Consider the following 72,089-nt stretch of genomic DNA (forward strand, 5'->3'; position numbering starts at 1 on the left):
AGAAGGCCTGAAAAGAGCCTTGCGAGCCCTTCTCCAGTACTGTAATTACAATCAACTGGGCATAAATGATGAGAAAACAAAGATCAAAAAGGCCAAAACATTCTTTTTTTTTTAATTTATAAACTTTATTAACAAATTAAAAAAAACACATAAAACACAATTGACAAAAACAAAGAAAAATACATTATACAATAAACAACTTCTGGCGGTGACGACATCGTGAGCTGGGTGAGGAAACGGCAGCTGCCGTCTCTGGAACCCCAACTTTCTTTGATAGAAGCTCTTTAGGAGCTTTTCTGATCCCGTAGAGATCGGGAAATAAGAGAGGAAGTCTTAAAGCCCCTGGACGCAGCGCTAGCGTCGGAGGGGAAATGGGACAAACCCCTCAAATCTATTGGAGAAGAAGTCCGCCCCTCGGGTGAACAGGAGCGATGGCGGCTGCCTAGAGTGAAGCTAATGAGAGAAAGCGGTTTCGAGTGGCAGAGCGAAGTGGAGAATCCTTAGAGGAGAGACGCGATGAAGAGAAACGTGGAGGAGAAGGGGCGTGATCTGATGAACCAACCTGCAGCGGCGATTGAGGAGAGGAGCACATAAACCAGGTCAGAACAGCAGTGAGAGGAAGTATAACCTCGTGGAGTGACTAAGTTGTTCTTTGAGAACGTGGGACTCTAAGACTCTAAAAAGCAGCCGAGCAGTGGTGGTATAAGCACGAAAGAAGAAGACAAATTAAAAGTAAAAGAACTCTAAAATTCAAGGTGAGTTGATGAACGCTAAGTTGCCTATTGGTGCCATTGAAGATTGCAGTGATAAGATGGAAAGGGAGAGAAGTTGCTTTGAACAGAACGCGGGAGTAGCCATATTTAAGTCACTGAAGAGATTGGACTAAAGATTGGACTAAAAATGTTAAGTACGATCAAAAAGGGGGGAGTAACTTTTCTAGACTCTCTATCTGCCAATAAGTTGGACACATTGTATATATTGTATAGATAGCAAATTATCAGACATTGTAAAGTGATAACAGGAATACACATCACAACTTAAAACTTGCAGAATTTACAATTTATAATTGAAAACTTATTTACTTATTTATTAATCTATATATCAATTTATTCAAGTCATAAACTTTAAATATAGATTGTGTTATGATTTTATAGAATCTGAAAAAATAGGAAGGGGATTGAATGAAATTTAACTAAGATTTTTTGATTGGCATTGTAAAATAAGAGGTGAGAATTGATTGAATATTAATTAATTAATTAATTATTAATTAATTATTGATTTAGTAAAGTTGGCTGTTTAGTAAATGATCATTGGGGGATTAAAGTGTGATTAAAGTGTGATAGTTAATAAGAATAGAAGCAAACCTAGCTGCAGAAGTTAAAGAAACAGAGGATAGAAAATCAGCGCATAAAAATTATATGTTAGCCTGGGAAAATTTCTCTCGAGCATTAAAGATGTCAACAATATCCACTATAACGAAAACAGGGAAAAAACCAGCTGTAAATACTACAACGGTGGCAGCATCACCAATACAACAAAAAACATTAGATAGTATGGTAGTAAAAGAAAAGGAGAAAGAAAAAATGGAAATGACATTAAATACTATGCAAAGCATGTTTTCGATGATACAGGAAACGCTACTAAAAACACAAGAAAAGATGGCAGAGAACCAGGAAGAAATGAGATCACTACACAGAGAAATCAAAAATGAAATTGGAGAAGTTAGGGGAGATATTAAAAATATGAATGCTAGAATTGGAGACATTCAACAATCAATAACCGGAACAAAGAATTAGGAAAGCAGAAGCTAAAATAGACTCAGTAGAGATGAAAGTAGAGAAAATGAAACAGAAAACAGCTCAAATAAATAAAGAACTGTCCGACTCCTTAGCAACTCTCGACATGGAAAAAGCTTCATATTTTCTGCGGTTCCAAAATATATCAGAAGAGAAAGATGAAGATCTTGGTGAAAAAATGGCAGAGATAATAGCAGAAATAACAGAAAAAGACAAGCAGGATATACAGGGACAATTAGACGAAATCTACCATGTCCATACAAACTACATAAGAAGGCATCGGTTGGCAAGAGAAGTACATGTCAAATTCTCAAAAAGATCAATTAGGGACAAGGTATATATGAAATCCAGAGGAGGGACGTTGACATACAAAGGCAAGGAAATTATAATCCTAAAACAAATATCCCGAAGAATCAGGAATCAGAGTCAACAATACCAGTTCCTAACAAATCAGCTGAATAGACACAAAATAGCCTTCAGATGGCTAATACCGGAAGGGATTCTGGCTACGTGGGAAAATAAAAAATACAAAATAGATACACTAGAGAAAGCAAGAGAGTTTTATGATTCACACTTTAATCAGGAAGACGACCAAGACAATAAAGAGGAAATAGAAAGTAGAAGCCAAGAAGTTCAATTAGAAGCAATACAAGAGAAGGAAGTAAGGACAAGACAAGAAAAAGAAAGAGAGGAGAGAGAAGGTGCGAGGACGAAAACACGGATGGAGACAAGGAATACAAAAAAACAGCTACATTAGATAATGGAAGAGGCCCTGAAACTTTATTTGGTAAATATTAACGGCCTGAATGTATCCAAAAAAAAAAAAAAAATCCCAAACTTTTACAAAACTACAAAAAATAGGAGCAGATGTGACATGTCTCCAGGAAGTACATATAAAAAAAAGACACCAAAAAATCTTAGAAAATTCCAAATTAGGGAAATTATATACATCGTTGGCCTCAAAAAAGAATAGGGGAGTGGCGGTATATGTTAAAGACTGGATCCTTTTGAAATAAAAATATGCAGACGAAGATGGCAGAACAGTCATGATTGAATTATTATTGGAAAATAGGAAAATACTGCTAGTAGTAATATATGCACCGAATCAAAACCAACATGAATTTTTAAGGGCATACACAATAAAATAGTTGAGCTGGAATACGAAGATATTCGTTTAATTGGCGATTATAATGCGATAGTAGATGTGAAAAAAGATTATAAAACGGGTAAAAAGAACAAGAAAAAAAAAGAGATTCTTCCTAAAGAATTCTTCAATATGACCAAAGAACTAAATTCGAGAGATGTTTGGAGGGAAACCCATGAAGACCAGAACCAATTTACTTTCTACTCGCACCCCCACCAATCCCGGTCCAGGATTGACATGGCGTGGATGACCACAAATATCAGAAATGGGGTGGAAAAAATAGAAATAGAAGCGAATCACTGGGCAGATCATAACCCAATACTGGTAAATTGGAAAGGAGTTAAAAGATTCAGAAGATGGACAATGAATCAAAGAAATTGCAAACAAGTAGAATTTTTTTTTTTTAATTTGATTTATATGCCGCCCTTCTCCGGAGACTCAGGGCGGCTTACAATGCATTAAGCAATTTAAAGAAATGCTAGAAAAAGAATTAGATCTGTTCTTTAAAATAAACAAGAAAGAGGATACCTCTATTCAGAATACATGGGACACTGCAAAAGTGTATATAAGGGGCTTGATTATAGTTTACAAAGGGAGAAAGAACAAAGAAAGAAAACAACAGTTAAATAAATTCCAGGAAGATTTAAAAAATATAGAACATGAACTCCAACAACATCCCCAAAATAAAAAGATAAAGGAAGAGTGGAAAGCAATAAAACACAATTTAAATTTGATGAACCAAAAAGAACTAGCACAGAAAATAAAAATGGCCAAGCAGAACTATTTCGAATTTGTGAACAAAACAGGAAGATGGCTGGCCTATAGACTGAAAAAGAACAGAGATAAAAGAATGATATACCAACTTAGAGATTCACAAGGGGAAATTCATTATAGCAGGAAAGGGGAAAAAGAAATCATCCAGACGTTCTATACTGATTTATACAAACAAGAAGAAGTAGAAGTAGAAAAGATAAAACAGTACATACAAGGATCGGATATGCCACCAATCACAGATGAACAATGAGAAGTATTAAATAAACCGATAACTATGTTGGAATTGGATACAGCACTGAAAAAACTAAAAAATAACAAAACCCCGGGACCTGATGGACTTCCGGGGAATTATATAAGTCTGTGCAGGAAACAATAGGAGAGATTATGTTGGAGGTATACAATGAGGCCTTAGAGAAGGCAAAAATTCCATGGACCTGGACGGAGGCAATAATTACTATCATTCCTAAGGAAGACACTGACCCTCAATTAATCCAGAATTATAGACTGATATCTTTACTAAACACAGACTACAAAGTGTTCACCATAATTATAGCAGAAAGACTTTAAAAAGTATTGAACAATTACATACATTTGGACCAAAATGGATTTCTACCAGGCCGCCATATTAGGAATAACATGAGAGTGATAATAAACGCGCTTGAATACTATGAAGCCCACCCGGAGAAACAATCTGCGCTGGTTTTCCTTGATGCCCAAAAAGCATTCGATAATTTAAATTGGAAATTCCTAAAAGAACAGTTAAAGAATATGCAATTGGGGCCAAATTTGGAAAATATTATAGGGAAAATATATACAAAACAAACAGCGAAGGTAATTGTGAATGACTGACCAATTTGACATAACAAAAGGGGTCAGACAAGGCTGTCCGCTTTCCCCTCTATTGTATATCTTATCTTTGGAGATCTTGTTAAAAAAAATTAGGGAGGACCAAGAAATTAAAGGATTAAAAGTGAGACGAGAAGAATACAAGACCCAGACTTTTGCCGAAGATCTCGTACTCATAGCAGAAGAACCACTAGAAGTAATACCAAAACTCCTTAAGAAAATAGAAGACTATGGAGAGGTGGCCGGGTTAAAGATAAATAGAAATAAATCAAAATTACTAGTTAAAAATCTGACAAAAATTCAGGAGACAGATTTGGAAAAAAGTATACAAATTCAAGTGACTAATAAAATTAAATATTTAGGTATTTGGCTGTAACCAAGAATATCCTCTATAAAAGAAAATAATTATGATAAACTAATAACACAGATAAAAAAAGATTTGGATAATTGGAAAAGTTTACAAATCTCATTTATGGGAAGAATTTCCACTATCAAAATGAATGTATTACCAAAATTGTATTTGTTCCAGGTGGCGCCAATTAAATTAGAAAAAAACTTTTTTGCGAGCTTAAACAAGTTAATTTCTAAATTTATTTGGCAGGGAAAGCGCCCACGAATAAAACTAAAATTACTCCAAGACTCTAAGGAAAGAAGAGGAACAGCACTTCTGGATTGGGAACTTTACCACCAAGCGGCAGGACTAGCATGGGTTAAAGATTGGATGGAGTTGAGTAACAGTAGAATATTAACCATTGAAGGCCATGATCTACAAATGGGCTGGCATTCCTTTTTATGGGGCCAAAACTTGATTCATGGTATCTAAATGGCCACAAAATAGAGCAGGGAAGCACCTTCAAATCCCTGGGGGTGGCCATTCAGGCCAAGGGTTCAAGAAAGATGCAGCTGCCCAGGGCCAAAGATCAGCCAGCACCATTCTTCATTGTTTCCGCACAAAGGGAGGCTACTATGTCCCTGCTGCTCTTAAGCTTTTTGTGCCCAAGTCGCTAGCACAGCTCCTTTATGGGACGTTGCTCGGACCGTCAGCTTCATGTTTTACATCATTAGAAGTAGTTCAATCCAAATTCACCAGATCAATTCTCCAGGTGCCACGTTGTGTCTCAAATGCACTTCTGCGCCTGGAGACAGGATTGACAGAAGCCGAAGGAAGAATCCGTATAGCTGTTGTGGCCCACCAGAGGCCAGTGGAGCTGGCAGCAGATTCGGACAGTGAGGAGGTTGGGGAGGGACATGGGCCAGTCCTGGAGTCTGGGGGAGGCTCTGATGACGGCTCTGTGGTAGTGCGCACACATTTGTGAACCGGTAAGGAAGGTAAGTGAATTTCACCCCTGGATTCTCCCCTCTTCTCTGATCTTTCCCTAGGCAGCCTCTCTTCTCCTCATCCCAAAAGTCATTCTCACCCATCATTGCACTTCCTAAATGGATGATGGGAAGACTGGTGATATCACTGGATTTCAGTAACAGACTCAGAAACAATTGTGTGATTAGAAAACTGAGGGGTGGATGGTATGATAACTAAGTGGATAAAAACTGTCTTCAAAGTGATACTCAAATAATTTTTAATCTTTTTAAATTTTTCTTATGACACCTGAAGGTTATCTTTGTTTACTTGGTTGATTAGTCCATGGGCCAAATCAAAGTGCAGAGTTCCAAACACAAATTATGACTAAAATCTGATAAAAACAATTTAAAATGAGATTGGAATAGAATACAATAATATATGGATAAATAAAATATGATAAAATGATATTTCAATATCACCCCTTCAGTCTACCCCAATCAGTCCCACAAATTCCGATCTCAACCGAGCCATTTTGCTCAAGTACTGAGCTGTATTAAATGTTGTTTTCAAATTCTGGCTGCAGATAAGGTGAGTCGTTTTGATATGGGATTCCCAATGGGTCCTTCCTTTGGTCTATGGACCAAGGTACCTGCCTCTCACCCTCTTCTGCAGGCAGCAATCAAATAGGATGTGAGCCAGGTCTTCTGCCTCTGCCACTCTGCAAATGCAGAGACGTCCATTATAAGGTCTAGAGTGGAATCTCCCATATCTGACCATTGTGTCCAGCTGTTTGAATCTCACTTGCGTAAATCTCTCCCTAAGATGTTTTGGCAGTTGTAACTTTAAATAGTTGTCTAGTTGAAAAGTAGGTTTGTATTTGCTCAGCCATTTCAACTTACCCACCTTACTAAGAATAGCCATGTCATTTTGTGCTTCTACGTCCTTAATTCTTTGGGCAGCTGTTTTTTTGAATCGTTCTCCTGTTACACAAGAGACAGGAAGGCCACAGCTACTTCCACAATTAATCAGTTTAGTGATCCAAGAGGTTTGTGATTGTGAGTTTATCTGCTCTAGTAAGCATAACTTGGGGAGTCTATCAGTCTCCATTTCATTGACTTTGTGCCAGTGGTTAATTGTATACATTCCCAATTCAGCTCTAACTGCTGCAGCAGATGTCCTTCGATCTACACCCACAATACAGCTCAGGTGCTGGGACTGTGTTTGTTCTAGAACTGTGGTTGAGTAGAAATACCAAACTTCTGCTCCATACAAGAGCATAGGGGGAACCTCTATTTACATTAATTAATGGGCCAGGGACTGAAGGTTAGGGATAACTTTTTGCTATTGGACATCAATTTTTCTATCTTATCATTAATATGGTCAAGTTGATAAATCCTCTTCACGCAAGATTTGATCTAAGATGTAGATCCTAGAGTAAGATAATTTGATGTCATTTAATTTAAATATTATATAAAGTTTTTCTACTTAAAAACCTTATTTGAAACTTAATTTAAAAAGTTTGATAAAATAACAATGGTTTTAAATCAACTTAAAGGCGATAATCACAAGCAAGCAACGATTGTTGAATAAGATGGATTGGATGGATGGACTGGAAGTGAATTTGCTGCTGGCATCCGTGAAGGAGGAGTCTGGTTTGAAGGCAGGCTGCTTGGAGATGGCTGGAGAGGCCATGGACCCCGAAGACTCAAAGTGGGCAGAACGGATGACTGAAGAAATGGATTCTTTCAAGAAGATTGAGGGAGATTGAGGGAATGGACTTGTCATATTTAACTGGAAAACAAATCTTAAGAGTTGTCGTGTTTCAATTTATAGGAGGTCCTGTGACTTTGGGGAACGAAAAACAGTTGCTGGGAAAGATCCTAATTGAAGTTTTAAGGAAATGAATTATTATTAAGAATCAAACAAAGATATTGAATCGTGAACAGATTCAGGATGGATCAGAGATAATGATTGTGGTGGTTTGTGGTTCATTAGAAGCCCCTGCAAATTGTCTAAGAGTTAAATATAATAACAAATATCAGACAGTTTTGAAGTTTTGAAATTTTATTTTTTTTGTTTTTTGATTGCCTGTTAATTACATTTTTCATATACAGCAGACAGATGACAAGTCAAGTGGTTGCAAATATATCGGTAGAAATTTATAATTGTGGGCCTATTTTTCAAGGGGGAGAAATGTACATCTGTCAGTATTCAACTGGGGAACAATATATGCGTATGTGGTTTTATCTGTTTTTAATGCACATTTTTTTAAAAAAAATGTTTCATCTAATTTTGTTTTGACTTTGTAATAGTTTTATTTTTGGAAGTTTGTATTTTAACTTTTTGAATAAAATAAAATTTAATGAGAGGAATATCAAGTTTCCAGAAACAATATTTATCATCAGCACACACAGAAGGGTGCATATGTAAAAAGCAGTAGAAAAATATCTGATTTTTAGCAACTAGGACTTGACTAACAACAGAGTCTCATATAAGAACATGAATGATGGACTCGAAGAAAGATGAGGGACACCAAACTTCAAATGTATGTTTGTGAAAATGATCTCAAAATCGTAGTTACCATGTTTTTCGGAATATAAGATGCACCAGAGTATAAGAAGCTGAGGTGAGGAAAAGAAAACAAAGAAATCTCCCTCTGCCTCTGAGCAATTTTGCCTCGTTGCAGCAAAAAGCCTGCTTTACTTTCATTTTCATTTTCAGCATAGCTTGATTAGCACAAGGAAAAAAAAATCTGCTCCAGCAATTTACCTCTTTGCAGCAAGCAGCAGAGCCCTGCGCAAAACAGCTGAGAGCAAATGAGCTAAGTATTGGGAGGCTGATCCAATCAACTTGTGCTAATTAGGCTGTGCTGAAGCTGAAAGGAGCTATTTTTTCTTGCTATTTGCTTGCAAGGAGGCAGAGGCCAAAGGGTGGGGGCCAGTGGGTCAGCAGGGCTACATTTGGTGTATAAGATGCACCTAAATTTTCACCCCCTCTTAGGGGGGAAAAAGGTGCATCTTATACTCCGAAAAATACAGTAACTGGAAACAGAATCTGAGTCAGCAGGGAGATGTTCACGGAAAGAAGGCAAATGCAGCCATAAGAATCTCAGGAAGTGAACGTTCTGGTTTGGGGAGACCCCAACTCAAGGACCAGGTCCCCTTGCAGGCACCAAGCCTGGAGGAGAATTTGCTGTTTTAGAGCTGAGCCAGTGAAGCAGAGAAGTTCAGTCTCCTCTTCATGGATTGTCAGAATGCAAAGACTGAGCAGCCATCAGTCAGAGAAGCTTTAACTGGGATTCCTATAGAGAGGAGGGGTTCAGCTAGATGGTCTCAGGGTCTCCTTCAAATTTATAAAGTCTGTCATGCCACAACATGTAACTATTGTGCAGTTGTTGCTCTAGCCCCACCGAGTGGCCGGGGGCAGATAAGCCTAACTGTATGGTCTGAAGCCAGACTCCCTTTTCTCTCAGCCTTTGGAGGAGACGGAAGCAGCCGGTTTGACCGAGACACATGGTCATCTGGAGGCCTCTGTCCCTCACACGGAGCATCTCTGGAGAGGTTCCAGCTGCTTCTTTGTTGGCTGTTAGTTAATGCTGCCTGTCTCCTATTTATATTTGATTCTCACTCTTTGCATTTCCTCAGATTCTCCGTGCCCTTTTCTCCCAATGAAACACCCAGACCCACCCCAGGCTCCCTTTCACTGGAGGAGAAGAGGGGGGTTTAGCTGCCTGTTGAGCTGCACACAGACCCACCTGCAGTGGGGACGGAACAAAGGGGAAATTCCACCATCCTCATCACAAACCCACAAATACAGGAATTCATTTAAGAAAGAATACAGCATTTTCAAATAAGTGTGTAATATAAAAATGCCATGTTATCTACTCTTTGGAACTATTATTCCCTGAGTAATTGAATTGGACAGATCTGTTGAGATGGTTCCCCTCCTTCTCTTCTAGATTCCTCCTTCAAAGGATCTAAGATTAATGGATCCATATCGGAACCCGATAGGAGCCTTGGTAGTACAGTGGTTTAATGCACCCTGTTATTAACACAGCTGCCTGCAATTTCTGCAGGTTCGAATCTCTCCAAGGCTCAAGGTTGACTCAGCCTTCCATCCTTTCTAAGGTAGGTTAAATGAGGACCCAGTTTGTGGGGGCAATAAGCTGACTTTGTATAAATATACAAAAAGTATGAAGGGTATTGCTTAACGCATTGTAAGCCGCCCTGAGTCTCTGGAGAAGGGCGGCATATAAATCAAATAAAAAAAAAACAAAACCCATACCTGCCACGGCTGCAGCGTTGGAGACCCCAAAGTCTTTTCTCCCCCCTTCCTTCCCCTCCTCAATCTGGAGGAATAAGCGGCATTTAAGGCCTGGGCCAGAGTCTTCATCATACTGTAATGATGGTAGTAATTTGGGCCCCACATCTTGTTCCTTTTCTCCTGGGACTCCAGTGGGGCTTTCTGGGTGCATCTTCTGCGTCCTTTGACAGAAAAGACGTTCTTTGAAAGAGAACAGCGGAAATAATAATCTTGAAACTTTCCTTCCACAAAGAAACGGGGTTCAAAGGCAGAATCTTTTGGCCTTTCTTTTGCCAGATAACCAAAGTTCCAAATACTATGGATGTATTTGAGAAGTCTGCGTTTGTTCATTTTATACCCTATCAAATTTGTGAGGATCCAGACTTTCCCTTCAATGGGTCCTGGCAGACGCATAAATGTTAAATGGAAAGGAAGAATTCTGCCCCAAATGGAATCCATTTCCATGAAGTGAACAAAGACGTTGATTTGTCTCCACTTAGAGAGGGAATCCCTGAGGTATGCTGTGTATCCAGTTGTTGAGAATCGTTGTGATATAACCACACAAATTCCATTCCTGACAAGCACAGGAGTAACAATCCTCATGAAATTCTCTCCCTTCTCTGTGTCAGAAGCAAAGAGACCAATCAGGGTCCATCTGAAATGGAGGAGCAGGTGGACAATTGCTGGGTTCTGGAATCCTTCTTTGGGGAGAATATGGTGGAAAAAGGGGAATTGACTTTTATCACTCAGAGCCTCTGAAGCAATGTCATGACTGATCTGAAAAAGCAATGAAGAATGCTGTGTTACATTTCTGATCAGATCAAGTCCAAAATATTAGATTTTAATAAATCCAACCTGGTTCTCATGAGTCTGTCAGTTTCCATAGATTAAATTTTATGCCAATGCCCATATTTTCTATTTGTAGACAAAGCAGAAACTGTGTAAATTCCCAAATCAGCTCTGAGGGCAGCAGCTGGAGTCCTTTTACCCACCCCAAGATCCTCCTCAGAGGCTGAGATTGGGTTGGTTCTGCTGGTGGTTTCTCTCTGAAGCCCCAAACATCAGATTGATGTAAGAACATGGGGGAAAACTGGGCCTCCCACAGTTGATTAATCTCAACATGAACATAATGGGGTAAAATATTGAGATTTTTGCTAATATGGAGAAAAGCAGCTCTTGAATTCCACAGAGAAGACATGATTGCATCTATTGCTCATCCACCACCACCCACCCCTCACTTTACCAGAAGGAGAAACACACACACAAACCTGCGGGACTTTGTAGGTGCCTCTTAATGTTGACGTTTGGATGGAGATCTCTCTCTTCTCTCCATCAAGAAGAGCCAGGAGGTTCTCCTTCCTTCCACACCTGTAGTTGGGGACATTGGCTTCTCCAGTGGAGAGCATGTCCAGCAAGGCATCTGAAGTGTGGAAAGTGCTCCCATAGTTGTTATGGATGTTGTAGCCAAGTGTGAGATTGTGCAAGAGATGGGAATTCTTGTTGGCCAGTTGAATGTTGAAAATGAATAGTAAGCAAGAAAAAAATTCGTAAGAAGTCCTATTGAAAAAAAGTTATTATAATCAACAGCCACAACAAATACTTTTGTTATATATAATATATATAATCCTCCACAAGCCTACTGAGCCTTAAACCAACATTGATCCAAAAGCAAAGATCAATTACACAAATATGGGAATGGGCTGAGGTACGGCGACTACAACTGATTCCACCACTACTTTAAATAAAATCCATTATTCAAGTGATAAATTAAGGATTGAACTGAGGGAGGAAAATAATCTGCAGGCCTTTCAGCATTTTTTCAGACCCCTTTTTGAGTCTCTTTCACAAAATCGGACCAAAGAGAGAAGGCATGGAAATCAAAATCATTCAGGAAATTGGACATATTCCCCAATATAGGAATAAATGAAGAAAAAAAAAACAGAAAAGAAGGAGAGTGTTAGAATGGAGGGAGTGCAACTCCATCACCCTGAGTGACTTACGGATCACGGAAAACAAACTGAACAGAAGGAGCTACGTTGAAAAGCAACTTTGTATGTAATCTTTCCCTTCCACTGGTGAATATACCAATGAGATGGTCTCCTGGTCTGTAGTAGCTCTGTGGTTGTTTTCCATTCTGGTTCTCCAAACTCAGCTGGCATTTCATTCTCAGCTTCCCAGAGACTGAATGGGACAAAAGCAGCATCAGAGGCAGAAGCAGGAGGTCCATAATTCATGGATCAATCAGTCAATCTCTTTCCTATTTCTAAAGAAGATTTAGAAGAATCAAAGGACTCTCACAAGGTGGAACATCCAGTTGCTTTCCTTCTTCAAACACAGAGAAACACTCAGCTTCACCTGGAAAGGAGAGAGACATACATTCAAGAGCACAGACTCTGCCTGTCCCAAAACTCCATATTTCTGTGCCCAAAGTCTCTCCTGGAGGATTCAGCCAAAGAGCAGAGCTGAAACTTTTATCATAATTCTCCCTCTCAGGAGGAATCCCTGGATAATTCAAGTAGTTCTTGGACTTGGAGATTGTTGGGAAATTCTCTGGAGGGAAATGAAAGGGAAATAATCCCCATGTGATTCATAATAACAGGGGCAGAGATAGAATTAAATCCATCATCTAGAATTGAGAGGTTTGGGATCCATGCTTCAAATTGGCCCCAGAGGGAATATACAACACCTGCGGCTGAAGAAACAAATAAATCTGATATTTGTTTGCATAGTGATGAAAGACAAAACTCCAGGGGCCAGTTAATGCTGGAGCCTTCCACAGATCTGAAATAGCTGCCAGCTGAGTTGGAACCAAAATTTACTTTATTTTGAAAGCTAATGCTCAAGGGTATCGCACAAAAGGGCTGATGCAATAGTGTGGCCAGACTCCAAGAACTTTAGTAAAAAAAAAAAAAAAAAAACCTAACTAGAAAAAAAACAAGTGAAAAGAGATGAAGAGATTAAACTTTAATGAAAAAGTAGTTATCAGAACTTTGCATAGTTGAAAAAACACACAGACAGACAAGGATTTCCGGTTGATGCCACGGCGATTCAGTTGGGGAAATGGCGGGGCTCTCACGAACCCCGCAAAAACCCCGACTGTCGAGCCGCCGCCGACAGGTCTGTGGACTGACCCTGTCCTGTAGAGACAGGGGGAAAGAGAGGGACCCCTTGTATGGCCGAGAGGAACGGGCAGGTTCCTCGGGGCCGGAGGCAGCCCTCTGAGTCAGTGGTGAGGGAATGGCAGCTGTGGCGGATGCCTTGAAGCCGGGGCCAACTGGAGAAGCATCGTGCTGGAGGAAGAAGGAAGAGAAAGAGCGAAGTGTTCAGAAGCCGGGTAAGAGAGACCCAACCCAGGTGGGAACAGCGCTTAAATAATGGATATTTACAAGTGTGCCCCTAGCCTTAATTAGCGGCTATAGACTATCGGGGCAAGAAGATTTAGTAAAATACTTTACAGAAGGAAAAGACCCATTAATGAATCATTGCTATTACCAATTTGGAATGATCGGGTGTTTTTTTTGGAAAGCTACAAAACTTTGAAAATCTTTCTTTTTCAAATGGGAATGGATTATCTTTGAAGAGAGAAAGAGGAAAGAGGCGATAAACAGGAACTTTTTAAAACAAGGGGAAAAGACAAGCAGATAACTATACAATAGACAGAATGGAGATGCCGTGACTCAGTCATGGCAGTCATGGAGTCGAAGCAGAGCCAATTTATGAGAGTTTTTATTCTATAATGGACTTCAGTAGGCAAGAAACAGACCAGCATTTATAATACAACAGCATCTATTGACTTAAAACTGGAACTGAGGAACTGCAGGCAAATCCCTGTAATTGATACTCTGGGACCACACAGGGCCTCAACCAATCACAAGCCTTGAAAAAGCCCCATTAAGCTATTAGAAATGGTGTCTGCATTTAAAAACCCAGGCAGAGAATTTCTCCCCTTTCTCTGCCCTTAAATACCATCAAACGAGACTGCTGCTCAGGTCTGGACCTGAGCAGCAAAAACATAGGGAGCTGACAGAGGGATGTTTCCACAACAACAGCAACACACACACAACCCGCCCCCCCAGCATCTCAACACAAAGGGAATCAAACTGGAGGCTGAGCAAGAGTTGCATCAGTGAGTCTTGCTCAGTCCTCTAGCTTAGCTGAGCTTCCATAGGAAGAGGCAGTCTTCCTCTTCCTATGAGAGATGATGGGGGGGGGCGGTTCCTTCACATTTGGGGTTGAGGGGCGGAGAATTGGAAGGAGCCGGGTCGTACAGTCATTCCAAGCAAGAGAGATGCGAGTTTCAAGGAAGGAAATCGTGTTTTTTCTCCCATAAAGTGAAGCTGCGCCTTTCCCGAGAGAGCCGAGCGGAGGATTTCCCCGGGAAAGTGGGGTGAGCCTGGGGAGACGGTAGGAGGGATCCCTGCAGATCCTCTCCGCCTCTTCCTGATTTAGCTTCCTTTTGGATTGGGGGGTGTCTGTGACCCCCAAGTCCTCGCTAGCTGTGGGGCTTCCCCTCCCCCCTTGGGATCCAGTGCAGGAACTCTTCCTTCGGCAGCCTCTTCCTCTGGGAAATGAAATGGGCGTCTGGGTCAGAGGCTTCCAGACAGGGGTGAAATGGGAATTTTGAGCAGTTTGGAGAACCGGCAAAGTCCACCTCTGCCTGGCCCCAGAGTGGGGAGGGAATGGGGATTTTGCAGTATCCTTTCCCCAGGAGTGGGGTGGGAATGGAGATTTTGCAGTATCCTTCCCCTGCTGCGCCCACCGAGCCATACCACGCCCACCGACCCACACCCACAGAACCAGTAGTAAAAAAAAATGAATTTCACCACTGCTTCCAGCCCCAGAGGAGGAATCCCCGGTTCTGCATTGTGGGGAGGAAGCGTTGATCTCGGACTTTGGGGGTTGGAAGGGCCAGAACCAGTGGCAGCACCAATGGGAATTCTCCCTGCTTGAGCGTCATCGGTCTCCGGGCAGAGTCCTTGGGGGCTTCACCTGAAGGAGGGGAGAGAGAAGCGGACAAAGTGGGAGGGGGGATCTTGGCCTGAGGAACCGCATGGAACTCTCTCCTGCATTGGGTGAAGTCAAGGGAAAGTCTGCCCGGAGACCGATGACTCTCAAGAAGGGAGAATTCCCATTGGTCCCCCTGTTCTTTCTGGATCCTCCCAATTCTGAAGTTGGAGGCAGCCCCATTCTGGGCTAGGCAGCCTTTCTGCGATCCCTTCGCTTTGCGGAGAGGGGGAACCGGCGGGAAGTTCCACTGCCTGAGCCAAAAGGATGTACAGGAGCTTGAGACAGATCGTTTTCTCAAGGGGGGGAGAGGGGGCTCCATTTTTAAAAGCCTATGGGAACCTGCATAGCAATAATAGCCTGCCCTCTCGTGGCCACTTGGAATGTGGCAGGCTTTAAGTTTAAGGTAAGTAAAAGGAATGGGGGTACAGAAGGGGGAAACGGGAGATGGAGTTGGGCTCCGAACCCTCTTATCTCACTGGAGGCAAAACGGGGTGCAAAGCCCATCAAGGTAAATGAAACCCTTTGCTTTAAAAGTCTTATGGAATGGAAATGGCCTGCCACCTGCTGGCCACCTGGAATATGGCAGGTGATGTAAAGAAACAGATATGATAATAAAAAAAGCTGTAAGCATAGCATGGCTAATTATGAGAAATGCTGCGTGATATTCTTTCCTGATGCTCCATCAAGTCCTTGTGTATGTTGAGACCTTATCAAACTAAGAGACTGAGCAGAAGAGATCTCAAAAACACAGAGAGTGACAATTATGGGGAGAAGCAACTTCTCCGTTTGGGATCCTGAGCTTCGTCTGGGAGAAGAGAGGCTGGAGAAAAGCATGGGAGCGAAAGTCACAGATAAACTGCTGGGGACTCTGTTCTACGGTAGTTGTGGTCCTTCCTGCCAGGACACTTTAATGTCAGCATTCCGAGTAATTCATCTGCCAAAAGCAGAACTCCAAGGCAGGTAGCTTCCTCAAAGAACATGTTTATTGGATACATCCTTTCGGCACAGCCAGTGAAAACCAACTCTAAATGTTGCTGGGGATTTTTGCCTAATTAAAGGAACAAATGTTTCCCTCCCCAGATGCCACCAGTCACATTGTCCAATGTAAGTAGCTGGCAGGCTGCTTGGTCACTCCTCCCCTCCTTCAACTGCCACCGGTTAGAATGACCTTGGTTCCCACAAGAAAACTTTTTGTTTTGACTGCAGTCAGTCGATCTACTTCCCCTTCCCTTCCCCCTTTCAGAGTTCGTGGCAACTATGAGGCAGCAAAAGATGGCTTCAGCCAGGCTCGCTTCAGAGTTGACACGCAGCTTCCGAGATCTGCAAGTGGGCATCACACACCATCTAGAGCAGTAGCTCTCAACCTTCCTAATGCTACGACCCTTTAATATAGTTCCTCATGTTGTGGTGACCTCCAACAATAAAATTATTCCTAAAACCATTGAAAATATGTGTTTTCTGATGGTCTTAGGCGACCCCTGTGAAAGGGTCGTTTGACCCCCAAAGGGGTCCCGACCCACAGGTTGAGAACCATTGATCTAGAGGCTACCATGTGAGGACAAGTCATGCATTGCAAAGTCTGCTTGCAGCTGGGAGACACTTCTAATTAATCTACCGGATCCGCTGCATGGATTGCCCGTGACATGTAGGAGAGACAGGGAGGAAGCTAACCACCAAAATTGCAAGTACACCAAGGAAGCAGTCAGATGAGGAGACCTGAACTCAATGGTAGCCTCACTTTGCAATGAATGAGAACATGCATTCAATTCCGCAGCAACTAAGATTGTTGGTGGAGTAAGTACAAAAATAGCCAGGGAAATGATTGAAGCCTGGGAAATGGGCGCTTTGTCAGTCAACAGGAGTGCTGATTTACCACCAATTTATCAGGTACTTAGGAACTAAGGAATCAGCAGCCAACGACTTAATAGTTGGCCATCAACACCCGAATCAACCAATGAAAAGCCACATGCAACCAGGCACCACATAAATACTATGAATGGGAGAGGCCAGAGCAGAGATTCTGGTAGAGAGACGTTCCCTGAGGATGAGTTAACCCTCGGAAGGAAACTCGGAAACTCTGATCCCGGTGATCGACCCAGATTGGATCCTGCAATCTGAAATCTTTTAGGGATGGGAAATACGACCATAAGTAGAATACTGTGGAAGTGTCCAGGGTCAGCTCAAGTCCATGAAAATTTACTCATTTCTCACTTTTACTCTTTCTAATATACCCCATAAATGGTTGAAACATCGTTTTCTTAAGGAGAAACTGCTGATGGTTACAGCAGAAATACAAAAACTGAATTGCTAAACACACAGACACAAAACACACAGTTATGTTTCATATTTTTTTAATTTAAGAAAAAGTTTCACGTTTCAAGAGAAAAAAGCAAGGAGGCCAATTTCTCTCTATGCTTCCTAATTTACAGGAAGACCATGGAAATTTCAAGGCTGAGGTCAGAAAAAGAGGAGCTCTCCAGCTGAAGAACAAGGAGCTTACGATGAACAATGTCCAACTCATTGCAGAAAAGGAGGAGCTCTGCAAAGGTTTGGAAGAGAAACTGAGCAAGGGAGCAATTTAAAATGAAGATTAACAACAGCAGAGATGCAAGCCCATCCTCCCTTGCCCAGAATATCTTCTCCTCCACCATTGGCCCTTTGCCTTGCTTTTTGGGTGAACTGGGAGGGTGGGGGGTGGAGAGGATGAAGGGCAGCAGGAAGTCTCCCTTCTAGAGGAAGCCCAGAGATGTCCTCACCCACCCCAAAACCTATCTCCCTCCCTTTCCCGTATATCTCTCTTCCCCTCCTCCTGCCCCTTCTCTCCCACTCCGTCCCCGTCCCCCTCCTCCCCCCCTTTGCCCTCCTCCCTTCCCCCTCCCCACCTCTTCGTCATCATCCTCTGCCTCAGCAACATCCAGCCCTCCCTGAAAAGAGCAGGAGAAGTGCAGAATAACATCGTCTCCTTGCTCAACTTCTACACAAAAGAGAGGTCAACAACGTCGTTGTATTGTTGTATTGTTGCATTGTTGCATTGTTGTTTATATGTTTGTTTCTATTTCTTTTTAATCAATAAAAAATTTTAAAAATTAAAAAAAAAGTAAAAACTGGAAAAGTCTGGCTCTAAGAGGATCATGATCATCTGAAGCGTAAAAAAACTCACACAGCCTGTAATTCCCTGAGTAATGGCCGAATCAGATACCTCTAGATGGCAGGACCCAACTTTCCTTCCCAATATAAATGGATCTTCTGTGCAGCACAAGATTCCAAGAGTCTTTCAAAGGAAGGTCAAACTGGCCTTGAACTGAGCCGCTCCCTGCTCACCCACCCCAAAACCTATCTTCCGATTTTCCGAATGAAAATGTTCATGCTAGGACTTTCCCTTCTAGGTGCCAATCATTATTATAATATGACAGGCAGCTTTCTCAGCACATGTCATAAGACGTTGGCTGGGCTGTCCTGGCTCATTCTCAACTGCTACACTGAAGAAATGGCTGGAAACTTTTTTGATAAACTCAACAAAAAAGTCCAGCGGAGAAACAGAGGTAGGAGGCAATTAAAAAGACAGAGTTATTATCTACTTAAGTTTAGCAGCAAGTGTGAAGAGATTAGATGCCAGAAATATCAGCTGGCACCTAAGATTTGAGAATAAAGAGCCCAGATGGTGTAAGAATGATTGTCAATAAGTTTGTGTTTTTAAAGAAGTCTATTTTTTTTCTAGTGGTACCAGAAGAACAGCTGGACTTTGGCCTCTGGAGACACACGGAGGTATGTACTATATAGTTACAGCCAATATCTAGGACCCAAACCATGAAAGTAAACATGGCTCTTTCAGATGAGGGGGCCTGGATTAACTGGGTTTGAGGGTTTTCCCTGTGCTCAGGCCCAACTTCCTTACGATCTCCATGGCTTTTCAGCAGAAGACTTCATGGGCCGGCCAGTTGCTCCCAATATATGAAGGTCCTCTCCCTCAGCGGTCCATCACCCCCCCCATACCCCTCATGTAAGCAGTCTAAATCTTCTGGGGAATGTTTTGAGTGTCCATTACTAAGTATGACAAATTTTCATATGATCATTTTATTAAGTGAAGGAATCAGGCTGAGAGATCAATTCTCTCCCATAACAAATAACCTTTTCTTTTAAGCAGGAGAGGCTAGCTGCAGGGAGCTGGAGGAGAGGCAGAGGAGGTGAGAAAGGGCCAGGTATTTTGAGGGAGTTTTCATTTTAAACAAGTTGGATGGTTGGAGTGAAAACCTGAGGAGGCTAATTTCGCTCTTGTCTTCCTCTTTTACAGAATAAATATTTTGGAACAACAGCTGCAGTTCGAGAGAGAGGAGTACAAGAGCCTCCTCTGCAGAGTTCTGCAGCACGCTGGGGAGAAACGGGAGCTCCTCACGGAGATTAAAACTCTCCAAGAACAGCTGGAGAGGTGAGAAATATTTAGAAGGGAATCCTTCCTTCCTTGCTTCCATGAATCAATGCGTTGGAGGAAGAGGTAGAACGAGAAAGAAAGGAATATAAAAGCTTCCTCTGTAGAGTTCTGCAACAAGCTGGCAAGAAACAGGAGCTCCTCACGGAAAACAAAAGACTGAAGGAACAACTGGACAGCTGAGAAATATTTAGTATCACCTATCATGAGAGGGCTAATTTCTGTCTGCTCATAATTTACAGAAATGCAATGTTATTTGAGGAGATGGTGCAGGAAAGAGGGCAGCTAAAAGAAGAACTAAAGGCCTTAAAATCAAAAACTTGAAGTTGAGCGAGGAGAAGGCGACCCAAATTTACACCATGGTATATTAAAGTCACTAACAGAGAAGCTCCTTTACAAAAAATGCTCATGTTATTATTGTATCATCATGAATAGAAAGAACAAAATCCTCTTTTTTGTCCCAATTTAATCTTCAAATAACTTTTTCTTTTAACCAGGAGAGGCTACACCTGAGAATTCGTTTCCTGTCGTAATAAGATGTGAGGGTGAGGATAGTGGAGGGTGGGTGAGCTGATTTAAATAGAAGGGAATATGCTGATCTATGCTGGTGCATCTATGCTCCCCTCCTTTCCCTCCTCACCAAGGAGAAATGATTCTCTGTCTCAGCCACATCCAGCCATCCCTGAAAAGGGACAACAGAAGAACATGGTCTCCTCGCTCAACTTCCATAGGTTGTTATTGCTTTATCTTGCTATTTCTCAGTTATTAATACAGTTATTATCATTAACACAGTTATTATTGTTATTATCATCATTATTGTCATCGTTATTTCATTAGTCCTGGAACTGACCAGACTTGAATGACCGGAGTGTCCAACAGTGGCTCATGTCTGCACTCTTGTCTTATCACTTCACAAGTGTGCAGCAGGGGAGCCCAAACACTGGGAGCTCCAGAACAAATCTTCCCAGCTTCATAAAACCGAGGCAGAACTCTGCAGGGAGCTGGAGGAGAGCCACAGGAGGTGAGAAAGTGCCAGGAATTTTTTAGGGAGTTTTAAGCAGGTTGGATGGTTGGAGTGAAAACCTGAGGGGGCTAATTTCGCTCTTATCTTCGTCTCTTACTGAATAACAGCTTGAATTGGAGAGACAGGAGTACAAGAGCCTCCTCTGCAGAGTTCTGCAACTAGCTGGGGAGAAACAGGAGCTCCTCGTGGAGAACAAAACTCTCAAGGGACAACTGGAGAGATGAGAAATTTTTAGAAGGGAATCCTGACATTCTTTCAAATTCATCCCTCCCTCCCTCCCTCCCTCATCTATCATGAGAGGGCTAATTTCCGCTTTTCTTAATTTACAGGAATTCAAAAATGTTGAATGAAATGGCGGAGGAGCGAGTTCAGTTAAAAAAGGAAAATAAAGACCTTAAAATCAAGAACTGGAAGTTGAGCGAGGAGAAGGCGACCATCCTGCGGAATTTCAGGGAGAGGCTGAGGAGGTGAGAAACACGTAGACAGCAGCCCTGACTGAGGGAGGGAGAGGACCAGGATTCCTTGAAGCCGCTTAGAACTGACTTTCTAAACAAATGAGATCTCCTCCAGCCAATCCTGATCCAGGAGGAGGACTTGAGGAACTTGGAAAAGCTCCCGAGGAATCCCAAAATGGATTGAAACATCTATTGTACTACAAATATCCCTAATTTTGTAAAATAAAGTTCCAAAAGAAGGAGAAAACTTACGAATGTCTGGCTCCTGACACCTTTTAGTCCTACATGTATAAAGCTAGGTCTACTTTGAGGAGCTCCTGAAGGAAAATTTCCAGCTTGTGGAAAACAACGCAGGACTCTGGAGGGAACTGGAGGAGAAACAGAGGAGGTGAGAAATTTTCTGACAGCATCCTTGACTTTCATTGTTGGTCCAAATTTATCTCTAACCTTGTGATTTTTCTAGAGAGAAAGAACTGAGGAAGAACCTCTGCAGGTGAGTGATGTACAGAGACCAGCTGGTACCACTTAATAGTACAGAGTCCAAAAGAAACACAAGGGCAGACATTAGAACAATGGAAGACAAGAGAGAAAGTCTTGAAGACGTGAAACCTTTGATGCTGCCATATAAACCGGAGAAGGAATGGCTGAAAGCTTCTGGGGAGAATCTCAAAGCCAAGAAAGCCCCACAGAGGCTTCTCCTCAGCCATCCAGAGACTCCCTGGCAGGAAGACTCTTCTGGCATCCCTGGTCAACCTTCCAAAGGAAGGTCCTGGAGCCTCCAGAGGGGTTGGCTGGATGTATCCATAATTCTTCTCCAAGAAAAAGGAGCAAAAACACCTCATTGAAATGTGCAGAAATGGAGGGAAGTATCTGTTCAAGCCATTCCAGATTGACAGACGTCTATGGTGGAGATCCACACTCCATGCCTTGAGGTGATCTTCCTTCCGAGGGGATCCTTTGATGGAAAGTGAGGGATCTCCTCTTCCTTTTTCCTCCCATCGAGCACGGAAATGGCTTCTCCTCTTGCCTTTTTGGCTGCTGTTCCTCAGGCCTTTGAGGTCCCAATGGAGCTGGATAGGACTCTCCTTCCAGGTCACGTCAGACATCAGATTTGGCTCTGAATCATTCTCATCAACTCCCTGATAAAAATAAAGAAAAGCCCATTAAAATGCAAGAATGAGAGATCCGTCTATGTAAATGGTGTGTTTGTAGCATTGGGTTCCTGCATGGGGGATAGGGTTGGACTAGATGACCATGAAGGTGCCTTTCAAAGCTTACATTCTATGATTCTCTGAATGCCTGCAATACAGGTAGTCCTTGACTTATGACCATTCATTTAGCAAGGTTGAAAGTTATGACAAAGCTGAGAAACGCAACTTAGAAGGCAGATCCTCACAGTGTCCCTGTTTAGGCCTGGAGACTGAACCACAGGAAGAACAGCTGCAGGTTTTGGGTCTGGCTAGTCTGAAGAAAAGAAGAATTAGGGGTGATGTGATAGCAGTATTTCAATATCTGGGAGGCTGCCACAAAGAAGACGGGGTCAAATTATTCTCCAGAGCTCCAGAGGGCAGGACAAGAAACAACGGATGGAAACTGAACAAAGAGAGAAGCAGCCTGGAATTAAGGAGAAACTTCCTAACAGGGAGGACAATTGACCCGTGGAACTGCCTGCCTCCAGAAGTTGTGGCTGCTTCATCCCTGGAGGTTTTTCAGAAGAAACTAGACAGTCACTTGTCTGAGATCATTTACGTTCTCCTGCTTGAGCAGAGGGCTGGACTAGAAGACCTCCAAGGTCCCTTCCAGCTCTATTCTATTCTATTCTATTCTATTCTATTCTATTCTATTCTATTCTATTCTATTCTATTCTATTCTGGAGGTGGAGGCCTCAGACACAGCCGGTCCCCCATTTTCTGGGCTGCTCTCTCATCAGCCCCCAGGAAGATCAAGACCGTTAAGACAGGACGACCCCTGAGAATTGTATGAGTTGGTACATTCCAACGGCTCTCTGACTACCCAGAATCCCCCTGTCCAAGTGGTTCAGACTGAAGCAGCAGCAAAAACCCTCAGCTAATAAAAAAGTAAACACCGTTGCCATGACTACATCTCCAGGCATCCACCTTGAGATTTTCAAAGAGAATAGAATAGAATAGAATAGAATAGAATAGAATAGAATAGAATAGAATAGAATAGAATAGAATAGAATAGAATAACAGAGTTGGAAGGAATAGAATGGAATAGAATAGAATAGAATAGAATAGAATAGAATAGAATAGAATAGAATAGAAAATGCAGAATAGAATAGAATAGAATAGAATAGAAAATGCAGAATAGAATAGAATAGAATAGAATAGAATAGAAAGAATAGAATAGAATAGAATAGAATAGAATAGAATAGAATAGAATAGAATAGAATAGAATAGGAATAATAGAAAAGTAAATACAGAATAGGATAGGACAGGATAACTTTATTGTCACTTTAAATGTACACTAATCAGCATACATTAAAATGGAATTTCGTTGCATAGAGCTCTCAAAGGGCTGCCACCTCCAATATACACTACATAATCATGACGAAATAAATAAATAAATAAATAAATATTATGCATATATCCACATACACACCTATATTATCTGACACAGAGAAACATCACAGTCTCGTTCGGATGTGTACATGTACCTGGTGAGAAAAAGGCATCCTGAGTTTGCCAGGCGGAGGGCATCGGGAGTAAAGCCCCTACAGAATCGGGGAGTCCTGCTGGAAATCCTTGGAAACCCCCTCCCAGAGGGGAGCCAGAGTGGGTGGGTGGGGTCTCCAAGAATGCTTCGATATCGATATCTAATTTATATTGTAAGCCTCCCTGAGTCTCCGGAGAAGGGCAGCACATAAATCGAACAAATAAATATACAACCTCTTTGGCCACTTTGGTCATTAAGTGAGTCCGGCTTCTCCCGTTGACTTGGATTGTCAGAGGCTGGCTGGGAAAGCTGGCTGGGAAACCTCTGGACCAAAAAGACTTTGGAATCCGATCTTTCCCTAAATGATGGACCGGACCGGATCTCTCCTTCCCAGCTGCCCCGCCTGCCTCCAATGTCCCACCTCACCAAATAAATCTCCAAGGAAATTAAGTGAAGCGAGTCCGTTTTATGAGAGGAGTGGGCTAGAGGATCCAGGAGGGAAAGGGGGGAAGGAGGGGAGAGGGTGGACTGAGAGGGAGATGAGTGATCCACTTGATCCCTTTAACCTTGGAGAGAGAGATTGAAAGGTCCTCTCTTGGGTCATAATATTACAATATTAGCACTTAGCGGAACATTCTGTGGGCTCCGTTCTCCTGGGAGCCTTGGGGGGCCTCCCCTCCATCTTTCACCCCCCCCATTTCCTCTTTTCCTTCCAGACCTCTCGGGGTCTCTCTGTTAGCGCGTGTGAGGCTCCCTATGGAAAGGTCCACCGTTGCTGGAGGGGGCAGCCTGGCATCTGCCCACAGCTGGATCAGAGATGATGACATCACAGCACGTGTCATAAGACCTTGGCCGGCTGTCCTGCCTCATTCTCAACTGCTACCACTGCAGGGATGGCTGGAAATTTTTTTTATAAATTGAACAAAAGAGTCCAGTGGAGAAATAAAGGTAGGATACAACCAGTGGTGGGATTCAGAAAATTTAACAAATGGTTCTGTGCCCTAATGACCATTTTAAGTATAAAAAACGTTTCTTAAGTCTTATTTTGGGGGAATGTCTTACTTTAGAGCAGGTGGGGGGTGGGGCCTGTGGAGAATGAGAAGGAAGGAAGGAAGGAAGGAAGGAGGGAGGGAGGGAGGGAGGGAGGGAGGGAGGAAGGAAGGAAGGAAGGAAGGAAGGAAGGAAAGAAAGAAAGAAAGAAAGAAAGAAAGAAAGAAAGAAAGAAAGAAAGAAAGAAAGAGGGAGGGAGGGAGATTCCGACAGAATCGGGGTTGAAATCAGAAGGGGCTGACCAGGGGTGGGTTCTAAAATTTTTTACTACCGGTTCCCTGGGCGTGGCTTATTTTGTGGGTGTGGCTTTTATTTGCTCCTTGTACTCCTTGGCTTTGCATTTTTAACAGGTAATAAATTAAATTTCTGATGATGCAAAAGTAGCTCATAACTCTCCTTTCTAGACAGCTCTTCTCATGTCTAAAAGCAAGAGACTCTTCTCCATCTTTTCTCTGGAGGACCATTTAATCCAGAGCCTTTTAATTCCAGAAGTCCAAGTTTAAAGAATGGACTTCTGGAATTAAAGCTCCATTTTTTAGCTAAAACTTAATTCACACTTGTTAGTTTTGCTTGAGCAGTGTGAACAATTGACAGTGGGATCCTCCAAAGCAGGGGTGGGTTCTAAATTTTTTACTACCGGTTCTGTGGGCGTGGCTTATTTTGTGGGCATGGTCATGTGACTGGGTGGGCGTGGCTTGTGGTCATGTGACCAGGTGGCCATGGCTCTGTGTATAGGGACTTCTCAGAGGGCTGAAAAAAGTCATTTCTGACAGGTCCTCACACTTTTGACTGGTCCTCACATTTATGCCCGTGCAGCATTCTTAACAACCATGTCACTCATTTCACAACTGCTTCTCTTCACCATGGTGACAAGATAGGGCAAAAAACGTAAAATGTGAAGACAGTCGTAAGTTTGAGGACTGGTCAAAAGTGCGAGGACCAGTCAAAAATAACTTTTTCAGCCCTCTGAGTAGTCCATATGCACAAAAGGACTACCCAGAGGGCTAAAAAAAGTGATGTCTGATAGGTCCTTGCACCTTTGACCGGTCTTCGCACATGACCGGTCATCATTTATGCCTTGCAGCATTCTTAACAACCGTGTCACTCATTTCACAACTGCTTCTCTTTACCATGGTGACAAGATAGGGCAAAAACGTAAAATGTGAGGACAGTTGTAAGTTTGATGACTGGTCAAAAGTGCAAGGACCAGTCAAAAATAACTTTTTCAGCCCTCTGTACAAAAGAATACAGCAATAGAGAGGGATGAAAGAAAGAGAAGAGAGATGGAAGAAGGAAGGAGAGAGAGGGAAGGAAGAGAAGGGAGGAAGGAAGGGAAGGGAAATTAGAGTAGGAGTGAGGGTAAGAGAGGGAGGAAGAGAGGAGGAGAAGGAGAAAGGAAGAGGAAGTAGGGAGGAGAAGAAGGGGGGAAGAGAAAGTAAGAAGGAAAGAAAAGAGAGAGGTGGTAGGTTTGAGGAGAAAGATTGCTGTACAATAAAAAAGATGAAATGGAAGAAAGGCAACCCCAAACAAATATAAAGATATTAAGATAAAGAATGAATTGTTAAACTTTAAAGAATAAAAGAGAACAAATATGAATAAATAGCAATAATTAGAAAGACACATACAAACATACAATGTATTTTCTTTCAACAGAGTATAAAAATATATCTATATTTCCTTTTTGCCATATTTATTCCTTATCTATATTTTATTTTTATTTTATTTTTTTTAAATTTTTTATTATATTTTTATTGTTAAAGAATAACAAAAAGGGGGGAAAAAATCAATACAAAAAATCAATAGTAAAGAAAGAAAAATTTTTTTTTCCCCCAACGTGCTATACAAATGGAAAGGAAATTTTAGGAACTTGAAATCTTCAATTCTTCCAGAAATCTCTTTGATAAGGTACTGGTGCCGATTCATCCAATCTCCCAAGTGCAAAGTCCCCAAATGGTTGCCAAGAGTTCCAAAAAACATTTTCTTTATATATACCACTTCTAATTTTAATATCACAAGTCAATTTATCATTTAATGCAAATTTCCATGTTTCATTGTACCATTCTTCTAATTTTAAGTCAACATTTAATTTCCAATATCTAGCAATTATAATTCTCCCCATTATAACCAAAATCCTCACCAATTCTCTTTCTCCAGTTGTTAATGTTGTTTCATTCAATATTAATAATAATATGGTTTCCAATTTCAATTTGACCCTCTTCTTAATTATTTCAAATATTTCATTTTCTATCCTAGACCAAAAAAGTTCAACCCCATTACATTTACACCACATATGAGCATATGTCCCGAGTTCCACTTTACATCTCCAACACATTTTATCCACTTTATTATCCATTTGAAAAAGTCTTATTGGGGTCAAATACCACTTCCAAATAACTTTATAATTATGTTCTTTAATCCTTATTGATAATGTCCTCATTATTCTGCTAACCCAATTCATATTCCAATTTTGATCAGAAATTTCAATACCCAGTTCTTTTACCCAATTCTCTTTCATTATCCTTTGTGAATTATTATCAAAGTTAATAATTTTATAAATTTTACTAACTAATCCCTTTGGCCCAATTTCATCTTTTATTATTCGAGATGTCAAATTTTCAAATTCCGTTTCCTTTCTACTCTCATCGTTCCTTTCTTTGCATTTCCTATTCCATTTATTCATTTGAATTCTTTCAAACCAATTAATGTTTAATTTTCCATAAATTTCCTCTTTCCTCATTTCATTTTCTATAAATTTCAACCATTCACTAATTGTTTCCACTTTCTCTTCTATTATAATCGTCTCTCTGTTACTATTTAATTTCATTGGGCAATTCTCTTTCAGTTTACCTAAATACAATGCGTCTGGTATTAATTTTTTTGCTACTCTGTCCCAATTTTTAGTCAAACTATTTAACCAATAATTGCAAATTTTAACCTTACCTTTAAAATTTTCCAAAAACCATTTGTAACCAAACTTCTTTATTTCCTTCATTTCCAAATTACCCTAAAGTTTAACATCTCCTTGTAAAATTTTTACTACTGTTTTTATATTAAATGCTCTATAATAGTTTAATAATTTTGGAATTCCTAAACCACCTTGTTTTTGGTTCTGATACCACATTTTCTTAATCAGTCTTGGTTTTTTATCCCCATTACAAAATTTATCTAATTTTTTTTTATATGCTTCAATGTCCTTCTCGGTTAAAAAAATTGGAAGCATCTCGAATAAAAATTTAAATTTAGGAAGTAACATCATTTTACATAAAGCTACTCTACCAAACCAAGATAACTTGAGTTTTTTATATTTCCCAATTTTCTCTTCAATTTCTTTTGTTACTATGTCATAATTTAGTTTCTTTAAATTTTTAATTTTAAGTGAAAGTATAATACCTAAATATCTTAAATTATCCTTTATCCTAATTCCAAATTGATTTTGTAATTTTTCTAATTTATTTTCCCTATCAATTTCCATTAATAATTCTGATTTTGCCCAATTTACTTTCAAACCAGTCATATCTTCAAATTCATCCAAATGTATTTGAACTCTTTTTATATCATTTGTAATATTATTTAAAATGACAAGAGTGTCATCTGCATATAAATTAACTTTGACGCCTTTATAACCTATTAATTCTGAATCCTCTTCAATCAAAGTTGTTAAAATTTCCATTGCTAATAAAAATAGGGTCGGAGACAGAGGACAACCCTGTCTTGTCCCTGCTTCCAAATTTATATCTTGTGTAAATATACCATTTACCTTCACTCTTGCTGTACCCCTCTGGTACAATTTGGAAATAATATGAATAAATTTATTACCAAATCCTAATGCAGAAATCATTTCTTTTATAGTATCCCATTGTATAGAATCAAAAGATTTAAAAATATCCAAGGCAAGAATACCTATCTTATCACCATTATTCTCAGCAATATCAATAACATTTAATACTCTTCTAACTAAATCGCACATATAACGCCCTTTAACAAAACCTACTTGATTATGGTTTACATATTTATCTATAAAATTATTCAATCTATTTGCTACAATTGCAGTAAATATCTTAGCATCTTGGTTAATCAAGGAAATGGGCCAATAGGATTCAATTTTTTCTAAATCTTTACCTGGTTTTGGGATTAAGGATATAATTGTTCTATTCCAGGACATGGGAGTATCATCTCCATGTAATATCTTATTATACAATTTCTGTAATTTTGGGATCAAAATTTCTTTAAACTTTATAAAATTCTGCTGGTAACCCATCCTCACCTGGAGATTTTCCAAGTTTTAGCTTCTGAATCACATCTTTAATTTCCTCAGAGGTAATATCCTTTTCCATTTTTTCTTTATATTTATTATCAATTTTCTTCTGACCATATTTTTCTAAGAAATTTTTTAATTTACAATTATCAATTTCTTTTTTAAGATATAATTCTTGAAAAAACTTTTTAACAATTTCACATTTCTCTAATTTTTTATAACATCTCTTACCTTTTTCATCTATTAGGACACCTATTTCTCTTTTTTCTTTTTTATCTTTCGCCATTCTTGCTAATAATTTTGAATTTTTATTACCATATTCAAAAAATTCTCTTTTTAAATAGCTTAATTTTTTTTTAACTATTTCTGTATCTTCCGCTATTTGTTTATTTTTCAATTTCTTAAGGTCCTCCCATAATTTCCTATCCTTAGTCTCTAGAAATCTATTTTCCAGTTCTTTTATCAATTTCTTCTTTTCTTCTATTTTTACTTTATAATTCTTATACTTCCTACCTGATAATTTAATACTTTCTCCTCTAAAAATTGCTTTCATTGTGTCCCAAACTGTTCCATAATTAACTTCCCCATTATCATTCCAATCCCAATTTTCTTCCCATTTCTTAAGAATACGATTCTTATCTTCCTCGTTTTTATATAATTTTTCATCATATCTCCAACAATTTTCTTTTTTCTCCAAAAACATATCTAATTCTAGTAACAATTCTGCGTGGTCAGAGTCTTTAAATATTCCAACATCCATATATCTATATTTCCTTTTTGCCATATTTATTCCTTATCTATATTTTAAAAGAACCAATATTATCCTTCATCCTCATCTCTAATCTTAATCAAATTCAATTTTTCCTTTCTATTCTATATTATACCCCTTCCCATTGGCATCTATTTTTATATCCATCCTCACATTGGTTAATTATGTAATATTACAGTTGTTTAATACAAATTCAACATTTTAATATAAATAAATTAGTTATATAACTATCTTTTTTGTATATTAATCAATATGAACATGAATGTTCCAATTATTTCCATGCAATCCAATTTCTTACAAATCAATTAATTATATTTATAATAATAAACCAAATAATTTCCTCCATATATTCCTCCAAACCGCAACTTAACCATTTCTGCTTTCAACACAATATACAATTAATAGTATCTCAATTATTACAATTCCCTAAATAGAGCTTTTTTTCTTTTGTGTTTTAAAATCTTGAACTCTCCTCTTTTGCCCTAAATTTCCTATTGTTTGCACCTACCTTTTTTGGTGAGAAAAAAGAAAAGAACTCTGCCTCTGCCTAATTTTCCAACGTTGCAGCAAACAGCAAAGCCAACAGCCTGCTTTACTTTCAGTTTCGTTTTCAGCTTGATTTGCACAAGGAGAAAAAAAAATCTGCTCCAGCAATTTAGCTCTTTGCAGCAAGCAACAGAGCCCTGCGCAAAACAGCTGAGAGCAAATCAGCTGAGAGTTGGGAGGCCGATCTAATCAATGGGCTAATTAGCCTATGCTGAAGCTGAAAGGAGTTGTTTTTTCTGGCTGTTTGCTTCCAAGGATAACTGCACAGGCGAAAGGTTGGCAGCCACCTACCTTGCCACTTAGCGCCCCCCCTCCGGCCCCCTTTTGCCTCTTACCACCCACTTAAGGCATCCCACCCCCCCCAGGGGGTGGTACCGCCCACTTTGGGAACCACTGGTCTACTCATTTGTTTTCTTTTAACACTGATCAGCTGTAGGGCGGCCCTTTGAAGCCCCACAGGGGGTGGGGGGACCCTCAGGAGGGGAAGGGCCAGGCGGGGCCAGGCGAGGGAGGCCAGGAGGCGGGGCCAGGTCGAGGCAATGTCAATAAGTTTGTGTTTTTAAAGCAGTCTATTTGTTTTCCAGTGGTTCCAGAGGAGCAGCCCGTCCTGTGGAAACGGGGACCGACGGAGGTATGCCATATTTATTTCTTTGTTTCTCAACATGTACCCAATGGGACCCAAACCCTGGAAGTCAAAATGGCTCTTTTGGGTGAGGGGGCCTGGATTAACCGGGCTTGAGGGTTTTCCCTGGGCTCAGGCCCAACGTCCTCATGGCCTCCATTGCTTTTCAGCAGACAAATTCACGGGCCGGCAACCTGCCCCCTATCAAGGAAGGTCCTCCCCCTCAGCGGTCCTTTACCACCCGCCCCCCTAAGGTAAGCAGTCTAAATCTTCTGGGACAGGGGTGGGTTCTAATTTTTTTTACTCCCGGTTCTGTGGGTGTGGCTTATTTTGGGGGCGTGGCTTGGTGGGGGGTTAATGTGACTGGGTGGGCGTGGCCATCTTTTTTTATTAAACTTTTAAAAGCACTTTTTTTACAACCTTAAGAGGTTGCAGAAAAAAAATGCTTTCAAAAGCCTCTGACAATCAGGCAACTCAGCTGGGATCGCCAGAGGCTTTTAAAGGCATTTTTTCCCCTACAACCTCTTCGGCCGAAGAGCTTGTAGGAAAAATGCTTTTCAAAGCCTCTGACGATATGTATATTTCACGGCTGTTATTTTAACTTTTCCAGACTTCTGCAACATCTGGGGGGCGACCGCTGAGGAATCCGAGGGAGAAGAGTGGCACGTAAGTCTACATTTTACCTAAAGAATATAAAATATAACATTTATTTTTTAAAGGAATCCTTTGTTGAAACACCTTTGGATTTTATGAGAGCATCTAGTCTTTTGGCCTTAGAGCCGATCTTGCCATGGAAATCTTTGCCCACTCTTCCTTCAAAAGGGCTCCAAAATTGGAACATTGGGCGCTATCTAACAAAATGAAATTCAAGGGTGAAAAAAGTGAGGTTCTACATTTAGCCAAGAAAAACAAAATGCACAGGGACAGTATATGGGGCACCTCGCTCAACAGGAGTAACTCTCAGAGGGATCTTGGAGTCCTAGTGGACAACCGTTTAAACAGGAGCCAGGCGTGTGCAGCAGCTGCCAAAAAAGCCAACCCAGTTCCAGGCTGCATCAACAGAGGGATAGAATCAAGACCACGTGAAGTGTTGATGCCACTTTTTAAGGCCTTGGTAAGGCCACACTTGGAATATTGCATCCAGTTTTGGTCGCCATGATGTAAAAATGATGTGGAGACTCTAGAAAGAGTGCAGAGAAGAGCAACGAAGATGATGAGGGGACTGGAGGCTAAAACATAATGGATTTTTCACATATTTAATGACTACTATTTAACATCAGCTTTTTCCCTTCAAAGATTTCAGTTTGTTTTTTGATTTGAATTGTACGTCTTATATGTTATGTTAAAGGAGGAAGTACTCTGAAGTGATTTATCTTGGTCTGATTTTTTATTTTACATTTCTAAAACCTGGCCTTTTAATAGGGGTGTGTAGACTTTCTTTGCTAAATACTGAAGTAAAAACTTAAGTAATCCAACTCTTATAAACAACTCTTATCAACACATTAAACCTTAATATTTAAGTCACTAATCAAATCCCTTAAGACTACCCTGGAGGTGCATCTAAAGTCCCTCAAACTGTACCCATTGGCCACTTTTACGGAGCCTTTCTAAAAGACCCAATAAATGGTGAAAGGATTGTTGGTAGAAATAGCAAGACTGAATTTATACACCGACACAAACATAAAGGTATTTTTAATATTTTTCAATGGAAGAAAATGTTTGATGAGTCAAGTAAAAAACTGAAGGGTCTAATTTCTCTCTGGTTTTCCTATTTACAGCAACAGAAAGCAGAAGTCGTTCTCCCTGACTGAGGAGCTCCTGCGTCAAAATGCCCAGCTTTCGGAGAAGAACGCAGAACTCTGCAGGGAGGTGGAGGAGAAACTGCGGAGGTGAGAAACCCTGACTTTCCCTTCCAGGATTTCCTCTTCAATTCTCCTTAGCTCCCTACCCTGGACACACATTACACAACGTTCTGCGTTCAATTACGCTGCCTGGATGGGTGGGAGACATCATGAATCTCTTGACAGGGACTTTTCCTGGCCAAATCCTCTGAATTTAGGAGGTCCCTGCTTTGATCTCCTCCTCTGCTGCTCACTGACCTCAGTTCTCGGCTCCCCCTCGGCTCTCCCCAGTTCAGTCTTCTCCCCCTTCTGTCCCCATTAGAAAGTTTGGAAATTGTTTTGAATTTTCTGGTATGAAAGCCAAAAAAGGGGGAAAAAAGGTTTTAAGATCTGAAGATCCTTTGTGGTACTTGTAGATTATGAAATGCTAAATACTGAAAGTAAACATTCATTCATTTGCACTTAAATAATGTTGTGAAGACTGAAGAAGCGAATCAAATCCCTTCAGAATATGGTGGCGATGTAGACAGGATCTACCGATTTGTCAGTTTTCCTGAGCATTTCTGAAGTGCCTAATAAATCATTGAAATCCTTCCTGCTTTGGTTCCTGTGAGAAGAACTTGGCACTGTAGCTGTGGTAACAGAAATGGCAAAACTCAAGTAATTAAAAGGTAAGGCTGGGTAAAACAAAGGAAGTGCCAGGCATTTTAGTTAGTTTTCATTTTAAAAGGGTTTGATGATTCAAGGGAAGACCTGAGGGGGCTCATTTCCCTCTTGTCTTCCTATTTTACAGAATCCAGATGTTGGAACTCCAAAACCTCCATCTCCACTGCAGGGTCCTGAAGGAAGCTGGGAAGAGCCAGGAGCTCCTCAGGGAGAACGAAGAGCTGCGGGAACAACTGGAGAGGTAAGAAATACCGTGTTTCCCCAAAAATACGACCTTCCCCGCAAGCAGTTGTTGTTGTGGCTAAGCTAGTAAGTAAGAATCTTTGGCTGCTTCTCCGCATTGACCTCTCCACGTCTCCTTCTTCCAGAGAGAAACAACGGAGGGAGCGTTTCCTGGGAGAGAGAGAACGGCGGGAATCCCAGTAAGACCTGAGAGGAGATCTCGCAGGATCAAAAGAGATCTGAGGCAGCGTCCAAGGAGCTCTAAGACCTTCAAGTAGCTCCTCCTCCTATTCCTCCTCCTCCCCTCCCCCTCTTCCTTTGCCTCCTCTCCCTCCTCCCCTGCCCTCTCCCTCCCTTCCTCCCCTTCCTTCCCCTCCTCCCCTCCTCCTTCCCTCCACCTCTTCCTCCCCTTCTCCCCTCCACCCTCTTCCTTTCCCTCCCTGTCCTCCTTCACCTCTTTCTTCCCCTCCCCCCTCCCCCTACTTCCCTTCTTCCTTCTCCTCCTCCTCCCCTCCTCCTCAGCAAAGGGGACCCATTCTCTGTCTCCACCACATCCTGGCAACACCAAAAAGCCTCTGAGAACCAGGCAAAAAGTGCACCCTATTTTTTCCATGACTTTTGGAGGTTCTGTACAGGATCATGGACCCAACTTCCAGAGGGTTTGTAGGCCCTAGGAGACCCTCCCTCATTTTTCTGCTGCTGGATAACTTGTAAGAAGGTGCAAAGAAGAAAGAACTGAAGGACTGAAGAGGAAATGCTTTTGTAAAGTCGATTTGATCCTTTGAAATTTATTTTGTAATGTAAATAGAGATCTGGATTTGGAATACCCCTCAAGATCTTTTTTTAATTCCTTCAATTCTGCTATTGGTTCCTGCTTTTTAATGTGCCTCAGTGTTGATTTTAATTCTAAGAGATTTGAGGGTTTTTTAGTTGTTAATTCTTGGGGACATAAACTGTCAGTATTTTAATTTTTCTTGTTCTCTTTAATGCTTTTGGCATGTGAGCATAATAAATGTTGAATTGAATTGAATTGAATTGAATGGCTCTTTGGACCTGATTCCTTCAGGATCCTTCATTAGTCCTGGAAAGTCTTGAATGACCAGACTGTCCAACAGTGGTTCCTGTCTGCACTCTCGTCTGACCACTTGACAAGTCTGCAGCAGAAGAAAGACCCCAAAGCAATGGGATTGTTGTCATGGAAGGACAGGCCTGTTTTGACCCTTCCCCCTCCCCACTCTTGATCCCCCTCCCCAGCCAGGACATCTACACCAGTGAAAAGCAGCTCTTGGATTCCATGGAGAAGATACGGTTGGATCTATCACTCCCCACTCCGTCTGCCAAAGAAAGAAACACACACAGGGACCTGTGGGGCTTTGTAGGGTCCCACTAATGTGGACGTCTGGATGGAGATGTCCATCCTGTCAGCTGCATCCAGAGGAGCCAAAGGGAGTGGTCCTTCCTCCCACAACCGTCCCTGGGAACAGGGGCTCCTCCAGTAGAGAGCACGTCCAGCAAGGCCTCTGAAGGGCCAAGTGGATTCTGAGAGTTGTCAGGGAGGTTGTGGCCAAGTGTGAGATTGTGCAGGAGCTGGGGATCCTTACCCACCAATTGAATGGCAAAAATACACCATAGTATATTAAAGTCACTAATAGAGAAACTCTTTTACACAAAATGCTCATGTTATTCTTATATCATCATGAATAGAAGCAAGAAAATCCTTTTTTTTCAATTTAATCCTCTTTGTCTCCACCAGCTGACTGAGTCTCAAGCCAACCCAGATCCAAAACCAGAGGCAAATGGTGGTTACTCATCACCTTGACATTGAATGAGTGTTGAGAAGGTGGGATGGAGATAGTTCTCCACCAGAGTTAAGAGTCACAAACACACCATTATTTGTAGGACTAATTTCTATCTGACCATTAAAGGGAATTCAAAATAATTCAATCCTTAAAATAGAACTATCATAAAAGGAAGAAGATTTTTTTTAATGTGAGAAAAATTTACCAATTCTAAAAAAAAACCTCATTTGTTTCTATAAGGATCAGGAATTGTGTATCAATGAGAGATTACAAAAATATGGGGCTGGGCTGGGCAGGGGCCACTACAACTGTTTCAATCACTACTTTAAACAAAAGTTAGCATTCAAGTGATGAGCTCAAGTTTGGATGGAGAGAGGAAAAAAAATCTGGAGTTGTTACGGTTTTTATTCTGTCCCATCTTTGGATTCCAGTGACTTCCAGAAAATAAGACAAAGAGAAGCTTTGGAAATCGGGACCATTCAGGAAATTAGACAGGTCTGTTAATACAGGAGTAAGTGAAAGAAAAAGGAAAGAAGGAAAGTGTTAGGAATGCAAAGAGAGGAAAGGAAACTCCAGCACAGGGAATGACTCAGGAATGAAACTGGCAAGGAGGAGCCTGGTTGGAAGTCCTTGTTCTATGCGATCTTCTTGTTCAACTGAGGATTCTCAGACTTTGGGGCAGCTGATGGGGAGGAAAGCTCCATGGAAGGAAAGGAGGGGGGGACTGTGGGGGGGGGGAGAGAAATTAATAAATGCCCAGAAGCTTCTCCTTGGTTTGAGCTCTGAAGGTTTGAGTCGGTCAGGCGGAGACTTTCCCAGTTCAACCAGTTCAGCCCAGCCAGCCAGTCCAACTCAACCACCAAGGCAGAATCCCCGGGAGCGCCCATCATCCCCGGCCAGAGCGGGCTCCGTGGCCCAGGAGAAGCGGGAGGGAGGCCGAGGGACGGCCAGGCTGAGGAGGCAGGAGGAGCCCCTGGGACGGCGGAGCTGAAGGGCTGCTCGGCGTCTCCCCAGCTTCCTTCGCGCCCTTCAGCTCGGCCGGCGGAGGCCCTGATGGCGGGGCTCCCCTCTCGCCTTGCCCCGTTGCCCGAGTGGGGGAGGCTGGATTCTAGAATCTCCTTAGCGTGGAGAAGAAATCACAATCTGCCTCTTAGAAGTTTAGAGCTCTTTCTGAGCTCACCTGCTTGCCTTTCCCTTCTACTTGAAACTGGGGGTGGGAGAAGAGAGAACCCTGAGAGCCTGGACAGAAGCATCTGCTCCTCTCCATTGTCTCCCAAGAATTTGGGAGGGGGCCTCAACCAGGGTCTCCATGCAGCCAGGCTGGGCTCCCCCAACTGAGGTGCCCTGGAAACAGGCAGGAGGTCCCGAGTCCAGAGTGGGATGGAAGCCCCGAAGTTGCCGTTGACCTGGGAGCCTCTGGATGGAGCTTGGCGCTGGGTCCTCTGGAAATGGGCCGCCCTCTTCGTGTCTCTCGGTTGTCCTGAGTAACAGACTTTTGGGGGAGGCTGGGTATCATCCTACTTCCGGTGTGTGTTTCTTAGGCTTTGCCTTTGCATTTTGGTTTAATTTGCTTGAATCAATAATAAAGTTTAAAATCTCTTTATTCACTGGTGAATATGATAGGAGAGGAGAAGAGGAGGAAGAAAGGAGAATGGAAAGGAAAGGAATGAGATGGGATGGGATGAAGAGAAGAGGAGAGAAGAGAAGAGGAGAGGAGAGGAGAGGAGAGGAGAGGCATAGGGATAGGATAGGATGGAATAGGACCTTGGAGGTCCTCAAGACCAACCCCCTGTTCAAGCCAGAGATGCCAAAGGATTCCAGAGAAAGGCTTGTCCAATCTCTTCTTGAAAACCTCCCTCAATGGAGCAGCCACAACTTCCGGGATGCAAACTCTTCCCCTGATTATTAGTTCTCCCTGTCAGGAAATCTCTCCTGACTTCTAGGTTGCATTTCCCTTCGCTGGGCTTCCACCCGTTGCTTCTCTTCCTGCCTTCAGGGGCTCCGGAGGATGAATGGAGCCCCTCTTCTCCGTGAGAGCCACCCAAGTATTGGGCGATGCTGTCCCATCCCCTGCAGCCCTTCCCTTCCTTGGACCGGACATTCCCCGTCCCTTCATCCGTCATCCCCTGGTTCAGCCTCCAGACCCCCCCAACCTCTTCCTTGCTCTGCTCTGCCCACTGAGGCTGAGGGGTTTTTGGGTTGGGGGACCTCCCTTCCCACCCCCCATCCTGCAGCCGGCCTGGGAGGACACCCCCCCTTCTCTCGCCCACTGTGCTCTTTCTGCCCTGCAGCTGCTGGCTGAGAAGCGGATGGAGGGAGGGGCGAGGGGAACTGTGCCCAAGGGCAGACCCCCCCATTCCCCCCCATTCCCCCTCTGTCTTTGTCAATGGCAGCTGGGCTGACTCCTGGGGGCTCCCAACCCCCCCCAGCCCGATCTCGGGGTGGGGTTTATTGGGAAGCTGCAGATGGGGGAGGGGTGATTGGGACAACTTGGCCCTTCTTCAGTCCCACAACTGTAGACAGCAACATCTGGAGAAGGAGGGGCTTCCTCTGCCTTGGGGGAGGAGAGAAAAGATGCAGCTGCCCAGATTCAGGGGAGCAAACCCTCCTTCTGCTTGAGTTGATGCTTTCCCGGGTCCTCCCCGCCAGACCTTCCAGCTCTGGGGATCTGCAGAGGCCCCTTCAGTCCCAGGAGACCCTCCCTTCCTCGGTCAAACTTCTAAGACTGGCCATCCTGCTGGATCCCTTCCTCTTCAATTGGGGCAGGGAGATCGATCTGACCGGGGACGATTGACAGCTCCTGGGTATTTTGGGCTGGTTTTGAGGTAGCCTGGCTGGGTGGGGTTTGCTCTGCTGCGTAAGGGAAGGTCACAAATATGCTGCAGACACCTGGTGGCAGGTGAGGAGGGAGGAAAAGTCTGTGGACCGAAAAGACGGGAGGGGGGGAAAAGGGTGGGGTGAGGGAGGGAGGGAGGGAAGGAAATCTACAAATGCCCAGAAGCCCAGACAGCTGCACGGGGTCCCTTCTGAAGAGGGCGGCCTTCGGATTGTGTTGATCTCAGAAGTTTTGAGCAGGTCAGGCTGATTCTTCTTCAGCTATTTGTAACTTACAAAACCACCCAAAGACAAGGAAAGATGAGGGGGGTTTCTTCCCCTTCCCTTCTTTCTTTCTTTATTTTTATTTATTTTATCATATTTATATACCGCCCTACTCCCGGGGGACTCAGGGCGGTGAACAGCCAAGATAAAAATACAATAACATACAAAAGTTAAAAGCTATTAAAAATAAATTAAATAATTTGGGCTCAAAAACAAATCTAAAAACATTCCAATTTATATAAAACATTTAAAACCCAATTTAAAAGGGAGAGTTAGGCCAGGCCAGCCTGTTGGAATAAAAACATTTTTAGGGCACGGCGGAAAGTGCGTAAATCTTGGATCCTCCGTATCTCCGGGGGAGCTCGTTCCAGATGGCAGATGCCCCCACAGAGAAGGCTCTCCCCCTGGGGGCCGCCAGTCGACATTGTTTAGCCAACGGCACCCTGAGAAGCTCCTCTATGGGAGCGAACTGGTCCGTGAGAGGCTACTGGTGGCAGAAGGCGGTCTCGTAAGTACCCTGGTCCTGAGCCATGGAGCGCTCTAAAGGTGGTAACCAAAACCTTGAAGCGCACCTGGAAGACCACTGGAAGCCAGTGCAGCTCGCACAGGAGGGGAGTCACATGAGAGTGCCACGTCGCTCCCATCACCACCTGCGCAGCCGCATTCTGGACCAGTTGGAGCCTCCGGGAGCTCCTCAAGGGGAGCCCCATGTAGAGAGCATTGCAGTAGTCCAGGCGTGAGGTGACAAGGGCATGAGTGACCGTGTGTAACGAGTCCAGATCTAGAAAGGGACGCAACTGGCGAATCAGGCGAACCTGATAAAAAGTCCTCCTGGCCACGACCGTCATATGCTCTTCTAAAGACAGCCGTGAGTCCAGGAGGACGCCCATGTTGCGAATCCCATCTGTGGGGGCCAACGACTTGTCCCCAATAGTCAGTGATGGCGCCAGCTGACTATATTGGGACGTCGGAAACCACAGCCACTCGGTCTTGGATGGGTTGAGCCTGAGTCTGTTCCTCCCCATCCAGATCCGTACGGCCTCCAGGCACCGGGACATCACTTTGAGGGCATCATTGGGGTGGTCTGGGGTGGAGAGGTACAGCTGGGTGTCATCAGCATACTGGTGGTACTTCACCCCAAAACCACGGATGATCTCACCCAGCGGCTTCACATAAATGTTGAACAGAAGGGGCGAGAGGACCGATCCTTGCGGCACCCCACATACAAGGGGCCTCGGGGTCGACCTCTGCCCCCCTGTCAACACAGACTGCGATCGGTCGGAGAGAAAGGAGGAGAACCACCGTAAAACAGTGCCCCCCACCCCCAATCCTTCCAACCGGTGCAGCATGATACCATGGTCGATGGTATCAAAAGCCGCTGAGAGGTCTAACAGGACCAGGACAGAGGAGCAACCCCTGTCCTGAGCCCTCCAGAGATCATCAACCAATGTGACCAATGCTGTTTCCGTGCTGTGCCCAGGCCTGAAGCCCGGATCTAGATAGGTCGATTCATCCAGGTACTGAGGCAGCTGTCGCGCAACCACACTCTCAACAACCTTCGCAACAAAGCGAAGGTTGGAGACAGGACAATAATTTGCTAACACAGCCGGGTCCAGGGAAGGCTTCTTGAGGAGGGGCCTCACCACCGCTTCTTTCAGGGTGGCGGGAAAGACACCCTCACTCAAAGAAGCATTTATAATCCCCTGGAGCCAGCCTCGTGTAACCTCCCGGGAGGCCAGCACCAACCAGGAGGGACATGGGTCCAATAAACATGTGGCCGCACTCAGTCTGCTCAGTATCCTGTCCACACTTTCAGGAGTCACAGGATGAAACTCTTCCCATGTAATATTCTCAGGACCTGCCCCTGTCATCTCCCCTGGATCTACCCAGTCAGGGTCCAGCTGTTCCCGAATCTGAGCGATTTTGTCATACAGATATTGTACAAAGTCCTCAGCTCTACCCTCCAATGGGTCCTCCCGCGCCCCTAATGGAGCAGGGAGTGGGTCACCCTAAACAGGGTGGCTGGGCGATTATCTGATGACGCAATAAGAGCGGAAAAATAATTACTCTTCTCCGTTCTTATCACCACTAGGTAATTCTTAATATGAGATCTTACCAGTGTCCGGTCGGGATTCAGAATGACTAGCCCTCCAACTGCTCTCTAGGCGTCTTTTCCAGCGCTTCATCTCCCTCAGCTCCTCAGTATACCAAGGAGCCAGGTAAGACCGGCACCAGGTCAGAGGCCGCAAAGGCACGACTCGGTCCAGAGCCCCAGCAGCCGCCCTATCCCAGGCGGCTACTAAGTCCTCAGCTGAGTCATGTGCTAGAACCTCAGGAAATGGCCCAAGCTCCATCTGGAACCTATCAGGATGCATCAGGCACCTGGGGCGGAACCACCTTGTCAGTTCCACCTCCCTGCGGCAGGGTGTGGCGGTTCGAAGGTCCAGGTGAAGGAGGGAGTGATCTGACCATGACAAGGGTTCAATCGCTATATCCCCTATCTCAAGATCACTCAACCACTGTCCAGAGACAAAAACCAGGTCCAGTGTGTGTCCCCCCCTGTGAGTAGGGCCATAAATTAACTGGGTCAGGTCCATGGCCATCATGGAAGCCATGAACTCACGAGCCGCCTCAGACATCTCGCCGACTGATGGCAGGTTAAAATCCCCCATGACCGTAAGCCTGGGGGTGTCAACCGCCACCGCAGCTATAACGTCGAGCAGCTCGGGCAGGGCTGCTGCCACGTGGCAGGGAGCCAGTTACGTGACTAGCAAGCCCAGCTGCACCCTATGACCCCACTTCACAAGGAGGGAGTCACATCCAGCCGTCTGAGGAACAGTGGCCTCCCTCGGTCCATGACCATCGTTAATGACAACCACCACCACCCCGCCCCTCCCCTGTGACCTTGGCTGATGGAAAGCACGGAAACCGGGTGGGCACATATCAACAAGGGGGGCTCCCCCCTCCTGGCCCAACCAGGTCTCCTTAATACCCGCCAGGTCCGCACCCCCCCTCCTGAATAAGGTCACAAATGAGGGGGGCTTTATTTACCACGGACCTGCCATTGCACAGCATCAGCTGAAGGCCTGGGGCCTGAGGGTCCCTACAACCTGGGGAACGAGAAGAGCTTTGGGGGCCGGAGCGTGCCACCGCTTGCAACCAGCTGGACGCACTCCCTCCAAGTGATGTGGCCCCCTGCTCCCGCCATATCTGCCCCTCCCACCTACAGTATCGATGTCATGGCCATCTGCATCATAAGCTCTAACCCCCTCCTTGACCACGGAGCCCACACCTCCCATGCCATGCCCCTCAGCTGGCCCAGATACCCTCCCCCGCGGGTTCTCCCCCAAACCCACGCAACCTACCCCCCTCCCAGAATCCCTTAAAATCTCATTAAAAGAATTCCCTAAAAAACCCCATAACCCTCTTTTTTCTGTATGCCATTTCTCCGGACTCCAAAGTCTGTCATCGAGATAGGCCCTCGATAAAGCAGAGGGCCAAACCTGCGAGAGGGGGGAATCTCGCAGTTTGAGGAGTTCTCCCAACGAGTACATTTTGTAGCTGGATAGTCCATAGCTGGTGGGCATGTCCTAGCTATCCAGGGTCCCGTGGAGAGAGTATCGATCAGAGGTACAAGTCATTTTAGTCCCACTGACCTCTCACATCAGTGAGGGAATCTTAAGCCATTTTGAACTCAGATGTAAACATTGATCACCCTCTCATGGCAACCAGATATAAGGGAGAGGAAACAGCAGCCTTAGTCCGGTTCTTTCAATGTTTCTACCTAGGCACAGATGGCCTTCCCCTCCCCCTCCTCTTACAATCCCTCTTTCCCTTCCCATTTCCCGCCAACTCACGCAGACTTCATGCAAATCCCTCCTTCTCCAGGGGGGCCTGGATGAGGCCGTTGACAGGAGATTAGAGAGAAATGCCACCTTCTCTTTATGGGTTTATTTAAAGGAGAGAGATGGACACTCAACCTAGTCTCAGGCACGGATGGATGGATGGATGGATGGATGGATGGATGGATGGAAGATGGATGGAGGATGGATGGATGGACAGATGGATGGATGGATGGAGGATGGATGGATGGATGGACGGATAGTAAGGTGCCTCCCCACCCTCCTCTCGCCTTGCCCAAACTTACAGCCGCCCCTTCCCTGTCCCACTCCCTTTGCATCCAGGGACCCTGGGAACAAGGCAGACCAGCCACACAACCTCCCCTGACTTTGAAGTCTTTGCCCAGCACTGCCAAAATCCCTCCTGGCTTTCTGGAAAGGAGCCGGAGCGCTCAGCCCTCGCCTGAGGTCGCCCCTTCAACCTCCCACCCGCGGAGGGTTACGGTGAGGGTCAGGGCAGCCAATCCATTGCCCCCCCCATTCCCCCCCCCTTCAGGTCTAGAAAAGCAGCCTTTCTCTTAAGCGCCTCCTCAACCCACCGCCTCCTCCGATCAGGGCTTCGGTCTCTGAGAGTGGTGGAGGCATCTGGAGGCTGCATCTCTCGTATCTCCTGCAAAGTGGATGAAGCCTCACCTGGCCCAGATGTTGCCCTCGGTAGTTTGGGGGGGGGGGGCGAAGACGGGCTGAGCTTCCTCATCTCCCCCTGCAACTTCCCCCCACACAGAAGATCCGGGTCTTGGGGGGGGGGTCTGGGAGGGGCCTCAGCGCAGCCCTTGATGGAGGCAGAAGGGGGGATTTGGGGTCCTGGGGGGGTTTGAAGGGTCCTTGGCTGCCCCTCCAGGGCTTCTGGGCAGCAGCTGCCAGGCAGGAGGAGCCCCGCGGTGGGAGGGGCGGGTGGGGCGAGGGCCGAAGGGAGCCCCTTTCCCTGGAGGCAGATCAAAAGCCTCACCACCTGCCGTGCAGTCTGCGGGGAGACGGAGAGAGGCTCCCCCTGCAGCCCCCTCGGGGTCCCGCCTCCCGCCTGCCCCTCTCCCCCGGGGCTCCTCCCGCGCTCAGATCCGGGGGCCGCTGGAGCCAGAGCCCCGACGTGGCCCGGGAGGGAAGAGGCGCAGGGAGAGCCCGCAGCCTGGCTGGGAAGAAGCCTGTCCAGCCGCCCCCACCGGCTCCCTGGCGAGGCTCCCGGCCAGCCCCGAGGAGGCTCCTGCGGGGACAAGGCGGCGGGAGGGGAGGCGGCAGGACGGGGTCTTGAGTGACAGCTGTCTGTTCGGGCGACGGGGGAGGGGAGAAGGGAAGCAGCAGCAGAAAGAACCTTTTGTTCTAATCCTCCCTTAGGCGTGAAAGTTTCCTGGGTGACTTTGGGCTGATCCCTAGGAGACCCCCGAGTTCTAATCCCACCTTAGTTCTAATTGATTGGGGCTGTGAAACATGGAAAATATTTTCTCAGATTAATGTCGGATGCCAGAATTGGGGATTCCTAGAGTGTGAGATGGCCGAGTGTCCAATATTGTGTCGAGTGATGGAGGAAAGTGAAATTGTGGGAAAAGACCAGTTCCATGTTGGGCAAAGCGTAAATCTCTGCCTTCTGCTTGTGGGAGAACCAGAGGAATTTGTGTGGTCACTCTGAATCTTAGACTGATTTTGGTCTGAGCCATCAGAGCTTTTCTTATTATATTTAAAATGGAATTTTCAGAGGGATTCCATTCACAATTAGGAGCCATTCTGAAAACTAAACATTGTGTGGTTGGAGAGCAGAACAGCTTCCATGGGTGCCTCTTCCTAGAAACCAGGAAGTTCCCCCCCCCTCTATTCACCCCCTTCTTGGACCTGGATGAATATTATGCAGCAGTGAAGGTTTGTGACCTGGTCAGTGATGCGGCTGCTTTAGACAGGATCCCCTCAACCTCCTCCTGGGGAGAGTCTCAAGGTCCCCTTTCTCTGGGCATCTTCTCCAGCCCTTCACAGACAAGAAATGCTTTACGTACAAATTGTAAAGTGGAAAATTAAACAGCCTGAAAACTGCTATTTTATTTCTCTGGTTGATGAAAGAAAAAATATACAGTGGAAATTTCTTTACACACTTTAATTTTTTTTATTTACTTTGTTTTTTTATTTTGGTGTAAAGTACCAAACAACAAATAAAAACAACCCCAAACTGAAATCCCAGACAGTTGTTCTCCTGAATTCTTTCTGCAAAGGAGGTTTTTATGAGGAAATCAAGAAAGAATTATATAAGAGAGATGAAGATTTCCCTCCTCAGCTGAGAGCCAGTCAAACATGGCATTTCACATCATTCCGGCATTCTGACAGAGGTGATCAGGCAACTAGGCTGGTGTTTGGTTCCCACAGCTTCCTCCTGACCTCTTTTCCTGCTCACCCTCTCTCTCACACACTTTTAGCTGTAGGAAGAAGTCCCCGAATTATTTTTTATACGGTGTCACATTCTGTAGCTGTTGCTGAACAGAAAATTTCGCCGAATGACTCTTACAGAGTTCTCTTTATTGAGCTGAAAGGGAAGAGAGTTAGAAGAATTCCAGTCATTCAACAATTTCCCATTTTGAAACATATAGATATGATTTTCTTTTCCTGCATACTATATAAATGGAAAGAATATCTCCTTTAAAATAAAAGAAACTTTAACAATTCTTCCAATATCACAATGGTGTTAGATCTCATGTTTTTACATTTGTTCTGCCCGTGAGCTGCTGCTTTGTGTTGAGGTCTGGCCTCAGAAGGATAATGTAGCACTTGGGGATGAAGATGCACCCAGCAGACCAGCACTGGAGGCCAGGATGGAGAAGACCTGCACAGCCACCATGGATTTCCCTTTGGTGCTCAGGTAGGTGGGCACAAAAGTCACCCAGACACTGCAGAAGACCAGCATGCTGAAGGTGATCAGCTTGGCTTCGTTGAAGGCCCCAGGCAGGTTCCTGGCCAGGAAAGCCACCGTGAAGCAGATGGCAGCCAGGAAGCCCATGTAGCTGAGGGTGATGTAGAACATGACAACGGCCCCTTCGTTGCATTGCAGGATGATCTCTCCAGGCTGGGAGTGGAGGTCAGAGTCAGGGAAAGGGGGAGAAACTCCCAGCCAGATGGAGCAGATGATAATTTGGGCAACAGAAGAAGAAAGGATGATGGAGTTGGCCAAGCTCTTCCCCAACCATCTCTTCACTCGATTTCCTGGTTTTGTGGCCAGGAAGGCCAGCACCACCGTGATGGTTTTGGCCAAGAGAGAAGAAACGGCAACTGAGAAGATGATGCTGAAGACCGTTTGTCGGAGAAGGCAGGTGGCTTTCCTTGGTTGACCAATGAAGAGAGGAGGAGACAAGAAGCAAAGCAGGAGGGAGAGCAGGAGGATGTAGGAGAGGTCCCGGTTGTTGGCTTTGACAAGGGGAGTTTCTCTGTATTTAATGAAGATGATTAAAACAAGGCCTGTGGTTAGGAAGAAGAGTAGGGAAAAAGAGACCAGGATGATGCCCAGATATTCTTCATAAGACAGGAAAGTTATAACCTTGGGGATACATTGGACTCTGTCCTCATTTGGGTATTTATCATCTGGGCACCTGGTGCATTTTTCTGTATCTGAGAAAAGGAAAAAGCAATATTTCCTCAATATTCTGTCCTTTACATTTCAAGAAATCCTTTTTTTTTTTTTTTGGACTGATTCCAGCCATATTTTCCAAGATGTGTTCTTTAACCATTCCACAGAAAATAATGATAATATAATTTTCTAATACATTTATAATTAACTATATGAAATTGGAGGATTTCTAGTGCATTTTGCATAAACACAAAAAAGAGTTGAACTTCAAGGCATGTTTTAATTTGCACTTTCATCAAAATGCTCTGGATAAATCCATTTCCACCAGGCCTTCCTTTCCTCTGGTGTGACCCACCTTCCTGAGTGGAGAAGGTCCCCTCCGGACAAGGAACGCAGTCGTAGCAGCAAACTGGCTCTCCTTCTCGAGCCCTCTTGACAAATCCAGGATGACAACTTTCCACACATTTGGACTGAGGCAGGGACTGAGCAGAAAAACAAGGAATGCCAAAGAAAATATGTTAGGATCTCCATCCATGGAAAATGGGGAGAGAAATGGACATTAGCCAATTAGCCTCTGGTCTTCATTGAGGTAAATAGGAAATCTCTGACTCCTTCCAAACAGGTGTAGGAGATGTGACCCTGGAAGGTTCTTCCTTTAGTTCCTCCCTTTTGCTTCTGGCACAACACGTTGGAATAATAAAGGACTTTTCTACTTAATAAATTCTGGAAGGATGGAATTGAGAAAAGATTTAAGCATTGTGACAAACGTAAAGGTTCCCCCTCATGACTGTATTAAAAGGCATTCCTCCACTCTTCATCTATCTATCCATGGTGATGATGATCATATTAAATTTTTAAATACAGTCATTGTCAAAGATTTATTAAATTATTTTATTTAATAAAGATTTATTTAAGTAGAGTAAAATGTTATTAAAAAGGAAACTTCTGACCAGTAGGGTCTGGAAAGGTTTCTTCTGGACTACAGAAAGCCTTGCAAAGCTGGTCCCCTTTGACACTAGTTCCAAACAGTCTCCCCGTTAAGAGACAAAGCAAAAATTCCTCATAAATTATAGCTGATGATATTACCTAGTTGGGTAATGAAACGCCTGGAAGAAAACAAGCAAGCTCAGAGAGCACCAAGGAGCCCTCATGTCAACTCTGAGCTACCAATATTCTCCTTTATTAAGACTGAAGGTTTCTGCATAGTTTCTAGAACTGTAGTGAGATTGAGGGGAGATCATGAGAAGGTGTCCCTGAAAAAAATTAAGTTGCAAATCTTTGGCTGCAACAGAGGGGACATGAGTGTGAGTCCTGGGTCAGAAGGAGATATTTCTAAGGCCCATCCAGTTATCCAAGAAAAAGTCCTTTGTGTTGAAGAACTTCAATTAGGAGACTCCAACTGGCATGGAAAGACAGACCCACATTTAATAGTAGTTGAATTTGGAGACTCCTTTTCATGCAGAGGGACTGAAGATAGCTGTGAGAAATAAAGAAATTAGGATTATTCCTGTAAAAAAGTATAGCCTAAGTTACGCCATTTTGAAATCATGTCAAGGCTTTATTTTACTCTGTATAACCTGATTATATAATTTAGCTGACATTTAAGAACATGAGAAAGGAACTGTGTAATTCCTGTGTTCTTGAGAATGTGTTTATCTGGCAGGAAATATGCTTTCAGGTCATCTTGCCCTCATTAAAAAGGGGAAAACATGTGTTTAATTTGTTATATAAAGTCTGAAATTGTACTCAAGGGACATGCTTGTATCCTGGCTTGTATCCTGTACGATGTAACCTGAAATTGTATAAAAGACGGTAAACAAGACACTGTAATTTGCTCTCTCAATTTGAGAGGGACCTTTGCAAAGAAATAAACTTTTTCTTGTCTTGTCTTTCAACTCTCTGTCAATTATTTTCTGGGTGACAGGTATTTCCTGTGTATCACAACTGGCGCTGAACAGGGACCTGAGGACCTTTCGTCTGGTGAGCAAATAAATCTAAAAAAGCGCGCTAAACACTGTTTTGGTGTAAGGTTTGTTTTCTTGCCGGATGGGAGCAGCTTCTCTAAAAGCCCTGAGACGGAGACTTGGACGTTAAGACAAGAGACAAGAGGAACGTTCCTGGGGACTACACTGGGAGTGAGTGAGTATTCTTTCCTCTCTCTCTGAGGTTATAATTAGGTGTGCTTAGTGTGTGTGGTTTGTGTGTGAAAGTGACAGTATGGGGCTTTCTTGGAGTAAACGTGGTAATAATACTAATAATGAAATACCCTCCATCCCTCCGATATCACCTTTAGGGGAGTTGTTAACTCAGTGGACAGAGGACTGGTTGAAGGTTTATACAAAACAGTTGGATAAGGTAGCTATGATTAATTATTGTACTAGGATGTGGCCGAAATTTATCTTGATAAAGCCTAATTATAGGTGGAGTAAGTTTGGGGAGTCTGACCCGTATTGGATTAATGCCTTGAAGAAGGTTTTGGAAAGCAAAAAACTTATTTCTCAGTTGCCATATGTTGAACCTCAGTTCCATGTTCAGTAGTTTGACCCTCTTCCCCAGAGAAGTTCTAGAGTTTTGTATGGGAAGGAGAAGAGGAAGGCTGGGATCCTTTAGTTTATGCTACATGCCCACCTCCCCCTCCTTCGTATAATCCAAGTTGTGGGTGGAATGTTGTTGCTGGGAGCAGAAAGGAAGAGACTTCGGCAGGGCAGTGATATAGGCAGCCGGAGAAGGAGTTGGATGAATTGTCAGTAACTGTGAAACAGAATCCATCGACTTCTCCTCGTGTTACATGTTCACAAACTAAAGGAATGTTTCCTTTAAGAGGAATGCCGAATGGTATTGCGGCTTTTGTGAATGTGTCTTTGACATCTTCTGATCTGGAAGATTATGAAGGCAACATGCTGTCTTTATAGGCGGATCTGATCAAGTTGTCTGAGTCATTGGGACCCAATCTGTATACTTTTGCAGAGTTACAGCACATATTGGGTTATTTGTTCTCCCTTGAGGAGAGGTCACAAATTCGAAAGGCAGCTATGGCTTTTTCGGGATAAAATCTAAGTGGGGGCTGCTCAGCCCGTTGCTGCCGATGTTAAGTCTCCATTTGATCCTAAATTAGCTAAATTAGTTAATTTGGCTGACTGGGGGCAAATGGAGGACCTGAAGAGAATTATAATTCAGGGAGTTAAGACAGCTGTACCTCAAGGAAGAAACTTTAACAAAAGTCTTGGAGGTGGAACAGTTGTGGGAAGAAACACCGTCTGTGTTTCTGGAACATATTAAGGACAATTTGAATAAGCCCACTGGTCTTTCTCCTGAAGCGCCGGCTTATGAGTCCTTAATGAAAATGAAATTTGTGACAAAATCTTGGCCAGACATACAGAAGCTACTACTGATATTGCTGCTCTGTTGAAAGAAGCTCAAAAGGTCTATGTGAATAGGGACGAGGCCAAGACTAGGAGAAAAAGAAAGAAAGAAAAGTCGAATGATGGTGTCTGTGTTGAAACAGACAGGAGAGGGAAAGGAGTTAGGTGGAAGAGGAAAAGGCTTTGTGAAACTTCTGTTGCAATGTGGCGACAGTGTCCTGGAATTGGGAGAGTATTACTCCTAGTGCTGGTGGATTGGAAAGCAAGAAGTGCTTTGTGTGTGTAAAGGAGAGGCATTTTGCTAGAGCTTGTCCTGAGAAGAGGATGATTAGTGGGTCCAGAAGAGGAGGATCATGTGTTTCTAATAGATACGGGTGTGACTAGAACCTCTATTTGTAAATTGCCTAGAGGAGTGCATCCCACAGGTGTAACTATTAAGATAAGAGGTGTCAAGGGTATACCTTTTGATGTGCCATTGTTGAAGAATGTGAAATTGAGTTGTGGAAAGTGTATTATACATTTGGATGTGATATTTGTTCTAGAAGCAGGTATTAATCTGTTTGGGAGGGGTGGATTGTCTCTTCTGGGATGTGAGCTTGGTATACAGATCTTTCTCGTTCTTGGATGAGGCAGAAAACTCTGTAGGAATGTAGTAAGGAAGGTTTATTGTTCTTCCTGCCTGAGGTTGAATGTGAATATTTTGTCTTTGATTAATGTGATAGTGATATGTGTGTGCCGGCTAATTAAGTGACCTTCTTGGCTTAAGCTTGGAGCTGTGGAAAACGGATGATGGTTAGGGCCCGAAATCAAGTTTTTGATTAAAAACTGCATCCTGCAGTTTTTCACTGCTTGAGGAATAGGCTACAAGATGTCAAGGATGAAAATGAAATGGGTATCTGAAGGGATGGAACATTCCCAGGTTTTATTCCAGGTTTGCAAATGTTGTTAAATGGTATGTGTGTGTTGGAATACACTAAAAGGTCTGATTGCAGAATAAATATGAGTGTGTGTGGCAAGCCCTCACATGGGGGTGGTAAGGTGATCCTGATATTTGTAAATGCCTGTGCGTTGAACCCCTGAGAGATCTCCTTTTGTATATTGAAATAGTGAGTGGCAAGAGTTTGTTGTTGTAGTTGTTGTTATGTTGTAATAGCAAGTGTTTGAATGAGCAAGTGAGAGATGAGAGAGATCCTATGGAGAAGTAGGATTAGGAAGAGGTATTTACGATGTTAAATGGAGACAGGAGTAGTATTTTTCCTCCCTATATTTCCCCTGTTTTTTTGTTCTGAACAAGAGACGTAGGAAAGGGGGGGGGGAAGGTGCGGTTTGTTTTCCCTTTTACACATTTTTTTTTCCTTTGCTGAGTTTGTCTGAGAGAAAGGAGGGGCGAATGGGTGATTTGATCCTGCATTGTTTCTGACTGCATTGGTAGCTATGCAGATGTATTTTCTGTCCTGCTCTGAGTTTTGATTTTATTTTTGTTTGTGAAATGTTTGAGGTGTTTAAATAAATCTATATAATAGAGAAGTGACATTGAAAGTTTAAAATAATTATTTTGGGGAGTAGAGACCCGGAGTACCTCTATTAGGTGATTTTCTTTTGTTTTTTGAAGTTTTTTTATTACCCTCTTTTATGTTTTTATGTCTGTGCATTTTGAATGATTTTGAATGCTGAGAAGGAGATTTCTAGGATAGCCTGGATACTGGATAGCCTGGGGAATAGTTGACTATGTTATTTTAGCTTAGTGTTGTCCAGATAAGGGATGTTCCCTTGAGGGAAGAATTACTTACTGGTAGAAGGTAAAGATGGACTTTTGGTCTGGTTAGCTAGGAAGTTACCTGTAAGTTAGTCTGTATAGACTTGTGGTTTAGACTTGTGAATTTAGATTAAGCTTTGCATTTCTTTGAAGCTTATGGAAATAGTTTAGCTAATTTGTGATAGAGGTGTGGTGTGATTCCTCCGAAGTGGGGAGAGTTGAGTATTTATTGATACTTTATTGATTTATTGATAGTTAATTCCAAACTAAGTTGCTTGGAAGAAAGGTTTGAAGAGTTGAAGAAAGTAATAAAATTGTCTCAAGAGAGTTTGGTTCTCTTGACCAATAGGAATTTAAATTTAGTTGAATTCCTGTCAGGAGAGAGAGATGGGACGATGTGAAACGAAATTGTGTGGTTATGAATAAATAGGTTGAGAATGGGATGAGGCTGAATGGTTATGCAGTTGTGAATGGAGACACTACTGAGATATTGGAAGCTGGAAAGTTATCGTCTGAATGGTCAGAGCAGACATGTGAGGTTTTTTCTTTATTGTAAGCATTGCACATATTAACTAATGAGGTAGGGAATATTCATGTTGATTCAAAATATGCTTATGGTACCTTACATACTTTTGGGATAATCTGGATTGAAAGGGGGTTGATATTTAGTAATAGGAAGGAATTGCAGCAGGTGGATTTTATCACAGCTGTTTTAAAGGCAGCTGATGGGTTCTTCTAAACTTGCTATTATACAAATAGTGGATGAAGGGGTGTGTAAGTGAATGGGAAATGGATGACTAAAGGAAGGGTGCAAATTTTTACTAAAGCTGTGAGTGCATGAGGGAACCCATTGGGGAACACAAGCACTTATTGATTTTATTAAACATATATGCATATATGTGTGTAGGAGTGTGTATACAATAGTTATACAAATGGTACGGAAATGAATACATTGTGTATGTGCATAACATGTAGAGATTTGACCATTTGGCCTTTTCAATGAATCCAAGTAGATTACATTGAAATGCCGGTGGTGTGATCATTGATATATGTAATAATAATAGTGGATTATTTTACTGGATAGTTTGAAGCCTTTCTTTGTGTAAAGACAGGTGCTCAGATGATTGTTAAATCATATTGGAGCGAATAATACCCAAATATGCATTGGTTGATCTTACTGATAGTGATAGGGGTACACATTTCATTGTCCAGGTGATAGAGGTTATGGAACAATTAGGAATTGATTGGCAACTACATTTATTGTTCACGTCAAGTTCTACAGGGTGTTGTGAATGTGCTAATCAGACAAGTAAATCTATGTTACAACGATTAATGTTAGAGCTTCAACTACCTTGGACGAAGTGTTTGCCTTTAGCTCTATTAAGAATAAGAACTAGTCCTAGGAAAGATCTGGGGATATTTATGTATGAAATGATGTTTGGATTGCTATATGCGAGGAAAGTTGAGATGCTTAGGATAGAATTGAAAGATGTTTTTTCTGAGAAAATATATACAGGGACTGTCCCAGTGTTTTTCTCATTTAAGGTAAAAAGGACAGAATCCACCTCTTGATTTCCAAGCACATGAATACAAAAGCAGAGACTGGGTCCTGATCAAAGCACTTAAGGAGAAAAAGTTGCAGCCGGTGTGGGAAGGACCGTTTCAAGTTTTGCTGACTACTGAATCGGCTGTGAGGACAAAGGAATTATTCTAGAGTGAAAGGACCGGTGGCTTCGCCATACGGATGGACGGTTGCTGCGAAATCTACAGATCCTCTTAAATTGACCTTTCGTCGACAACCCTTAGACGATTGATGACCAACGGATGGAAGAAGAGTTTTGTGAAGAATTTTGTATTTGACTAGGAGTGATATTAATTTTTGTTGTATTTTTGATTATATTAAGAAAAGATATAATTGACTGGTGTAAATCTATGCTTTGGTATCCAGTGGATGCAGGTTCACTTTGACAGTTTGATACTTTGGTGGTAAGATAATAATATTTTATCTTTCTGGAAGCTACATTGAAGAGGGGAGCTTAGTCCACTAGGAAGATGGGGTATATGGTGTTTCTGTTTATTCTTTTGGAGGTGCAGATAGGGATGGAAAAAGAGATGTTGGGTGTGTTACATGATTATCCAATAACGTGGCAGCAGTTGTGTTTCCATACTGAACTCGAGCACCATTACTGTTTAATAGAAACACTGACCCTAATAGAAGGTGCTGAAGGAGCTGATATATGTATAAGATCATCTTTTGTGGATGGTATACCGTTGGGCAGATATGCCAGTTGTAACAATACATATGACATAACCCCTAAATACATTGATTTATATGGTAATCATACTCCTTCATATAAAATGTTCCGTATTTTGGAGGAGGGATTACACTTTCCATATTTTGAGATAAAAGCCCCTTCGAAGTTAATGTTTCTATGTGGAAATTTGGCTTTGCCTAAATTGCCTTATTTCTGGAAGGGAAGATGTGCTGTTGGTTATCTTAAGGCACCTTTACGACATACCAGAAGTATTGCTGAACGGAGAACGAGAGAAGGCAATATCTTTCTGGATTTAATGAAGGTAGCTTTAAACAGTACTTCCTTTTGTATCAGGGGTGAGACAACTGTCTCTGATATAATGGCTACATGTTTTGTGGGGGTGCCAGTACTGGGAAAGTTTTTATTTGAAGAAGCAAATATCATAATAGAACCAAATAATTTTAATTTGTCACATGTTATAACATTATTTGGGAGTCCAAAATACAGCTTTTAGAGGAGTTTGGGATATATTAACCTCATGGTTACCTAACTTTGCATGGTTAAGGGAATTGTTTGTAGGCATATTATTGATTATAGTTATATGTCTTATTTCTTGTCTTTGTATTAAATGCATACCTATTTGCTGTGATTTTTGGAAGTGTTGCTGTCGAATAAAGAAGCAAAAGAAATTGGCTGGAGATTCGCATGGTGGCTTAGGGAGAAGAGAAGTTTCTATAATGTTACAAGATATACATAATTTACAGGAATAAAAAGTAATGAAGAGGAGAAGTGGGGATTGTGAGAAATAAAGAAATTAGGATTATTCCTGTAAAAAAGTATAGCCTAAGTTACGCCATTTTGAAATCATGTCAAGGCTTTATTTTACTCTGTATAACCTGATTATATAATTTAGCTGACATTTAAGAACATGAGAAAGGAACTGTGTAATTCCTGTGTTCTTGAGAATGTGTTTATCTGGCAGGAAATATGCTTTCAGGTCATCTTGCCCTCATTAAAAAGGGGAAAACATGTGTTTAATTTGTTATATAAAGTCCGAAATTGTACTCAAGGGACATGCTTGTATCCTGGCTTGTATCCTGTACGATGTAACCTGAAATTGTATAAAAGACGGTAAACAAGACACTGTAATTTGCTCTCTCAATTTGAGAGGGACCTTTGCAAAGAAATAAACTTTTTCTTGTCTTGTCTTTCAACTCTCTGTCAATTATTTTCCGGGTGACAGGTATTTCCTGTGTATCACAATAGCTAACACTCAAGATAAACAAGGCCATTCAGTTTCAGATGAAGAGCCCTCTTAATTAGCAAAGGCCAAATCTAACTAGCATTTCCTGTCACAATCTGTCTCCTTACTTCTGATATCGGGAAGACCTTTTCTTTGAACTAAAGTTGTGTTTCAGGTTTCTGGGACAAGGGATTCTCTCACTGGTCACTGTCATTTTACGTGAACTGAAAGCCTTGGACCTCCTTCCTAGGGGCAGAAGATCAATTGCTCCCCCCAGTTGGGTGAAAGACAGATATGGCTAACTTTGACCAGGTCTGGACTACTTAAAAACATCACAGACCATGGACCTGCCCTTTCAGGGAACCATTTCCCAATGGCCTTTCTCTAAGCAGGACAAGAGGAAGCTTCTCTCCCAATGGGACCCCCAGGAGCTCCATCCAGCCATCATCCAATTTCAACTCATTCAGTCCAAACCTCAATTCAGGGTCTCTTCAACAGAATCCCCTTCAGCTTTGCTCTTTCAGGACAAGGAACAAGCGAACCTGAGGCTCTTAACAACACAACCTCCAGCACTTGAGGGTTTCTCATCCCAGGTTGGACATGGCTGAACCAGCTACAAAGAATTTTCAGTATTACAGCAGCTGAAGAACAGCTTGGTCAATAGTACTGAAGGCTCCCAAGTGGTCTATAGAAAGGAAACTATAAGGTTTCTACTCCCCATGTTCAATTCCCAGTGAAGGTCATGGACCCTGGAAACTGAGCTTAGTCCACATGAAATGGGTCATAAATCTTTGGAAAAAACAGGACTCACACCAAAATTTCTCCCACCTGGTTGAGCAACTTTAGCTCTGAAAGAGCATCTTGGTACATAGTAAGTCTCTGTCTCTCCAAAGTCCCCATTCGAAGTTTGATGGGATCCTCCTTGGGGAGAATCAAATAGCTCACAATTGCCAGATCTGCTGCTACATCTCCATTTTGATCCACGTAGAGTTTCATAATGGAAATATTGCAATACTCATTCTTCTGCAGGAAAGGATGGAGCTAGAAGGGGAACATCCAGGAAGTTTAACATTTGAAAGCTTTTTTAAAAAAAATCCCATTTAGTGTTTACACATTTGAATCTTTTTTCTACAGCTGCCTAACATCAAAATATACATTTAGAAAAATAGGCGTTACTACCTTCATAAATAAAACAAATGTTCAGCAAATTGCTCAACCCTATATTGGCAAAATATATATTAACAAAATATAATTGATGCAATTGGTAAATTATAGGGGACATTCTAGAGCAGATGATAAATAAAATGAATCATAGGAAAAAATTATTTATAAACGCCTGGAAAACATCAGGTTGATTATAAAAAATGGTTCATTTAGTGACCATTTCAAAGTTACAATGGCACTGATCATTTCCCCAGGATCATGGCAGCATCCCCAGGGTCTCCAGGTGATCAACATCTGAATTCTTGGCATCCACTTATGATGGTTACAGTGTTTTAGGGTCTCCTGATCTCCTTTTGCGGCTTCTGAGAAGCAAAATCAATAGGGAAGCCAGATTTACTTAACAACCATGTTAACAACTGCGATGATTTATTTAAGAAGAAAAGGCAAGAAAGTCATAAAATAGGGCAAAACTTACTTAACGACCGTCTTGCTTAGCAACAGAAATGCTGAGCTAAACTGTGGTCGTAAATCCCATTCTGCCTCTTCCAATAACTGGAAGAAGTTGCCCAGAAACTCCAGATCTCCTCCATGTTGCTCCAGAGGGAGGTGGGGGAAATGGGGCAATGAGCTCAGTCAGAAGGGAGGAGATTCTGGCTGAAGGAGAGGAAAAAGACCCTGAAAAGAGGAGCCATTTCAGAGCTGAGCCCTCAAAGCAGAGAAGTTCAGCCTCCCCTTCACTGAGGAGGCAAAGATTGAGCAGCCGTCAGTCAGAGAAGCTTTGACTGGAACTCGTGCAGAGAGGAGGGGTTGGGCTAGATGGTCTCAAAGTGTCCTTCAAAGTTATAAAGGTAAAATTCAACTATGTTAATCACAAACCCATAAAGACATGAGTGTATTTAAAAATGCATACATCCTTTTAAAATTAACTGCGTTTAAAACCAAAATCTGTTGTGGCTCCGCCCTCTGAGCCTGTCCCATCGGAGGAAGAAAGCTCCGAGCATGAGGAAGAGGAGTCAGCCAGGCCTCCCTCTCCAGGCCCCTCCCCTCTGGCACTGTCTCAGGTGCTGGCCGAGGGAGAGGAGATTAACAGGGAGACCGGTGGCTCGGATGAGAGCGAGGGAGAAACATCATTCCTGGACGCACGCCTCCGAAGGCGTGATAAACGATTGCAGCAGCTCAGGAGGCGTGCTAGGGATTAGAACTGAGTCACTGGACCACACCCCAGAGACTATATAATAGAGGGTGGTGGCCAGTGATCCTTGTGACGAACAAAAAGTAAACCTTGGATAGTCACTAAAGCCTCGTCTGGAACTGCTGAGAGAAATATTATTCTGATTGGACTTTTTGTACGCTAAGTATCTTATCTGTCTGTTTTGTGGAAATAAAAGCACTTGGCAGACAGCGTGTATATCGCTGCCAAGTTGGAGATAAGACCTGGGTGTGTGCCAAAGTGTTTCCTTAACCCTCGGCTGGCTGTGTTTGTGTGTGTGTGTGGACGGGGACAGATCAAAATCTATCTGTCGTGGGTCCTGGTGCTTAGAAGATGATGTCTCCAGCAATTAGATTGGCCCAACCATTGATCTTCTGAAGCCCAATGTGGTTGAGAAGGTTCCCCTCCTTCTCCTTTGGGTTCCTTCTCTGAAGGATCTAAGATTGATGGATCCATAGTGTTGAAATAGGAAAGCAGCAATAAAGCAAGGAAGGCAATCTGGTACCCTAAAGGAGCAAAAGTTTATCAAAGCATCTGCAATTAGCACAGCCCCCCAACCCCCCCCCAAGGCTGTGTGCTCTCCCCACTTCTCTTCTCTCCGTATACCAATGACTGCATCTCTACGGATCCATCTGTTAAACTACTGAAGTTCGCAGGTGACACAACAGTGATCGGCCTCATTCGAGACAATGATGAATCCGCATACAGACGGGAGGTTGAACAACTAGCCTCGTGGTGCGACTGGAACAATCTGGAACTGAACACACTCAAAACCGTAGAAATGGTTTTGACTTTAGGAGAAACCCTCCCATACTTCCACCTCTCACAATACTAGACAACACAGAATCCACAGTAGAGACCTTCAAAATTCTAGATTCTACACGTTATGTTCTCTCCAAATATCTCTCAGTTCTATATCTTCCATCATATCAAAAAAAGATTTAGGTAATTTTGCACGTGTTGAGATCTTTGATAAACTTTTTTTATCTTTCTGTGTGTCTATTACTCCATTCCAATCACCCATTAATATAAAAGATTTATAGTCCCATTGTATTATTTTAGTATGTAAAAATTTATAAAACTTGTCTTGTTGCTGATTAGGGGCATATATTCCAATAAAAAGCATTTTTCCAGTCTGTGTTAATAGTTCAATTGCAATATATCTTCCTTGATCATCTGCCTCAATTAAATTAGCTGATAGTCCTTTCCTTACATATACGACTAGTCCATTTTCCTTCTCTGGTGCTGATTCCACAAAATGTGTGCCTAATCTTGAATTTATCAAATATTTTTGATCTGATAATCTGATATGTGTTTCTTGCAAGCAAATAACGTCATTGTCTATTTATTTATTTATTTATTTATTAAATTTATATCCCGCCCTTCTCCCCGAAGGGACTCATGCAATATAAAAGTTAAAATAATTAAAAATAAATTAAATTAAACGGCCGCCCCAATTTAAAACCCCTAGCAATACAATTAAAAACCCCTACAACCTATTCAGGCCAGGCCGGCTTGCTGAAATAAAAACGTCTTCAGGGCCTGAATTGTTAAATTGTTTCAAGTAGTGAAATACTTTCTTTTTTGTGGTGAATTTAGGCCATTGACATTCCAAGATAGGAATTTAGTTGCCATCTTTAGCCTTTCGAAGCCTTGTGAGCATCAGCTGAAGCTCCTCCTCCACCTTACTCTTCGGCCTAGCCCCCCCCCCACTGCTTCTGTTTTTTGAAAAAGATTTTACTTTTTTTTCTGATAGATATCAATCCTTCTCCAGGATTGATTTTATACTAACCACAAATGATTTTATTTCCAGGGTGAAGAAGACAAAGATATATCCAAGAACTTTAACTGATCATAGTCTGGTTTGGGTGGAATTTGAACAGGAGAGGGGAGAAAGGAGGTCTTGAAGGTTAAATGAAAACTTATTTAGATATGAAGAAAATGTGAAAGAGCTTAAAAAACAAATGAAAGAATTTTTTGTTATTAATATGAATAAGGGTACTCCTATGGAAATGGTCTGGGATGCTAGTAAGGGGTATTCTAGGGGTATGCTAGGGGTATGTTAATACATATGAACAATAAATATAGACTAAAACAACAAAAGAAGCGTAAAGAGATAGAGGAAGAAATAAAAAAGAAAGAACAATTACTTATATCTAATCCAGGAGACAAGAAAGTAAAAGAAACAATAAATATACTACGAGGGCAATTTAATATGTTAATGGCTGATCAGGTGGCAACTAGTTTACAATATGCTAAACATAATACATTTTGTAATGCCAATAAACCAGGTAGGTGGTTGGCCTACATGCTGAGGAAAAAACAGAAATCACGAGTCATTAGTAAAATAGAATATAGAGGTAAGGAAGTTTACCAACAGAATATGATTAAAAAGGCTTTTTTGGAATTTTATACAAAGTTATATGCTAGTGACTCAATACAAGGTATAGATATAGATAGATATTTAAAGGAAGGGAATATTCCGGAATTAACGTTGGAACAGAGGGAAGGATTGAATCAACCAATAACTTCTGAGGAGATCATTACGGCAATTAAGCAATTAAAAGTAGGGAAAGCTCCAGGAACAGATGGATTAACAGCTGTTTATTATAAGAATTTACAGCTTGAAATGGTAGAACCGTTTAGAGCTCTATTTTGTAAAATTCAATTAGGGGGAGGAGTTCCACCCTCCTGGAGAACAGCTTTTGTTTCACTGATTCCGAAGGAAGATCAAAACTGTGTCAAACCTGAAAATTTTAGGCCAATTTCACTTTTGAATAATGATTATAAAATTTTTGCTAAGATATTAGCGAATAGATTAATGCCAGTTATGCAACAAGCAATTCACAATGACCAATCAGGTTTTATAAAAGGGAGGCAGATGAAATATAATGTTAGACAAATTATAAACCTATTGGAATATTTGGAAAAAAATAACCAGGTCCCTGCAGCGTTCATATTTTTGGATGCAGAGAAAGCATTTGATCGATTGAACTGGCAATTCCTGTTTAAGATAATAGAAAAAATGCATTTTGGGGAGTATTTTATACATTCAATTAGAGCAATATATCAGGAACAAACAGCACAAATAATAATTAATGGAGGTTTAACAGATGCGTTTAAAATTGAGAAAGGTAAGGGCAGGGTTGTCCCTTGTCGCCATTGTTGTTTATTTTAACTTTAGAAGTTTTGTTGAATAAGTTACGTGACTCTGATAAAATAAAAGGAATTGTAATTAGACAGCAGGATTATAGACTAAGAGCATTTGCAGATGACCTGGTTCTTACTTTATCTCAACCTATAGAAGCGGCTCCCTATATGCTGGACATAATAGCTCAATATGGCAAAGTATCTGGATTTAAAGTAAATCTTCATAAGACAAAGATGATAACTAAAAATATGACCATAACTCAAAGAGAAGACTTAGGGAGAATAACGGGGTTTGAAGTAGTTAAAAAGGTTAAGTATCTAGGAGTATATATTGCAGCCTCAAACACGAAATTGTTTAAAAATAATTATGAAATTCTTTGGCAAAAATAACAGAAAGAAATGGAAAATTGGAAAAAGTTACAACTATCATTACTGGGAAGGATAGCAGCAATAAAAATGAATGTATTATCTAGGTTTTTATTTTTGTTTCAAATGATACCAGTGCTTAAGAAAGATGGAAATTTGTTGGAATGGCAGAAAGGGGTTAATACTTTCATCTGGGCTGGGAAGAAACCAAGAGTGAAACTGAAAATTATACAGGATATACGTGAGAGAAGAGGTCTTAAAATGCCTAATTTAAGATTGTATTATGAAGCAGCTGCTTTATCACAAATTAGTGATTGGTTTAACTTAACTGAAGAAAGAATGTTAAACATAGAAGGTTATGATTTGTTATATGGATGGCATGCTTATTTGTTATATGAAAAAAAAAGTGGATAAAGTGTTTAAGGGTCATATACTTAGAAATGCGTTATTGAGGGTTTGGAAAAAGTACTAATACAAGCTAAACTATAAGATACCCATTTGGGCAAATCCCAGACATGCAATAGAAAATATAAGTATAGAGCAAAAAACAGAGGTGATCACTTATAAAGAGCTTCTTTTTTTGGAAAGGGGTAAGTTGCAATTGAAATCTTTAGATGAATTAAAAGAAGAAGGGATAATTTATACTTGGTTTCAGTATGGTCAGCTTCAAGCTAGATGAAGGGAAGATCAAAAATTTGGTGTTATGCAGAATGAGGAAAATCTGGTGAAACAGATTAGAGATCAAAGCCAGATGCATATTAAAAGATTGTACAATGCATTATTGGAAATAGATTCAGAAACGGAATTGGTTAAGGATTGTATGATAAAATGGGCACAAAACTTTCAGGAACCAGTGATGATGGAAACGTGGGAAAAGATTTGGGTCAGAAATATTAAATTTATGCAAGCACAAAATTTGAGAGAGAATTTTTATAAAATGTTTTATAGATGGCACTTAGATAAGGTGACCAGACGTCCCGCTTTTGGCGGGACAGTCCCGCTTTTGAGCAATTTGTCCCATGTCCCGCGGCGTTTTAAAAAAGTCCCGATTTTTCATTCTGCCTCCTGAGTCCCAGCTGCCTCCTGAATCCCCGCTGATGGCTAGAGGGAAAAAAACTCTTTAAACTCTTGCCGCGGGGCTTCAAAGGGCCGACCTACAGCTGATCAGTGTTAAAAAAAAATGAATAGACCCATGCCTGCAAAAATAGAAAAAACAGCCCCTGTTAACAGCTTCCGCTAGATTAATTAGCTGCAAAAAGCTGCAAAAAGTTCCTGGAGCAGATTTTTTTCCCCCTAGCTATACTGAAAACAAAGGCGAAAGCGAAACTAAACCTGCAACGTGACAAAATGAGGCAGAGAGAGATTTCTTTCTTTTTCTTTTTCTTTTTCCTCACCAAAAAAGGTAGGTACAAAACTGCAAACAATGGGAAGTTTTGGGCAAAAGAGGAGAGTTCAAGATTTTAAAACACAAAAGAAAAAAAGCTCTATTTAACTAGGGAATTGTAATAATTGAGATACTATTAATAATTGTATATTGTGTTGAAAGCAGAAATGGTTAAGTTGTGGTTTGGAGGAATATATGGGGGAAATTATTTGGTTTATTATTATTGGTAAATATAATTAATTGATTTGTAAGAAATTGGATTGCATGGAAATAATTGGAATATTCATGTTCATATTGATTAATATACAAAAAAGATAGTTATATAACTAATTGATTTATATTAAAATGTTGAATTTGTATTAAACAACTGTATTACATAATTACATAATTAACCAATGTGAGGATGGATATAAAAATAGATGACAATGGGAAGGGGTATAATATAGAATAGAAGGGAAAAATTGAATTTGATTAAGATTAGAGATGAGGATGAAGGGTAATATTGTTTTTTTTAAAAAAAATAGATGAGGAATAAATATGGCAAAAAGGAAATATAGAAATTGTAAATTTAATTGAAATGACTAAACGCTGTTTAAATTTGTGAACCAGCCAAATATTCTGTTCAAAAAAAATACATTGTATGTTTGTATGTGTGTTTCTAATTATTGCCATTTATTCATATTTGTTCTCTTTTATTCTTTAAAGTTTAACAATTCATTCTTAATCTTAATATCTTTATATTTGCTTGGGGTTGGCTTTCTTCCCTTTCATCTTTTTTATTGTACAGCAATCTTTCTCCTCAAACCTACCACCACTCTCTTTTCTTTCCTTCTTACTTTCTCTTCCCCCCACCCTCTTTTTCTCCTCCCTACTTCCTCTTCCTTTCTCCTTCTCCTCCTCTCTTCCTCCCTCTCTTACCCTCACTCCTACTCTAATTTCCATTCCTTCATCCCTCTCTATTGCTGTATCCTTTAATGCATATGTATCCTTTAATGCACTCAGAGGGCTGAAAAAGTTATTTTTGACTGGTCCTCACACTTTTGACCAGTCCTTGAACTTATGACTGTCCTCACATTTTACATTTTTGCCCTATCTTGTCATCATGGTGAAGAGAAGCAGTTGTGAAATGAGTGACATGGTTGTTAAGAATGCTGCATGGGCATAAATATGAGGATGGTCATAAGTGTGAGGACCAGTCAAAAGTGCGAGGACCTGTCAGAAATGACTTTTTTCAGCCCTCTGGTTAGTCCTTTTGTGCATATGGACTACTCAGAGGGCTGAAAAAGTTATTTTTGACTGGTCCTCACACTTTTGACCAGTCCTCGAACTTACGACTGTCCTCACATTTTACATTTTTGCCCTATCTTGTCACCATGGTGAAGAGAAGCAGTTGTGAAATGAGTGACATGGTTGTTAAGAATACTGCACGGGCATAAATGTGAGGATGGTCATAAGTGTGAGGACCAGTCAAAAGTGTGAGGACCTGTCAGAAATGACTTTTCAGCCCTCTGAGTAGTCCCTATACACATAGCCATGGCCACCCGGTCACATGACCAGCTAGCCACGCCCACCCAGTCACATGACCAGCTAGCCACGCCCACCCAGTCACATGACCAGATATCCACGCCCACAAAATAAGCCACGCCTACAATGTCCCTCTTTACCAATGTTAAAATCTGGTCACCTTACACTTAGATCCTAAAAAATTATCATGTATGTACTCTAATTTGCAAGCTAAATGTTGGAGATGTGAATGTAATGATGCAACCTATTATCATATATGGTGGACCTGTAAAAAAATCAAGGCATTTTGGATAAAAATTTGGTGGGTGATGCAGAATATTTTGAAAAGAAGGTTGAAATTTACTCCTCAATTGTTCCTATTGGGTATAACTATGGACTGTACAGTATCAGAGACTAAATTGATTTTGAATCTAATATCAGCAGCTAGGCTGTTGGTAGCACAATATTGGAAGAAGGACTCTGCCTACTATTGAAGACTGGATATTGAAAGTAACGAACCTAGCAGAAATGGCGAAAATCTCAGCGTACTTGAAGGACTATACACAAGAAAGATATGTATCGGAATGGAGAAGATGGATTGACTATATTCAAAATAAGTATCAGACAAGAAAATATCAAATAGCTTATGAATGAACGTTAAGTATTAGAATTTTTTTGTTATCTATAGTGGAGTTAAGGTTTCAGGGTGGGAGTTAGTAGTCCGAGGATAAATAGGTTAATCTAGTTTATGATTGTTAAATGAAACACCTTGTGTTTTGCTCTGGGAAGTCTGGGGGGGAGGTTGGGATGAGGGGAGGGAAAGGGTGGGGGGAATATGGGGGGGAAAGAAAATTTTTGTTTTTTGTAAAACTTTTCAATAAAAAAAAAATTCTAGGTTCTACCATATCACAACACTTAATTATAGTCATAGGGTTATAATTATAGTCTTTAAGTGTTCGACCTTATGATTCTTGATGAACGTATCTTTTCCTTTTATGTACACTGAGAGCCTATGCACTGAAGACAAATTCCTTGTGTGTCCAATCACACTTGGCCAATAAAAAATTCTATTCTATTCAAATCCACCAGGTAGACCCGGATCAAAGCATGCAAGAGGTTTTATGCCCTTCCTCCCGTCACTCAACCCTGTCCTGCCTCTCTATTGGCTGGGGACTAGCAGCTCTCGGCTTATCCGGAGCTCCTGTTCAACAATATGGCCTTATTTTCCCCAGCAACCCCCTGTTTCCATGGCCTGGTGTGATTCTGGATCAGTAACTTTCCATTGCTCTTTTGCATAAATTGGTTATATTTTGAAATGTGTCCATTAAGCTCTTGCTCAGAAATCCCTCCCCCCACCTTTCTTTCTAGACTTTTCTGAACCACTTTGTTCACTCTAAGAACAATGTCATGGATAAATGCCTTATTCTCAAATGAAAGAGACATATGCTCATAGAGTACTAAGGGTTAATTTATTCTTCCTTCCCTAATGTATTCCTCTGTAACCACTCCTACCTCCTAATCCCGCCTCAATGATATAAAAGGGGATGCACACTCCTCCTACTTTGCTTCTAACTACAATCACTCAGTGAATATAGAATGCCTGCTGTAAATAAACAATACTTTGTTTGAATACTATAATTCTGAATTCTTTATCGAGTCCGATCCTCAAATTATGGCAACAATCTGGTAGCAGAGAATGGTTGGCTGACTCAATAAGAAAAAGACATGCCAAAGAAAGAAAACTTCAGAAACAAAAGAGAAAGACCCAACACCAGGGCACATAACAAAGAAATGGAAACAGATCAAGAAATGATCGATGAATCTACAACTATAATGGCAAGAGAATCTGAAGACTTCACTACAGACAACGAAGAGGTAATCGATGAACAAGAAGTGAGCGAGATAGAAAACAGCACACTCAGATCAGAAATATTAAGACTGCTAAAAAGCCAAAAACACGACAAAAATCTCATCGCGAACCTCCAAGACATCATAAAAGATAGCGGAGCATCGAAAGAAAATCACATCAACGCACCGGAATCTAAAGACCACAAAATGGTAAGTGAATTACCTATAGATGAGAGTGTAACAAAAAGAAAGACTAACGGTCCCGCGCAAAATTTTGAATGGCAGCCATCTTGGTTTTGTCAGCCCAGCAAAATGGCCGACTCAGAACCAATCAGAAAGCAGAGTTCAAAATGGCTGGCGCGAAAAGCTTTACACAGCATAAAAAAGAAAAAAGAAAAATTCTATTCATCAGAAGAATCTGATACTGACACCGAAGAAACACCAACCAAACTACAAATCGAAACAGCTATGAAAACACTTTTTGCAACTTTCGGTCCAAACTTAAAAATATCAAAGAAATCAACGAAAATACCAAAGTCAGCCGATAAAACAGAAAAGAAAAGACAAACAGCACAATCCAAAGGCAAAGATGCAGAAGCAAGCAAGCAAACGTTTCTACATCCATCCACTTCAACCCGAACGACAAGAACATTAACGCCTGAACCCAGAGAGCCTTGCAAGTACTCGCCCATGCCGCAAATGCTTCCGGGAGCCAGAGGCCTCAACCAAGACGACCACAATGAAAAGAAGCAAGCCCCGATCATCACCTGGACACCCAAAGTCGAACCGGAGAGTGAATGATCGGAAGAGGAGCACTACGAGGGAGCTACGACGACGAGAACCTCTTCCGACAGCTTCAGGAACGAAATGAACAACGCACATGCGCAAATACGCCCAGAAGAATACAGAGACAATAAAGAACAGAGAGAACCATTCAGACTAATTGCGAGTATACCTACACCATTCTGCAACTATCAATATGTACAAGATCATGGACAGCCTCCATTTGTAAGTAATGCAACAAATAACATTGGAAACTTGCCTAATGATTTTCCAAAATTGAGAATAGACGGTATTAATTTGCAGGAATGGAGTCAACAACTCCAGGTTGTTTTCTTAAAAGAGAATTTATTATTTTTTATAACTAACCCTCCTAAAAAACCATGGACCCTAAAATTGGACTGCCTACACCACAGAGCATTTTATTTACTAATATCTAGTATATCACCTGCTATCTATCATAGTATTAAGCACAATCTAACTGTCTCAGAAATAATTCATTGTATGTTTAAACTGTTTCATAGTGAAAGTGTGGCAACCACAACTAGAATGTCTAAAAACTTTTTCTCAGCCAGGATAAAACCTGGAACTACCATAAGTGAACATTTATTATCACTAAACAAAATTAGAGCAGAACTTCATTTAAGGGGAGAAATAATATCTGATCAGACAATGAAAAGTGTTATCATTAATTCATTAGACCCATCATGGGACAATTACATATCACATTTGGATACAATCAATTTAGGATATCTATCTATAGAGAGTTTGTCAAATAGATTAATAGCTGAAAATAATTTGAGAAGAAACCGCTACAGTACATACAAAGAACACAGACAAACCAAAAGGGTAGTATTCCAAGACAGGTATCAAGAATCAATTGAGTGTTATAATTGTGGTTCCAAGGAACATTATAGAAGGGACTGTCCAAAACCTTCTAGGGAAAGACAAAGACATGACACTAGAAACAGATACCACGACAGGCAATCATCTATTGACAGATACAGACACAGAAACTCACCAAACTTTAGAGAACATAGAGGGGGCAGAGATAACTCAAGAGATAGGAAATCTGGATCATTATATGGGTTAGACAAGTACACTATAACCAAAAACCAAGAATCAAAGAATAATGCCTGGCTCATTGATTCCAGGGCAACAAATCACACAACACATGATAAGAAAATATTATCTTCCTTCGTAGAAGATAAATTTGTAATTAAAGTGGCTAATCAAGAAGAAGTCCAAGTCATTGGAAGAGGAAATGTAGAATTACCCGGTCTAGGGAAAATAGAGGGGGTCCTATTAATACCCAAAATACCTCACAACATTCTTAGTGCAATAAAGCTAAGCAGGGACTCTAACATAAATATAATATTCTCAAAGGGAAAAGTAACTCTAGAGAAAAACAAAATAAACATAGGTAATATAATTACCAAAGGAGATTTACCATATTTAATCACAGAGGAAAGATGGCTACACAATATTGATTCAAACATGGAAAATGACAATAGCATAGAGAATGAAAATGACAATGACAGTGACAATGAGGAACACGAACAAGGACATAATGATGAAACCTTATCTATCAGTAATACACATACTAACAAAAGACCAATAATTGGAAAACCAATCCATGATGAATGTGCACACATATTACACAGAAAATTAGGACATGCCAGTTTTCCTGTAATACAAAAAATGATTGAACATGCTGAAGGTGTTAAAATAAAAGACTGTAAAAATTACTTGGAATGCTCAGTATGTAAGTCCTCAAAGCTCAGAATCAAGCCCAGACCCAAAAAGGCAACAAGAACATCAAATCATATTTTTAACCTGGTTCATATGGATCTAGTTGGCCCATTAACTCCATCAATTACATACAAAAAACGATATTTTCTTACTATTGTAGACGACTATAGTCGTTATGGCTTTGTCTACACCTTAAAACACAAAGATGAAACATTTCAAAAGTTTAAAGAATTTTATAAACGTGTAGAAACACAACACAACATAAAAATAAAACAGATTATGACAGACAGAGGATCTGAATTCATGTCAAAGGATTTCTCCCAATGGCTAAAGGCCAAAGGGATGTTACATTTCACCTCTAGTCCTTTCTCTGCTTTTCAAAATGGAGTAGTAGAACGAAGAAACTCGACACTACAAACCATGATTAGATGTACATTAGAAGATGCTGGTCTAGGCAAACATTTCTGGTCAGAAGCGCTATTATATTCCAATTATACTCTTAATAGACTTTGGTCTAGTGTCATAAATAAAACACCATATGAATTGATGTATTGTAAAAAACCCAAGATAGCCCACATACATGTATTTGGAGTTACAGAGGATGTACATATACCGAAACAATTGAGACGTAAGGGAGATAATGTATCTAGGAGGCTCAGGTTCATGGGCTATGAAACAGGTACAAAGGGATATAGATTTATTGACAATAATAATAAATTTATAATTTCTAGGACAGCTGTATTTCACGAACAGGCCAATTGGTCTAAGATACATCTTAATGAGATACTTCCAACAGCAAGACCAGATACTAAGACACAAAATAAAACAGAAAGAGAAGGACAAAACTACAGTACACAAATGGGCAACACCAAAACATGGATGGGAAATTGTCCCAAAATCAAAACAGACTCATTAACACAAAAGGAAGCAAGATATTTACATGATAACGACAGCAGACCACAAAGAACAATTAGATGTAACAGGAATCAAGTACCAAAAAGATATAAGGATTACATAATGCATATAAATAATAATACATCAACACCTAATACATATGAAGATGTATTGAAACTTCCCACAGAAGAAAGAAAGAAATGGGAATTAGCCATGGCCAAAGAAATGGACAGTTTACGAGAACTCAAAGTATTCACTCCAACGCCAGCTCCAAAAGATAAAACAATTATAGGCACTAGGTGGATATTTAAAATTAAGAATTTAGAAGGGGGTAACACTTTATATAAAGCAAGGCTGGTTGCACAGGGGTTTGCCCAAAGATATCCTGAGGATTATACTGACACATATTCTCCCACTGTAAGAACTGAAAGTGTTAAGACAGCTTTAGTAATAGCCTCAGCCCTTAATCTTGAAGTCTTTCAATACGATATACAAACCGCATACCTACATGCAAAACTCGATAAGGAAATATATGTAAGAGCTCCTCATAGTCAGAACACAAATAGAAACGAAACATGGTTACTAAACAAAAGTTTGTATGAATTAAAGCAATCTGGTAAACGTTGGTATGAATGTTTGGTCAACGTACTCAAAACTATGAACTTCAATGCCACAACTGCAGACAATTGTTTCTTTGTTAGAAGAGATGGTGATTCATTAGAATTTGTGTTAATTTACATGGATGACATTTTGTATATTGGTAAACATAAAGATAAGAGAGATACATTTGTAACAAAATTAGGAGAACATTTCTCATTGAAATCATTGGGGAAAGTGAATAAATATCTTGGAGTACAGATTAGTAAAACTAAAAAAGGATTTAGGTTGTCCCAGAAGGACAAAATTATTGAACTCTTGAATAGATGCAATATGAATGATGCAAAACCTTGTGATAACCCAATGCATACTGACTTTCTAAAGAATATGAATGAATCATCCCCTGAGTTTAATGATAATACACTTTAGAGATCAGTTATTGCTTCCCTTTTATATATTGCTAATTGGACCAGGCCCGATATTGCTCTACCCCTCAATTTGTTGTTCAGGTATGTCAGTAAGCCTTTAATTTATCATTGGGAAGCTATTAAAAGAGTGTTAAGGTATTTGAAACACAGCTTAGATTTTTGCCTATTGTTAGAGCCCAACAATGTTAAAGAGCCTATTCTCACTTGTTACGCTGATGCTGACTGGGCAGGCGACACTAAAAGCAGGAAGAGTACTTCCGGCTATATATTCTTTCTTAACAATTGTCCAGTCTACTGGTATACTGGAAAACAAGATCTAGTAGCTACATCAACTACTGAGGCAGAGTATATATGCTTGTCAAAAGCCTCTAATAATCTCATATAGTTTAATGATCTATTAACCAATGTTTGGAAAAGTTCTTCACTACCATTTATTATACATGAAGACAACAAGGCTGCTATAGAGATATCCAGAGCAGATGCCGTTGGTCAGAGATCTAGGCATATAGATATCAAATACAAACATGTAAGACAATTATCTCAAAATGGATTTATTAAAGCTATTCACTGTGAAACCACAGAACAAATAGCTGATATATTGACTAAACCTTTACAAACAAAACAACATAAATATTTAACTTCAAGACTGCATGTTTTATATTGTCCTGAATCTGAATCTGAATGTAATTATTGCTGTATGTCGAATCGGCATTTAGAGGGGGATTTGTCATGGATAAATGCCTTATTCTCAAATGAAAGAGACATATGCTCATAGAGTACTAAGGGTTAATTTATTCTTCCTTCCCTAATTCCTCTGTAACCACTCCTACCTCCTAATCCCGCCTCAATGATATAAAAGGGGATGCACACTCCTCCTACTTTGCTTCTAACTACAATCACTCAGTAAATATAGAATGCCTGCTGTAAATAAACAATACTTTGTTTGAATACTATAATTCTGAATTCTTTATTGAGTCCGATTCTCGAATTATGGCAACAAACAAGACCATCTTAACTAGTTTTTCAAAAAATTCCTTAATATTCTAGTTCCTTATTTTCTTTATTTATTATGCAGAAGTGGAAGCTGTAATAAAACATTATTTTAGAAGCAATTCTTCATATCCCACAATATCGGAACCCCCATACCTGCCACGGCTGCAGCCTTGGAGCCCCCAACCTCCCTTTGCCGTCCTTCCTTCCCCTCCTCCATCTGGAGGAATAGGCAGCGTTCAAGGCCTGGAACAGAGTCTGCATGAGACTGTACAAAAGGTAACGATTTGCGATCCTTTTTCTGTTCTTTTTCTCCTGGGTCTCCAGTGGGGCTTTCTGGGTGCATCTTCTGCGGCCTTTGACAGAAAAGACGTTCTTTGAAAGAGAACAGAAAAAATAAAGATCTTGAAACTTTCTTTCCACAAAGAAATGGGGTTCAAAGGCAGAATCCATTGGCCTTTCTTTTATCACAAAAGAAAAGGTCCAAATGCTATGGACGTATTTGAAAAGTCTGTGCTTTTTCAATCTTAATCTTCCCACAACTGTATAGATCCAGACTTTCCCTTCAATGGATCCTGGCAAACGCATAAGTGTTAAATGGAAAGGAAGAATTCTCTCCCAAATTGAAACATTTTCTATGAAGTGAACAAAGACGTCGACTTGTCTCCACTTAGAGAGGGAATCCCTGAGGGCTGTTGTGTATCCAGTTGTTGAGAACAGTTGTGATATAACCACACAAATTCCATTCCTGACAAGCACAGGAGGAAAAATCCTCATGAAATTCTCTCCCTTCTCTGTGTCTGAAGCAAAGAGGCCAATCAGGGTCCATCTGAAATGGAGGAGCAGTTGGACAATTGCTGGGTAGTGGAATCCTTCTTTGGGGAGCATCCGGTGGAAAAAGGGGAATTTCCTTTTATCACTCAGAGCCTCTGAAACAATTGTATGACTGATCTGAGAAAGCAATGAAGAAATTTGTATTATATTGGGGGTCAGATAAAGTCCAAAACTTTATTTTTTAATAAATTCAACTTGGTATTGATGAGCAAATTAAATAGATTATTGTTGATTAGCAATTATGCCATATCAAGAAACAAAATATTAAGCACAGTGTTAACAACACTGTATATAAAAACGGAGCACAAGAAACAAATTAAATAAAAAAGAATAAGAATAAAAAACATATTTCTGTATCACAACTTATTGCAATCAGACCCACATGTCTATGGAGATTCTCAGTCGTCCAGGTTCTTCAGCTCTGGATGAGAAGCAAAAGGTCTTCAAAGAAAAACCAGAAAGTCCAGTTGCCTCTTGAAAAAAGCACCTTTGGGACAATCAGATCCAGATGTGCAGG

At 41.6% G+C, this 72,089-nt stretch overlaps 1 protein-coding gene and 2 long non-coding RNA genes across 4 annotated transcripts; 2 read left to right on the forward strand and 1 right to left on the reverse strand.

Annotated features, from left to right (window-relative positions):
- The first annotated feature begins 17,400 nt into the window (after positions 1-17,400).
- LOC148112050 (uncharacterized) lies at positions 17,401-20,504 on the forward strand. 2 transcript variants are annotated; one of them, XR_015729914.1, is made up of 5 exons: positions 17,417-17,716; positions 18,888-18,934; positions 19,314-19,353; positions 19,461-19,595; positions 20,433-20,504. It is a non-coding gene; the product is annotated as an uncharacterized LOC148112050 (long non-coding RNA). The 2 variants fall into 2 exon arrangements; XR_015729913.1 differs by lacking the exon at positions 20,433-20,504 and having other exon boundaries at positions 17,401-17,716; positions 19,461-20,323.
- A 1,455-nt stretch (positions 20,505-21,959) lies between these two features.
- LOC132710327 (uncharacterized) lies at positions 21,960-24,640 on the reverse strand. The gene is made up of 3 exons (XR_015729932.1): positions 24,469-24,640; positions 23,697-23,751; positions 21,960-22,213 (listed from the first exon to the last, which is right to left on the reverse strand). It is a non-coding gene; the product is annotated as an uncharacterized LOC132710327 (long non-coding RNA).
- A 163-nt stretch (positions 24,641-24,803) lies between these two features.
- LOC148112051 (uncharacterized) lies at positions 24,804-34,689 on the forward strand. Its single transcript, XM_087879375.1, has 8 exons — positions 24,804-24,822; positions 25,046-25,150; positions 30,955-31,001; positions 31,163-31,246; positions 31,603-31,658; positions 32,771-32,881; positions 33,627-33,740; positions 33,868-34,689. The coding sequence occupies exons 1-8, from the start codon at positions 24,804-24,806 to the stop codon at positions 33,923-33,925; spliced, it is 594 nt and encodes a 197-aa protein (XP_087735501.1). The 3' UTR covers positions 33,926-34,689.
- Positions 34,690-72,089: the final 37,400 nt, after the last annotated feature.

The sequence above is a fragment of the Pantherophis guttatus genome, chromosome 15 (assembly GCF_059756535.1).
Source record: "Pantherophis guttatus breed Tessera chromosome 15, ASM5975653v1, whole genome shotgun sequence".
Taxonomy (NCBI): domain Eukaryota; kingdom Metazoa; phylum Chordata; class Lepidosauria; order Squamata; family Colubridae; genus Pantherophis; species Pantherophis guttatus.

Bases quoted from the DNA above. Each gene is read 5' to 3' on its own strand.
- LOC148112051 (XM_087879375.1), top strand. The intron at 31,659-32,770 runs GTAAGTCTACAT...TCCTATTTACAG, and splicing joins CCGAGGGAGAAGAGTGGCAC to CAACAGAAAGCAGAAGTCGT. The intron at 33,741-33,867 runs GTAAGAAATACC...TCCTTCTTCCAG, and splicing joins CTGCGGGAACAACTGGAGAG to AGAGAAACAACGGAGGGAGC.